The sequence below is a fragment of the Falco punctatus genome (genome assembly GCF_963210335.1).
Source record: "Falco punctatus genome assembly, chromosome: 10".
In the NCBI taxonomy this organism is placed as follows: Eukaryota; Metazoa; Chordata; class Aves; order Falconiformes; family Falconidae; genus Falco; species Falco punctatus.
In genome coordinates, this window is record NC_137590.1 from 2943582 (window position 1) to 2999054 (window position 55473).

Below are 55473 nucleotides of genomic sequence, written 5' to 3' on the forward strand. Positions count from 1 at the left end.
GCTTTTGGCTCACAGCTGCCTCCAGCAGGTGCCGGGGGCCTGCAGCAGGCACAGAGTAGGCCACACACGGCGGGACCCCCAGGGCACCTCCACCAGATTTCCCCCAGAGCCTGCATGGCCCTGGGGTCTTGTGTCCCTTCCGCGGGGATGATGTCATTACGAGTGGCAACAACCCGGTTAGCACTGCGCAGCGCCGCAGAGGAGGGGTGACACCTGACACCTCGCTGCGGCCGAGCACCCCCAGTGCCCACCTCCCCGAGCCCACCGGAAGTCCCGCACTCCCGCCAGCGCTGCTTCCGCCCGTCTGACGTCACAACGTGACGTCACACGTCGCCGTGACGCAGCCCCGCGGCCGGGAGCACGCCCCCTTGCTGCAGCACGCATGCGCGCTCTCCACACCTCCCGCAGCCCCACCCCCGGTCACTGCATTGGCACGCCGTGGCGGCGCCTCCCACACTGATAGGACGGCTGTGTTGCCAATCTGTCTCGGGGCGGGGAGAGGGCGGGAGGGCTGTCCAATCGCGTGATGGCGGGCGGGGCGGGCCGGGCCGGAGCGGCGGGTCGGAGCAGGTAGGCGGCCGGCGGGGCACGGGGCTCGGTGAGGGGCTGCGGCCTCTCCGCTGCTGCCCCCCGGGCGAGCGGTGTCGCAGCCCGGTGCTGCGCAGGCCCCTGGGGATCCCGCACGGGCCTCCCTGGGGCGAGCGGTGGCAGCCTGCGGTGCCGGCTCCTGAGCCGGGGCTCAGCCGGGGGGCTCGGGCCTGCCTGGCCGGCACACCCCGCGAGCTCGGCGGGGGGCGGAGGTGCCTTTACCCGGCGCGGGGCCGGGCTGGGCGGCGGGGGCGGTGCGGAACGCTGGGTCGCCGGCCCCACGGGGAGGCAGGGCCGGGCTGCCGGCCGGGGGAGAGGCGCTGGGGGCCGGGGGTGACCGCCGCTCTGCCCCCTCAGCGCTGGCCATGGCTGCGCCGTGGGAGGACGTGCTGCGGAACGAGCCGGCCATCCGGGAGGCCGCGTCGGTGGCCGTGGACGCGGCGCTGCTGGAGGGCGTGCTGATGCGGACCGAGCGGGAGCCCAACGCCTCGGATGTGAGTGCCAGAGCGGAGTCACGGGACGTGCTCGGTCCTGGCCGGGGTGTGAGTCAGCAGAGCCGGAGGAGCCGGCTGCCTCCCGCGGTTTGCTGAGCCCTCGGCCGTGTGCGATCGCCTGGACACCTGGCTGAGGCATGAGTGACCTGGGGGCGATAACTCACACCCAGGCTGAGGCATGAGTGACCTTGGGGTTGGTAACTCACACCCTGTCCTGCTGATGAGCGCATCTCCCCCGAGAGAAAATTCGGGAAATTGCCAGGAGCCCCACGTGTGTGTGGTGGTGGGAGTTCATTCCTCTCTCAGCCTCTCGCCACCCATGTGATCCTTTGAACCAGGGGAGCATCTCTTGGAAGGGCCTCTGGTTTCGGTGTGCTCCCAGCCGAAGGCAGCCTTTTCCCCATACCTGGGACAAGGCGACTGGGGCAGCCGATGCCGTGGGATTACCTCTGGTGAATGTCTGGCAGCTGGTGGCGGTGAGGGCACTGATGGGGGGCTTGGCCTGTTCGAGAGGAATGCTGTGAAGGATCTCAGAAGGAAGAAGTACCCCTGTGCAAGAGGGGTGGGGTACCACTGGGGGTGGGACACCACTGGGGATGGGTCCCTGAGGAGCCAGCCTGCGGGCTGTCAGAGGTACGAGCAGGGAGGTCTCCACCACAGGGGCTGCTCCTTAATGTCAACCCCATGGTCAGGTCAGGGCTGTGATGGAACCTCGAAGGACGAGAGGAATAAGGAGCCTGGGAGGAGAGGCCAAACACACAGGAGAGACCCAAATAAGGGACAGACCCTTGTTTCATGTAAAAATCAAGGTGAATCGGGGAACCTCTGTCTGGTGTAATCTTTGGCTTTGAGGGTGGTTTTGTACCTGAGCTGTGGGGTGAGCCAGGGGCCCAGAGTCACCCTTGGGACTCAGTGAGCAGGGATCAAAAGAAGCAACTCTGGTGGCCAAAATTTAGGACTGGCATGTTCACATTTTCTCTCAAACTGAAGTGTTTTGGACATGGTGCTCTACAGTTAAGATGGAAACAGAACATCTTTCAAAGGAAAGCACTCAGTCCAGCTTGAATTCTGGAGCAGCTGCTCCTGCCTCCGCAGCACCCTGTGGACAAACTCCTCGAAAGTCAGGGGTCACCAGGGTTTGAGGCCATGTGTCTGTCCAGGGCACACCGAAGAGGGCGGCTGGGGGTGGCTTCAGCCTTCAGGCAAGCAGAGAAAGCACCTCTTTACCGCCACTTAAAGTGCATAGACCTGACTGCTCTGCTCCATCCTTGTTTGCAGGTGGTGAATTATGCTCCCTTCACACTGCTCCCATCTGCAGTACCAAGTGCCCTGTTTGAACAAGCCTACGCTGTTCAGCAAGATTTTAACCTGCTGGTGGATGCTATTAGTCAAAACAAAGAATTCCTAGAGAATACTCTGGCCAGGTAACTTTCTTGCATGTTGCATTTTAATGAAATATTTTAAATGCAAAGCATTTATCACCTTTGGAGCATTGTTACCTGCCATCCATTCAAGTCCTTCAAGCTGAGGCCAGCACTCCTGTCCTCTGTGCAGAAATTGTCTCCTTTGCTGCATTATTTGTCCTAAGATCAATTTCCATCAAGTCTCCATCTTTTGAGGTCTCCTTGGGCCTCAGAAGATGGGACATCTGGCCAAGAGTTGACTCCCTGCAATGGTCTTTAAGTTTGCCAGTGTTTCAAGTCTGTGAATTCTTACTTGTGAGCCTTAAATTCAAATTGCTGGAGTCTTCTTTGAGTCCTGGATTTAGTAGTTTCTTTTAGTTGCTGTTTTGCATCTGTGTGTGGCTGGCTGATAACCACCAGCTCTCCTGCCTGCCCGCAGTTAGGAAGAGAAAGTGTTTGTTCCTTCCCCCACATCTGCTTCTGGTCAGTCACCCCATGTCCCCTGCTTTTCCAGCCATTACAGGAAGGTGACCCGCAAGCTCTGATTGCTGAAGGACTGCTCAGCTCTGGCTCATGAACTCTGCTGGATTTATCTGTGGCTGTTGCCCTGTGCTGGAGCACCCATCCCTGACTGTGGCACCCATAATCTACACAGCTGTTGCTTCCACAAAATTAATTTCCCTTCCTGCTTCCCGTTCTGTGCCACCTGTCTGTGCAGGTGCTGCTGGCTTTCTGGCACCAGAACAGAGCAAAGGAAACTGTTTTCCAGTGTCCTTCTTGTTTTGCTGAAGCCTGGCCCCTCAGAACTGTGTAATGCTTGTGCCTGTTCCATAGCCAGCTGCAAACAGAGCTTGTGGGAGCATTTTTATACCTGTGGTTAGGAAACGCGATGCCTGTGTGCACTCAGCGCCTGCCCTGTGCTGTCTCCTGTGCAGTGTCTCAGGGCAGCTCCTTGGAGATGCTGCTCTCAGTCAGCTCGGGGGTTTGGGTCCCTGAAGAAAAGACAGACCTATTCTGGCAGGGCCACTGAACACTTTGCGCCACAGTGTGTGGGATTTGGAGCCCAACAGGACGGGGAATTTGATGAAACGTGTGAAGCTTCTATGAGCTGTGTGTGCAGGCACAGACACGCCTCTAATTTCTTTCGTGTTTCTACAGAATTCTGCTGCATGTCTTTGCTTTTGCTTGTCCTGTCCCTCTGCCCTGCAAGTGAGTCATCTCTGCACAGCGGTGCTTTTCACAGGGCTGTACTGAGCAAACCAGATTTGAGTTACAGTTGTGTGCTGTGGCCCTTGTTGAGGAGTGCATTTGTGGTGAGGTGCTTAACAGTGCTGTAGGACTTGGTCTAGCCACAGCCCTGCTCTTTGTGCTGGAGAATGTCCTTGGTAACATTTTTTTTTCTGGAGAGGAGTTAATTTTCTTGTTCCTCTGTGACAGTGTAAGGGGGCTGATCTGGTCTGTCTTTCTCTCTAGCACCATCAAGGTGGATGACTTCACAGCTCGGCTCTTCAGAATCCACATGCAAGTTTTGGAGGAAGGCTTGGCTCAGGTACCTTGGCAGGAGGCCCCAGTGGTCAGCAGCTGTGCGTGGGGTTGCCCAGTCTCTGTCTGCAGGCTTGCTGATGTGGGCTTTGAACTGTCCCGTAGTCAGGCTGGTTGCTCCCTACGCTTCAATGTCTTGGTTACAGCCTGTGAGCTCAGGACCTTGTCTTGTTTGGCAGTCATGCCCTTTGGTTAGTGCTGCTGGAAACAGTCAGGCCTTGACTGGAAGGGTTTAATGTGGTTTGTCTTTGCCCTCTGGGAGCCTCAGGAGAGCGCAAGGACGTGTGCCGTGTTGGGGCATGTGCTGGACAGGCAGTCCCTGCAGAAGCTCCTTTACTCTGACAAGTGGTGTTAACTTCTTTGGAGTACTGAGGGCTGTGGGCCCTGAGCAAGGACCAAAGCGCACACAGACATGTCTTGCAGAGGTTTTATCAAAATGAAAGTGTCTGGATCTGGCCCAGGAGGATTCTGAAGTGAGATCATCAAAGGGGTTTACAGTTAAAGGCAACGGGAGAACCCACTTCACTTCCCTTCTGTTTCAGTCTGTGTTTTTAGGCATAAACCGCTCCGATTACATGTTTGACTGTGGGGTGGATGGGACACCGGCTCTGAAGCAGATAGAAATAAACACCATTGCTGCCAGCTTTGGAGGCCTCACCTCCCGCACTGCGGCGGTCCATGGGTAAGGGAGCATCTCTGGCCCGTGCCACCAGACGCTGCAGCAGCTGTACTGTGTGGCCTGCTGCACTTCATGTATTTGTGTGGTCTCCAAACTCCTGCTCCCTAGGTCTGGCTGGGGTCTGTCATGACATTTACAGCTTTTCTTATTTTGTTCCACAGGTGGGTGTTAAAAGTGCTGGGAAAGACTAAGGAGGCATCACGCCTGCTGCCCAACAACCCATCGAAAGGGCTTGCCTTGGGTATTGCAAAAGCCTGGGAGCTCTACGGTTCTCAAAGGTAAGGAGAGAGGAGGTACTCTAGGCTGGATTATCTTGTCTCCCCTGGGGATGGACATGTTTGGTTTTGAAACTGCACTTTCTGAAAGATGCCTGCTTTCTAGACAAGCTGCTCTCGAAAAGCCTGTGGCACCCTGGGAAGAGCCATGCAGTTGTCTTAGTGGGCGAGGTTGCTGCGCCACAAAGGCAGAGAGGTGCAGAGGGACCCTGGAGGAGCTGTGTGGTTCAACAGCCCTGCACAGAACTTACTTTTCCTCCTGCCTTTGTACTTATGCCCTGCACTGGTTTGTAATGGCACAGGATCAGTACTGCTTTCTGTTTGCACGCTGACCTGTAGAAACACTGGAGAAAACAAGCAGGAGCAGTGCAGGAAGTCTGGATCACAGAGGTCAAAAGCTGGTGATCCTGGGCGCATTTGGAGTGTATCTGGGTTTAATGATGTCCTTGGTATCTTTTCCAGTGCTGTGGTGATGTTTCTGGTGGAAGAAGTCCAAAGGAACATTTTTGATCAGCGATGTGTAGAAAATGAGCTTTGGAACAGGTAAAGATTGAATTTTCCTGGGATGGGAAAGGAAGGAGATGGTACAGCTTTGGAAAAGGGAAGCAGAATGGACTGCTGTCAGGTCATGGTGTTTCCCTCAAGGCAGCTTGTGGAGAGTCTCCAGGCCCTCCAGCAGGCACAGTGAGTTGGCAGGAGCATAGGGGCAGGCCAGGGAAAGATGGAGAATCGACATGCTTTTTACTTTTGTCACATACTCAAGGATAAAGTCAAAACACTTCATAGTTTCTGGGACTGTGGGCGAGCATATTTTGGTATGTAACAGTGGGCAGCTGTTGTCTTGGACTTATTTCTGTGGTCTGTTGTGCAGCCCCCTTCAGCATTCCTTCAGTAGGCCCCTGTCTAGCCTCAGCACCCACCTTTGTCTTCTCACCAACCTCCCAAAGCCTCTCACCAGCAATTTGCTGGAAATACTAGCAGCTATCAAAGCCTCTGGTCTCCAGGGCTGACTGACTCCTTGCTGATTTTGGGCCTGTGTAGTCCTCAGAGCTGCACCAGTGGTACCTTTGCTGTGGACCAGGTCTCTTAGGTGAAACAATAAGGAGCAGAGTGGGGTTAACGAGGGTCCTGCTTACTCTCTGGCTTGGGATTGGGCACAGCATATTTCATAAAAGCTTAATTAATGAAGTTTCAAACCCACTGAGGGCAGAAGCCAGGTGAAAGATCTGGGCAAAGCAAGCAGCGCGGCAGTGGAGTACAGGACTCTGGAGAAGGAGGTGTTTTGAGAATGTCTAGCCCTGAGCCCGTGCTGAGCAGCGGGAGGTGTTTTGGGCTGTCTCCCGATCAGCAGGTCCACAGTGCCACTGTGTGGAGGAAGGACTGTAAAGCGTGAAGGAGGTAAAACGCAGGAAGTCACTGCCTGAATGCAGCTCTTGGTTTTGAAGCCAGCAGTGGATGAATCTGTTGTGTAGGAATAAAAAAATCCAAAATACCGACTTTTCTTAGAAACACTTCAGGAGATGAAAGGTGAGTATGGGCGAATCCAAGGTATTCAGGCACGTGTTCTGCTTCCTACAGTATTTGGGCTGGAAACATAGGGCAGGTGCTAAAAACAGGGACTGGTTTTCACCTCTAGGATTCCTCTGGCTCTTTAGTACAAAGCCTGAGGTTATTTGTAAAGGAGCCTACAGATCCTCCTTGATGTTGCTGCTGCTTCTGCCTGTGATTTCCAACTCGAGTAACTATGCCCAGCCTGGTGACTATCCCACTCCTCTTTTAACAGGAACATTCGGGTCATCAGGAAGCGATTCAGAGATGTGTTTGAAAAGGGGTCTCTGGATGATGCCAAGAGGCTGTATATGTGAGTATGAACCAAGGTGCGCGTTCCTGGCTGTGCACTGGGCACACAGGGCTGTACATGGGAATTGTCAACCAAAGCTGGTAGTATGTTTTGAGTGTAAATAGTGACTTTCTGAGAAAGCAGTTCTCTTCCGTGCTGCAGCCTGCTGCTGCTTGCTTCCCCTTAGAGCTGGAATGATTTTGTTTTCACAGTGGTGAGATTTTGCATACACACATCAGTCCCTTACAGCTGGAAACATAATTTCCCTCCTTCAAGCCACAGCCTTCACAGCTCTGTGGGACCTCGACTTCCTCCACATACATCTGCTACAAAAAGTCCTGGCTATTTCGGAGGCTTCCACAAAGACATTTCCTGTTTACTGTTCACGTGATGCTCTGCTAGTGGGAGTTGGGCTGGGTTATTAGTGCTAGAGGAGGAAGCATTACATGTCCTTATGGTATCTGTTGGTTTTGAATGCACTCAGCATCTTGCCTGCTCCTTGTGGAGGCCAGGACATGCGGGCTGCAGACGTCAAGTGCTGGCAGTTTGTCCCCAAGTGTGACATTTGTCCTATTCCCAAGTAATGGGCTTGGAGCTGTACAGCCCTAAAGGCAGATTTGGTTTCATGCCATTTATTTTTTTTTGCTGTAGTTAGACTGTTTTTTCCATGGTTTGACCTTTGGTGCTTCTGCTATGTTTAATTAGCAAATACATTTGTATAGCCGAACAGTTAAGGGGAAAGTGTATCCCACTGTTCTTCCTCCAGAGCATCCTCTCCTCTTACTGGTGAATGCCTTTACAATTACACTGCCTGGCTGCCAGCAGGTGCTGTGCTGCTTTCCCTGACCACGCACTGTTTGTGTGGCCAAAGCTTGGGTGTGTGGTGCTACAGGTATGCTGATGGCCCTGCCCTAGCAGGATAGTTTGGTGCCTGGGCAGATTGTTGAGTTGATGTCCTGCCTTGAATTGCCACTGGAGAAGGACTGTGTTTCAGCTTCAAGAATCTTGTAGGTCTGGCTCCTAGTGGCAAAAGCTACTAAAAAATTAGGTTCTTGGTTCCTTGCTGGACTGGGTGCCTGAATTACTAAGACTTTGGTTAGTCAAGGCAGAGGCCAGATGTGAGCTCCCTGTGTCTCGGAACAGGGCAAGCCAGCTGGGGTGTAGATGACACCAAGCTAGGGTGGAGTATTGATCTGCGTGAAGGCAAGACGGCTCTGTAGGGGTGTTGGGCAGGCTGGACCAGTGGGCCAAGGCCAATTGTATGAGGTTTAACAAGGCTCAGTGCCGGGTCCTCCTGCATGTGGGTCACAACAACCCCACACAATGCTACAGGCTTGGGGCAGAGTGGCTGGAAAGCTGCCTGGCTGGAAAGGACCTGGGAGTGCTGCTTGGCAGCTGGCTGAACATGAGCCAGCAGTGTGCCCAGGTGGCCAAGAAGGCCAACAACATCCTGGCTTGTATCTGAAACAGGGTGGCCAGCAGGGCCAGGGCAGTGCCCATCCCCCTGTGCTCACACTGGTGCAGCCGCATTGCAAACCCTGTGTGCAGAATTGGGCCCCTTCCTCCAGGAGGGACATGGAGGGGCTGGAGCGTGTCCAGGGACAGGCAGCAGGGCTGGGGAAGGGGCTGGGGCACAAGTCTGATGGAGAGCAGCGGGGGGGGGGGGGGGGGGGGCTGGGGGGTTCAGCCTGGAGAAAAGGAGGCTTGGGGGGGACCTTATCGCTCTCTACAACTACCTGAAAGGGGCTGTACAGGTGGGGGTCAGTCTCTGCTCCCAGGTAACAAGCTATAGGACAAGAGGAAATGGCCTCAAGTTGCACCAGGGGAGGTTTAGACTGGATATTAGGAAATTTTTTTTCACAGCGAGGGTGGCCAAGCACTGGCACAGGCTGCCCAGGGAGGTGGTGGAGTCACCATCCCTGGAGGTGTTGAAAACACGCGCCGATGCGGTGCCTGGGGACATGGGTCAGCGGTGGGCTTGGCAGTGCTGGGGTAACAGCTGGACTTGATCTCAAAGGTCTTTTCCAACCTGAATGATTCTATGATTCAGTGGAGAGGAGCCAGGGCTTGCAGCCCTCTTCTGCTTCTGGCTGGCTTTGCCAGAGAAAGAACAACCCAGGATACTAAGGAGAAGGGGCAAATGCTGTAACACGTTGCCTGCCTGACCCCATTGCAGCCCCCTTGTGCGGGGGGGGGGGGGGGGGGGGGGGGGGGGGGGGCGCGGCAGAGGCGGGCACTGGCTGGCCTGGTTCTGTGAGTGCTTCTGGTTTCTGTTGCAGGGACGGCCAGGAGGTAGCAGTGGTGTACTACAGAGAGGGCTACGTGCCAAAGAACTACGACCAGCAGGTCAGTACTGCCCGCTCTGCTCCAGGAAGCCGCCCACGCTGTGGCCTTGCTTGACGAGTTTGAAATGCCCCGTGATCCTAGGGGCATCTCTCCCGTCCTGGATGGGGTTAGCCCTGTCCGGCATGGCTGACAGCGTTGGGGAGCTGTGATTCCACAGTGCAGGGAGGTGTCCCTGGCACTCGCACAGTAAGAGACGTGAGTGGCTTGCTTCTGCAGTAACCGCTCGTGTGGTGACCTCGTACTGCAGCACCGAATCACTTCTGTACAGTATGGGTTAACACAGGTATTAGCGCCTGCTTAAAGGGTTTGTACTTGATCTACAGATCACACTCTGTCCTCCGCTAGGGCTATTAGGCTGCAGGTAATAATAATACAGACCAGAGCGTACTGTTGTCTGGGGGTGGCAGCACTGGACAGGCTGGGAAAGGGGGTGCAGGCAAAGACAGTGGGCTAACCTGGCTGTGCTGTTTCCAGAGGTGGGAAATCCATGTATGCATGTCTGCTTGTTTCTGGGGTGCTTTTCCACCCCCCATCCCTGCCAGGCTGAGAAGGAGGAGGCAATCGTACATCAATAACTGAACAGAAAAGAGTGGAGAAAAAACTTTTTTATTCCCACCTTTCTTTTCTTTTATGCTGACAGGATGGTTTCTCTCCTTCTGTTTCAGAACTGGGAGGCACGGTTGTTGCTGGAGAGATCAAGGGCAGTGAAGTGCCCTGACATTGCTACCCAACTCGCAGGCACCAAGAAGGTGCAGCAGGAGTTGAGCCGGCCAGGGACACTGGAGAGGTTACTGCCCGGCCGTGCCGAGGCTGTCGCCCGAATAAGAGCAACATTTGCTGGACTCTATTCCCTGGATGTGGTGAGTGTGAGTGGGGCTGGAGCAGAGTGAACATGCAGGTGTGTGCTTGGCCTGTGTGATGTTTCTCTGGTTAAGAAGAGAGGGGGCTTTGTTGTGGTCCCTGGGGGACCCTGTTGATCCTGCTCAGAGAGGTCTGTTGAGGAGCCCCTGTTCCTTCCTGATGCTTTGCTGTTGCCGTCCTTTCCTGCCAGGGCGAAGAGGGTGACAAGATAGCTGCTACAGCTATTGCTGACCCCGACCGGTTTGTGCTGAAGCCACAGCGAGAAGGTGGAGGTACGAACTGGGCTGGGTCTGTGTGGGTTTTTGTCACGGTTCATGCTGTATCCAGGAGAGGCAGTAGCTCTGTGACGGCCCCTGGTCCTGTGCTGGGGAATAAAAGGTGGGGTGGCTTGTAGCTGCTTGGAGTGGCTTGTAGCTGTGGGAACTAGTCATGGCAGTAGGGTAGTGCTGCCTCCAGGGCAGGAGCTCCCTAGGCCCCAGAGCTGGTGTGCGGGGAGCCCAGGCAGCACAGGGGGAGGTGAAGGCTGGGTCTCTCTGGGCTGCTGGGGCCAATGGTTTCTGCTGTGCTGGGAAGTGCTCGACTTGCTGATTTTGTTGTCAGGGAACAACCTCTACGGTGAAGAGCTCAGGCAGGTTCTGGAGAAGATCAGGGACAGCCCTGAGAGAACCTCCTACATCTTGATGGATAAGATCAAACCACAGCCAACAATGAATTACTTGCTGAGGGCTCACAGTCCCCTACAAGTGTCTGAATGTATCTCGGAGCTTGGTATTTTTGGTGTCTATGTCAGGTGAGAAATGTACTTGTGTTATGGGGTGGTTACCTGCTCCAGCCAGTGCTTGGGTGGGGAGCATTTTCCCCTCTGCACTTGTGGTTACTGGTGTAACAGCCACATGGAACCAGTGCATCTCATCCTAGATTTCTGGGAGCACTCCTCAGGTTCTGGAGGCAGCCACGTGCTCCTCTGAAGCCCTGGCGATCTCAGAAATACCTGAAGCCTTAATGCGGTCCTACTCGGCTCTAAATAGCTGCTGCTCGCGGGCCCATGGAAATGTTTCCATAGCTTATAAATTAAAGTCCTTATACAATTTTAGAAACAGATGTACTCTGGCAGCGTTCTGAACCTGACACGGCTTGTGTGCAGAGCAATCGGACCAAAATGGCCCAGCTGAGGAAAGGCGCTGGTGCTGGCAGGCACAAAACAGGCGCAGCTCTGTGGTCTGCAGAGGCCCCTGCATTACCCCTGGGGCTGTCACCTGTGGTTACCTGCCCTGTGCTGGGCAGCGTTGGGGTGTAACCCCAGCCCGTAACTAAGTATAAGCACCAGGCAGCTGCTCGCTCACTCCCCCAGCCCCCAGAGGGACAGGGAGGAGAACGGGGAAGGAACGTAAAACTTGAGGGTTGAGATAAGAACAATTTAATAATTGAAATGAAGCAATTATTATTATTGGTAGTAGTAGTATTATAACAATTATAATGAAAAGGAGGGAGAAAGTGAGAGGAACGAAATCCAAAGGGAAGGGAGAAAACAACCCAAGTGATGCACCGTGCAGCTGCTCCCCGCCGCTGGCCGATGCCCAGCCAGTCCCCGAGCAGTGACCAGCCCGTCCCAGCCAGCTCCCCCCGTTTCCATCCTGAGCATGATGCTCTGTGCAACGGGACATGCCTCTGGCCAGGCCGGGGCAGCTGTCCTGGCTCTGCTCCCTCCCAGTGTCCCGTGCCCCTCCAGCCCTCTGGCTGGCAAAGCCTGAGAAACCACAAAATCCTGACTTAGTATAAACATCACCGAGTAACAACTAAAGCATCGGTGTGTTATCGACTTTGTTCTCAGACCATATCCAAAACACAGCTACTAAGAAGAAACTTAACTCTGTCCCACTGAAACCAGGACAGGCAGGGAACAGGGATCAAATTGTCCAAGATGAAATGCCCTAAGCTTTCTGCTCTGCAGGTGCTCAGTTGCCCTTTTCTTTGCAGACAGGGCAAGGAGATGGTGATGAACGAGGCTGCTGGCCACCTCCTGCGGACAAAGGCGATCGAGCATGCAGACGGCGGGGTAGCAGCTGGTGTGGCAGTGTTGGACACTCCTTACCTGGTGTGAGGAGGTGATGCCCTATCCCACCCGCCTCACTGTGCTTCCTGAACAGCTGATCTACTACAGGGATGTTCTCCTGAAGGTGTGCTTACTGAGGTCTGATGTGTTGGGGTCTGTGAGGAGGGACTGTGTGGACGCAACCGCTCAAACATCCACGTGCCAGCCCCAGCTTCTCCTCTGCAATTCCTCCTGCAGGAAGAAGGGACTTCCTTGCTCTGCCTGCTCAGGGGGCCCTGCCCAGAGCGCATCCCAGCTGTGACCTCCCAGGACTGCACTGGTCCGGGTGTTCCCTTGGGGGCTAGCCTGCGGGCAGGAGTACGTACAGCAAAGCTGAATGGTGAACGTGCCACAACAGGCACTTTTGCTGTTCCCAGTTTCGTGCTCCTGGATGCTGCATTATTTCTGGAGACATGCAAACCCAAAGCCTATAGAACGGGAGGAGAAAATTGGGATATATTAGGCTTCATCTGTGGGATTTGTGGCCCAGTGCCTCAGTGCTTTCCAGGTTAAAGAGGGGAGCCCAGCGCCATGTGTCCATGGCTCCTCCAGCCCTCCTTCAGGTGCTGCTGCTGCCCCCATTTCTACTTTTCCCTGTGCCTGAGGATCCTCGGGATTCCTGCGCAAGGGACAGCTGCCCTGGTGTAATTTGCCAGAGGGCCTGATGCTTGCTTTTGCTTTGCCCAGCTCCTGTTTTGTTGGACTGGGTACTCATGCCAGACAGTGCCTCTGTGCTACGCAAGGCAAGCGACAGTGCAGAACGCATCTGGGAGGGCTGCGTCTGCTGCCATTGCCTCCTGCAGCCTTGTCCAACAGATCCCCGCAGGCTGGCATAAGAAGCCCTCAACAATGGTGGCAGATCCCAACATGATGGTGAATTGAACCCCTGAGGGCTTGTGCCGGTGCATCCCACTGCCCTTTAGGCACTGCATGTGGCACATGCAGCCCGAGGGCGGTGTCAGGGATGGGAGGTGATGACATCCAAGAGTGGACGTCAGCAGTGGGAGCTTTGTGGTGAGGAGGGAAAGGAGTCGCAGGAGAGGCTGAGTGGGACCAGCACCAGCAGATGGCGAGATGTGTCTCCCTCCAGGTTTCATGACTCGGTGGGAACAGCGCAGCGACATGGAGGATCAGGACTGTCCTTCCCGAGGTGTTCTGCCTCTGCCTCCTCAGCCAAACAGTTCAAGGGGAAACATAAAAGATGCATCTTCCTGGCAGTGCCCTGGTAAAGCGCCCAGGCAGCCTCAGCTCCACCCTTTTAGTGACACCAGAGAGAAGCAGTGTAAAGCCAGTATTCCTGAAGAAAGAAAGTGCCAATTGACAGACCTGCACCCTGCTGAGCGCGTTGCCGCTGTCACTGCGGCTGTGCTGTCTGCTTCAATCATCCATCTTTCACCTTGGAGAATTCAGCTGTGTAAGTGTGACAATCTACAGTTCTGGGGGGTTGTTTTGATGGGGGATTGGTTACCCCCAGCCAGAGATTAAAATGTACGTGCAATCTGAATGTTGTTCTTGAGCCAGTTTTGACTGAGAGAGGATGCGAAGGGGAGAGGTTTGCCTCCTCCCTGGCCAGGTGAGGCTTCTGGGCAGGTGTTCACCGGCGCGTGGCCCTTTCGTGTACCTTTGCACCAGGGATGGCTGAAGACAACCCACCAGTTTCTGCTCCGGTTGCTGTAAGGCTGCACAGTGCTGTGTTGGGGGCATGTCCTGGCACTCTGCGGTGCTGGCCCAGTGCAACCAGTGGGTGGAGGGGTGCTGGGTGAGCTGGGCTCCAGGAACCTCAGCCTGGGCAGTTTGCTTGGAGCAGCAAGAGCCCAAGGTCAGATGCAGCCACGAGATGCTGTAGCAGGGGCCCTGCGCTGCTGGAGGCAGCTGCTGGTGAGGCCTGAGCAGAAGGTGACACTGGGGACCACAGCGTGGAGGCAGAGGCTGGCAGCCCTTGCTGTACCTGGATGAGGACCAGGCCAGGTGTGGAGGTGAGTCAGCTCCCAGCACCCCCAAGCTCCCCCGGCTGCTGTGCTGGGTGCCTGTCTGTCTGCCCGGTGCTGGCCCTGCAGGGGTGGCTGATCACAGACGGGTGTACGGCTGTGCACGTCCCTGAGCCTTAGTGGAACAAGGCTGGCTGGAGACCAGGGAGAAACTGAGGTACAGGCTCCCGCCCTGGAGCCAAAACTTCTTGGCCCCCATGCAGCGCAGCAGCACAGCCCCACAGCACCCATAAATCCCAGCCCACAAAAAGGCGTCACGCTGGCAGTAACCTGCCCCTGCCCAAAAGCCCACCCTGGTTAGCAAGGTCTGAGCACCCCCCTTTCCCCCAGACTCAACAGCAGACAAGCACCTACAACCCATGCACACTCTCTAAACCTGTTTCCATTTTGTTTCCTTGAATTTTATTTCATTTTGCATAAAACTCTAGCTGTTTCCAGCCAAAATTACATAGCAGACAGAGTAACAGAGGAGGAGAAGTGATGTAGGAATCCTTGTCAACAAGGTGGCACAATCTAGTGGTACAGAGCTGGGGCGGGGCACGGGACATGGGCATGCACCGAGCTGATGGATCACAGCCAAGTGCTGTGCCAGTGAGAGCAGCAGGTAAGGAGTGAGTCTTGGGACTTGGACAACAGCCCACCAGAGCACCCACCACACCTGCCCTGAGCCCCCTGCCTCAGGGGTGCTCACCTCATCCTTCCCCGGCCAGGCAAAAGTCAGCTCAGGTTGCAGGTAAAGCCCGTATGCTGGCACTCGCCGAAACAGCTGTTGCAGCAAGTTGTAAAGCCCAGTTCTCCTTTGGTTTAAGTGCAAAATCACACAGTTCACATGCATGTTTTTATAGACATTACAAAGGAGGTATCTCCCAGCTCAATCCAAGGCTGGAGTTAAGCGTAATTCATTTGAAGAAGAATGGCTCTGGCAGTACCCTTGTCATGTTCAGGCTCTGGGGTTAGAGGTTTTGGGTGTTTTTCCTATCATCACAAATCCATGTCAGATTTAAGCAGAAGCTAATTTTAAACATCTTCCACCATTTTTTCCCTAATGGGAAAAACATCATCTAGGACTAACACAGCCCTGCCTGCCTTGGTTTCTTTGCTGTAGCGATGGTCATGGTGTGCTGTAACCCAGTGCCTGTTTGCCCTGCAATGGGAAAGGGGCTGCTGCGTGGCTTTCCTTCCCCTCCCTCCTTTGGTATCAACAGCACCCACTCCTACCCCAGGGCACGAAAGGAGCACACAGCAGTGGAGCCCAGCTGCGAGCAGGCGGAAGCAGCGCTCTCTGGGGCATGTCAGACCAAGCCTTTTCCTCCTAGACCACACTTGGCTCCTGTGGTGTCCATGGCCCCTGAAGGACCCTGAACTGGGAAAAAGCCACACCAGCCAGCACCATGCAGTCAGGAAGCAGCAGACCTTGGTACCAAGTTGCTCTGAAAAAGCCTGTTTGAAGCACAGAGCTCCCTTGAGCCTTGCCCCGCTCCCTTTCAGGCTAGGGGACCTCTGCCAGCAACAGGCTTGGATGGTGGATGCAGGACTGAAACTGCCGCACCGTTATGATGCGAGTGTCCTAAGTTCTCACGCAGCTTGCAGCGCTCCAAGTAGAATAGGAAGCTTAGCTGGTGCGTGGCCAGCGGCAGATGTACCTCCCTCGCCTGCCTGCATTGGGGAACTCCAACACCACTTCCCCTCCAGCCTCCCCCGCCGAGTTCCTTCCCACTGTGCGCAAGGTACCAGGGCTCCTCAATTACATAAGTTAATTAACCACCCACCCACCCCCCCCCCAAAAAAAAAAAATTAAAAATCAAGAATGAGGTGCTGAAAACGGAGGAGCGCGAGCTGAACCTCAGATATACGATACCCATCTGGAACATGATGAACACACTCCTCCGAGGCAGGGACGCGCTAGTGAGACACTGCTCTCCGAGCCAGCCTTTCCCTCATTCCCAGCGTTCGTACATTCAATTCAAAAAGTGAAGTTTCCTTCCCAGGGCAGACAGCGGATGTTCGAGGGACGTGCTCATCAGGACACTGCTGCTGCTACAGTTCTGCTCAGCAGGGACAAGTCATGTTGCTACTGCGTAGTGTCACATCTGCTGTTGAAAAGATGTTTTATGATGCCCGGGTTTGCCAAGGTGGAGATGTCCCCCAGATCTTTGTCATTTTTGGCGATCTTCCTTAATATCCGTCTGGTAATCTTTCCTGTAACAACAGCCACGAAAGAAAAGCGGGAGTCAGGATCTCCAGCATCTGTAGGAGTGGGGAGTGCCCAGACCTACAGCACCCTGCTTGCCCTGAGGTTGCTCCCCCCTGAATTTGAGTGGCCCTGGACAAGCGGTTTAGGGCTGATTTCCTCCCACTGGCAGGAGCTACTCAGTCCTCCCAGCGCTGTCACTGGGCCCTTACCTGAGCGGGTTTTGGGCAGGCTAGGCGCATACTGGATGTAATCAGGTGTTGCAATCGGTCCAATTTTTTCTCTGACTAAAGAAAAAAAGAAGTATTTTCATTGTAGGTACTAGGAGACAGAACACACCCCCTTTTCAGGCAGGATGACCAAGTGAAGACGTGCAGAGCCCAGCTCCTGGGGAACGTGGTAGGGCAGCGCTTGGGGGTGCTGCACCCCAGCCTCGGGGCTGTGGGAGCGGGCAGCAAGGCCTGCAATGACAACAGGGCTAATAAGCACATCTTCCCAAAGGCAAGGGCACTCGTTTCTTCATTCTCTCCATCTCCAGGAGACCTCTAAAATGGCTACACCAACCACTACTACCATTTTGGTAGAGCAAGGACTGATTTGCTGTTGGGTTCCTACAGAGAAGGAACGGCCAAGGGTCTGTTTCACATATTAAATGCGGCAGGCTGCTGTGGCAGTTAAAGAGCTCCCTTGAGACCAGAGCACAAACACCCACAGCACTGACCCCCAGAGCAACCAAATGATCCTCACAGTGAGTCAGAACCTGCCAGGGAGAGCTGTGGCAGCCGTGCCCACGCTGCTGCCAATGGAAGCCTGCCAGGTACCGCAGTCCTTCACGCAGCTTGCCAGCTCCCAGGAGGTAGAGCTGGCATCACATGAGCAGCCAAAGGCCAGGAGAACTAATTTTAGCCTTCACCAGCCGTGCTCTCTAGTCAGAGGGGGCACCTTGTTGCAGTTGTCCACACCGCATTGCCCAGACTACGGGCACCCTCGTTCAAGTACCCAAGTCCTTAACCCCTCCATCACCTGCCCAGCACTGCCCTCTCCCTGCTGCATAACCTCCCCAACGCCGCCTGCTGCTACCTTGTTTTTTTAGCTCATCTGTCAGGTTCTTGGTGAACTCGTGGCCATCTCTCAGGGTCACAAAGCAGTAGAGGCACTCGCCTTTCAGGGGGTGCGGGTGGCTGACCACCGCAGCCTCCGAGATGGCAGTGTGCTCAAGCAAGGCTGACTCCACCTCTGCAGTGCTCAGCAAGTGGCCTGGAAGCAAGGAAAGGCAGTGTGTTACAGACCCCAGCACCAGGCCGGGGTCCTGCAGCTGGGAGGAAGAAGCCTGCAGGTGTAAAAGGCCCTAAACTATAGGTCTGAGAGCATCAACTTCATTTGCTTGAGAAAAGACAGCAGCTGGAGAGAGAAACTCCAACAGGGCAGGGGCCAGGCTGCCCCGAAGGCTGCCAGGTATTGCTTACCTGCAGGGCGAGGCCATCTCCCCCAGCTGTTCTCCCTCCCACCTTTACCTGCTTTCCTGTAACAGATGATGGACTGTGCACAGCCTGGGCTGAGGAGGGGGTGGGTTTGGTGAAAGGAGACCTGCCCACATGGCCAGCTGGACGGTCAGAGGAGGAAGACGCTGCACCTGCAGAGCCCAGGACCCAGCCCCGCCAGGCACTGCTCCAGCTCATCACTGGGGAGATGGAACTACGCTCCCCATCGCGGGGCAGGGGCACAACTCCCTCCTGTACCTGCACTCTGACATTCCGCCCTGGGACTGCTGTTGCAGAAAACCACAGGAAGGTGGTCAACTCCCAGAACGATCAAGCACTGCTGGTCAGATGAAAGGATCTAGTTTGATCCAGGGACAAGTAGCCACAGCACCTCACAGGCAGCGGTAAGTACCTGCAGGCTACCACAGCCTCGAGGAAGGGAGCGAGGGAGCTATTACGTGCGGTATATATGTAAAGTGATGGGCTGAGCAGCAGCTGGATCTCAAAGACTCAGTCAAGAGAGGCGGGAGAATCTCCTCCTCTGTAGCTCTGAGCTTCGTTAGCCCTACACTGAGCAGCAGGTTGGATTACGGACCATGCGGTCCTGCCCAGCCTCTGTGATTCCTTGTGGCCCTAAATCCTTCAGCACGAAGGCAACATGGCTGGTTAAGGACCTCCTCCAGGAGGTCAGAGAAGGTTCCTTCCCTTCAGTGTGCTGTCTCCCGAGAAAGTGATGTCACCAAGTCACAGACTCATCTGTCTCTGAAATAAACCTGACCCAGCAATTAAATCCATGTTGAGGACAGGTTGCTGGGCAGAGTCACAGATGCAGAGCCATCCCCCATACAGCAAGGTAGCTTTTTAATTAGTGTCAGAAACGGATGCAAAAGTGTCCCCCATAAAGACATAAAGATGTCTCTTAACTAGTGTCAGAAAGCGTATTGGTCCCCACTGAAGACAAAACTCGTTCTTACCAGAAACATTCAACATGTCATCAATTCGCCCTGTGATCCAGTAATAACCATCTTTATCTCTCCTGCAGCCTAAAAATAGCCAGAAATGACAGCGTGAGGAAGCAGTGCCAGCACTCAGAGCAACTGATAAGGGATTCTGAGGCCAGGACATGGCAAAATTTGAATTGCCATCCCCAGGCCCCTGCAGCCACACACCTCTGGACAACCTTACCATCGCCTGTCACATAGTACCCAGGGAACTTCTTGAAGTATGTGGTTTCAAATTGCTGGTGGTTTCCGTACAGTGTGCGCATCATTCCTGGCCAGGGCTGCTTAAATACCTGACGGTGAAAAACGCAGACCTGAGTCAGTGAGAGCAAACCCAACAACCTGGGCTTTGCACCATGGCGACAGACGCATGCAGCCTCCGCAGGCGGTGACGGAGACTCTGGAGGCAGAGCCAGGAGTGATGACACTCAAACACTTGCTGCCCAGTGCTGATCTTCTGGGGAAGTCTCGCCAGGCTTGGCACGGGGGAAGGAGCTTGGCTGAGGAGTTGTTCCCGTCCTCCCGCCTTGCCCATGCGTGCAAGTGCATTTAACCATCAGCTGAACGGTTTGTTTATGGCATAAAGCCCCCAGCAAGTTACAGCAGCGGAGGGAGTTCCTAGCACCCACGGGGGTCCCTTGGGTGGACCCAGAGTAAGCAGAGATGTGCACATGCTCCCAGGAAGGTCCTGGAGCTCACGGGGAATGGACAAGGGGAGGAGAGGGAAGATCAGCCCTTCTTTACCAGGTAGCCTTCTGCTTCTCCTTCCAGCTCTTCCCCCGACTCGTTCAAGATAGCAGGGACCACACCGAAGAAGGGGAACGTCTGCCATGGGGAGCAGAGAGCAAGGAGACAGGGAGGTGAGCCCACACATTAAAACCCCCGAACCAGGAGTGGGATGCAGAGCAAGGGCAGCTTTGGAGAGGCTGTGGCACGTGGGCCTGTGAGCACAGCTGCACCAGGCCAGGCCTGGGATTTTGGGTGGTGGCCACCCCCCAGACACACCACCATCCCACTATCACCCTGGCAGGCTGGTAAGCACCAGGCTATGGCACAGACAGTGCCAGCTGCTGCTGCAGTGCCTTGCTCCCCGGGGAGCCCTCCCTGCCCCAGGAGGGCAGAAGTACTCACAGCAGAGCCCGGCTTCAAAGGGGTGGCGGCAGGGAGGGGTGTCAGCATGTGGCCACCCTGCAAAGAGAGACAAACACGAGTCAGTGTGGGCCATGCCAGCCCACGCCACAGATGTCTGCACTGGCTCTGGTCACACACAGGCTGCTCGGGGCAGCTGCAGAGACAGGGCCCCAGGAAGGATACGGCAGGGGACAGGGAGCCTGGGTTTGGGCACAAAGCTTTGGGGATGCTGAGGGACAGAAAGGGGAGGGGAGCAGGGTCCAGAGCAGACCTTGGCAGGGACCCTTTGGAGAGGAAGGTCTCCCCTTGGAGCCTGCTTGAGGTCCAGGAAAGAAAGAGAAGGGGAACCAACACTTGCAGGCCACACCGGACTCTCCTGGGCAAGCAAAAGAACTAGTCCACATAGAACAAAGAAGCACTAGGGCAAACCTGCAACGACACCCTGTGGGGAGCACAAGGGAAAGAGGTCCCAGGGCCACCCAGGTGAGAACTCACTGTCTCCGTCTGCCAGAACGTGTCCACAATGGGGCACCTCTCTTCTCCCACCACGCGGTAGTACCACAGCCAAGCTTCAGGGTTGATGGGCTCGCCGACGCTCCCCAGCACCTTCAGAGACTTCCTGCTGTGCCTGTGGAGAGGAGGGGGCTGGCAGGGGCTCAGCAGGCCCTGGAGAGCAGCAGCGGTGAGCCTGCTGCACAGCAGAGCCTACAGGAACTCCTGGGCTACCCAAAGTGTACTTGGGGCTTCCAGGCATGGTTCAGACCCTTCTGGGCCCTCTTCCATGGGGGAAGAACGAAGACCTCTGTAATTTTGGTGTCTCCTGCCCCACACTCCCACTTGGCTCTGCTCCTTCCCCTCCTTGGGCCAAGCAGCAGCACACGGATGAGCACTCTGCCCAGCACACCTCTGGGAGCTTTGGTCAGGAGCAGGGAGGACCTGCCACCTCTGAGCTTAGCTGCAGCTTATGATGGAAGAGGACCACCAGCTCAGAAGTGCCACCATGAAGTTAGCGCTGGGAGCGCAGAGACACAGCCTGCATATTGCTGTGTAGAAGGCACAAGATCCTGGTCTGTTCAGAAAATACGCTGGGGAAGCTGCTGCTCAGAGGGAAAGCTGGGGCCCCTGTCCCCCACTGGGAGCCTCTGGCTGTGCCGGAGCCGGGGATCCCCACGCCACTGGGGGCTGCCACTCACTTTTTGACAGGCTCCTCCCCGTGCTTCATCAGCAGCCGGATGGCTGTGGGGGCTGTGTAGAATTTAGTCACCTTGTACTTGTCAACGATGCTCCACATTCGCCCGATGTCCGGGTAGGTGGGGACACCTTCAAACTGAGCAGGAGACAGGGCAGTGAGACAGCCGCTCCTTACTGCTACTGACCTGCAGCACCCTCCCGTGCAGGAGGAGCCGGCAGCAACAGGGAACAGCAGACGGACCCTAGCGTGTCCTTGTACAAATGCCAGGGCACCAGACAGTGAAACCAGCCCAGCCCAGGGACCCCTTTTAGTGTTTTTTTGGGAGAAATCTGGAATCACCCCATCCCAGGCATTCTAGCAGATGTCCCCTGAAACACCCTAGCAGCACCGGCATTTGGGCAGCTACCACAGCGACAGTCCCACCAGCACAACTGACCCTGCCCACACAGCAAAAGGCAAGAGGTCCAAACACAGCGACAGAACCACAACCCGAAGCACCAAGAACCCCCAGAAGGACTCCCCCAACGTGACACCGATTTTCCTGCTTGCAATTCCCCAGGGAGTCTTGGGCACAGGCCTCTGGCTCCCTGATCTGTATGTAAGTTACAGCTGTACACTGTCAAGAGAAATACAGACGCAGGAGTTAAATCCAGGTTGTCAAACTGGCATCAGCAGTGAAAACATCACTCCCTGCTCCTGATCCGGCTTCCGCATTACCCTGCAGCAGCCCTGGCTCCCCTGGTGCACAAGGCTTGTACTTCTAAGGGAAAGAAACAGGGGAGCACTTGAAAAACTAAACACCCAAAAGTCACATATCAAGTAGCTCCCCCATCTGCCACCGAGCAGACACCCATGCCCTCCCTGGGGACCCTCACCCTTTCTCACAGAGCGCGGCACACTGCATGCAAGCGAGAAGCACATTCGTCACAGAGCAATGCAGGGATGCAGCTCAGCACCGTGTCCTCCACATTCTTGGGGTAAAAGCACCCAGCTGCCACCCAGCACTTACCAACACACTAGTTGCGCCGTTTGCCAAGGGTCCGTAAGTGAGGTAGGAATGGCCCGTTATCCACCCGATGTCAGCTGTGCACCAGTAGACATCCTCCGGTTGGTAATCAAACACATATTTAAATGAGGTGGCAGCAAAAAGCATGTATCCACCCACTGTATGCAGCACACCCTAGGAGGAGAAGGCAAGCAACTGTCAGCGCAAGCGCCCACCAAGGCCCTCACCCTCCCGGGCCAAGCTGAGCATCACCAGCCCACTGAGCTCAAACAGCAGCAGTGACCAGCACAGCCCCTTTCCCAAGGGCTCTGTGGATCCTCCTCTTAGTGGGGCCTCCCAGCAGGACCCTCAGCAGTGCCCACAGTGAGGCATTACTGCGGTTCAGCCCGGCCCCGTGGGCGGTGGGCTAGGAAGCATACCTTGGGTTTCCCAGTTGAGCCACTCGTGTAGAGGATGAAGAGTTCGTCCTCCGCGTCGCACCACTCAGGCTCACACTCTGTGCTGGCACCGCTCATCAGCTCGTGCCACCACACGTCCGTGGCTGGGTTCCAGGGAGTCTGGAAAAAACAGATTAGAAACAGGCTTGCCCAAAATAAGAGAAGTGGGGGGGACGAGGGGTGAGCCCTAACCTCACCCCCCTCACAGACCATCGAGGCAGATGATCACAGCACAGCTTCTGCCCCAGAGCTGCCTGCTGCAAACCATGCACCACAGCTGCAGCCCCCACTCTAGAAGCTCCTTTTCTCAGCCCACAGCCACGAGGAAAACCTTTAAACACCGTCTGGCTGCAAGACCTGAAGCAGATTGCCCAAACCACCGGTATCGCCAATAAATCTCTCAGCAGCAGCAGCCAGGAGAGGGTCCACGGCAGCAGCTGCTCCGTGCTCTCCCAGCAAACAGGCTTCTCCCGCCCACAGGGCTGCCCCGGGCTGCCCCGGAACAGCCAAGCAGCGAGCCTCACCCAGCACAGCCGCACACCCACCTGTCCCGCACGCCTTGCGGGGACCCCTACAGCAGCATGGCCCGAGACAAACAGGAACACGTTTGCTGGGCTCACACTGCTCGGCCTCAGACACCCCCCACCCCCAAAAAAAAGAAACCAAAACAAATCTGTTAACCTGATTTTAAGGAAATTACCCTGCTGCTCCGACGTGGAAGCACCCAGCACTGGCCACCCGAAGGAGCTACTCGAGGATGCCAGAGCTGTAACAGAGCCACCAGTGCTTGTGGCTGGTGGGCAGAAGTCACCCCAAGAGTTGTGCTGTGCCAGCTGGCACAGATCACTGCAAGACCTAACTCACCTGAGTTCACCTTTCCTCGAAGGAGCTTGGGGTGGCCACGTGGGCAACACTCCCCAGCCTCAGCACGGATGTCCACATCTGTGAGGGCCAGCACGCTGACCCAGAGCCTTGCAGCTCCCAGCCTGGGCACTTCTCACAGAGCTAGAGCCCATTGCACAGGCACAGCCTGCACAGAGTCCCCACAGCCCCTCAGCTGGGCTGCACGCAGGCACAGAGAGCAGCCACGAGGTCACACGGTGACTCTCTGCAGCCTAAAGATGTTCACGTGCCATTTGGAGGCACCGGGACCCCACGGCCCAGCACACAGCTCCTGCACACGTGGTGCAGGGGACACTAGCTGCTGGACAGCCTGGTGTAACCGAGCCCACCTGGAAAGCCCTCACAGATCCCCAGGGCTCCTGGCTTTACCTGGGGAAGCAGTTTCCACAGGTCTGTCCCACCAGCAAGCCCCCAGCAAAGCACCAGGTCAAACAAGCCCAAGGTAGGCTCACACCAGCCCATCCAACAGTGGCTTTCTAGCATCCCTCCTTCAAGGATCCCTCCACCTTAGCCCCCAACTCCCACTGTCCATGGAGGAGGTCAGCCCCACGGCATGGCACACAGCCCCTGAGGCCAGGCCTCTGCGTGCCTGCTCGTGGGGTCCTCAGGCCCCAGCTCCTTGGATGGGGCAGGCAGAGTCCACATTGTAGCTCCAGAGCTCCAGGTCTGCTGCCCATGGCACACCACTGCAGCCGGGAAGCTGCGGGTGATCCCTGCCAGCGTCACCGCAAAGGGAAGTGCATTGCGACAGCTGCTTTTAAAAAAGGCAGAGATGAACCGTCATCCGAACGCTGACAGCGCATCCTGGGGTTCTGCATTTCCCGTCAGCACGCTGATGTGTGCTCAGGGGCTTCTATGGATGCAGATTTGCTTCTGGCAGCACAGTTGGTGGCACTGCATTCGCCCTGAAACCGTGGGCAGCTCTGGCCAAGCGGCGAGTGGTAGCTACCACTAACATGCAACTGCTGGTAACCTGGTTAGGAAGGCACGTGTGGCTGTGCAGAGTCAGAGCGGTTAGGAAGGGGGAGCGGAAGGGAGATGCCACGAGGAGGAAGGCAGCGCTGTGTGTAAATACCTTGGGATGGAGTCTCTGTGAGCTCTCAGTCTTTTTTTCCTGTTAAAAATCCACAAAGAGGGTGTGAAAGTTGAGAAGCAGAGGATCCACACCGGGCTTTGCAGGCAGGGAGCTGGAAGCCCACAGGCCTGGATGCTGGGAAACCATCCTGGCAGGCTGGAGGGCACTTGGATCCCGGGCCAGGCCAGGAGATGCCCTCTGCCTGTTTCCAGAACCTTCCCTGGGTACCCACCACCTGTGCAGTGGGTCGCAGAGGCCACCCCTGCACGCAGCCAGCTGGGTACAGAAGCGCAGAGCTGGCGCACAGCCCACGGACCGTCTGAGAGTGTCACACAAGCCGACGGCATGGTAAGAGTGTGCTCGCCGGGGAAAGCAATCTTTAACAAAGCGTCTGAGCAAGTACAGCAGCAAAACCCACAGGGTAAGGGACACCCTCCAGCCTCCTCCCGGGACATTCTGCATGGTAACGTCACCTCACCCACAGCACCCAGTGCAGGGACAGGCTTCTCTGCAACCAACCAGCCAGGGAAACCTTGTGCAGGAAGGCCAGTCTGCTCCGGTATTCCCAGCCCTTTGCAGCTACCCTGCCCTCGCAAGAGAGGGGGCAGAGGAGGCCAGTGTAACACAGCCAGACTGGCAAACATCGAGCAACACCCCAATAAGATTAACACAGCTGAACAAAGAAAATTAGCTCAAAGATACAGAATCTGCTGGGACCTCTTGTTCCAGGGATGCACACAGACCATCCTTCTGAAAACAGAGCCCAAAGCTCACATGTGCTCCCCAAATACAACCCATTTCTGAGCAAGCAGCAGCCTGGGGATAACCCAATGCAAATAATCACCAAACACACAGGGACCGAAGACACCACTGTAAGACACGGAGCCGTTTGGTAGTTCAAAGCAACCTGCCTTTTAAGCAGATGAAGACAGCGGGTAGCAGCCGGGTGCAGCAAGACTGCACACCAGCCTCAGGAGCTCAGCAGGCAGCCACGGCTCCACGACACCTTCCCCTCCTTCCACCCCCACCTCGCCACATGCCTCTGGCCCACATCCTTTCATCTGGTTTCAGTTGCAAGGGAAAACCCCAGCCCCAGCAGCTGACGCAGTTACTCTGCCAGCTACACAGAGGCTGCACTATTCTCAGCATATGATTGTTGTCATGTCGGGGGGCTGCGTTGAACCCACACCATGAGCACAAATCGCCTGTTTTTCCTCTTGCTTCCACTGTCACAGCTACGGTGCAGGACGGCATCGGTCTTTGCAAAAAGCAGAGAGAGTTACAGGATTAGGAAGGGAAAGTCTTCACTGTACAGAGGAAAACAGGCATCTTGTCCTTGTCCTAGTGGCTTTGGAAGATGCACCCGCTGTGTTCGCAGGGGTCCTGCGGGCTGGCAGCTAGTGATGGTGTTAAAGGAAGCAGCAGGGAGAGGATCTTGGTAAAGGAAAAGGAACCATTTTTCAGACCACTCGCAATGCAACAACAGCAAGAAGGGGAGAAAACAGGAACAGGAGCATCCAGGGAAGCACTGCAGTGGTTTTGCACCGATCGATTTGCTGGGTTCAGGCCCATAGCCATAAAATCCCCCCTCTCACCCCCACAGGAGCATACCTGTACATCCTGGCACAGCCTTTTGAGAGGGGGAGATTTGCTGCATGTCCCGTCCACTGCTACCTCTTCCCTCCCCAAGTGCTTCACCACGATGCACTTTTTCAAAGGGGAGCCCCTGTAAAAGGCAGGAGCTGTCAGAACAGGCTGCTCGGGCACAGGCTAAGCCCGCCCTTCACAGGCAGCACTGCAGGCAGAGCAGGGGCCCCGAGCTGCCCTTGTTGAGCTACAGCGTACGGTGCCACGCAACCTCCAGGCACACCATGAATTGTCAAGGCGCACAGCCACAGGAACAGAGCTTGGAGCGCAGGAAAGGTCTGTGCACAGCTTCCTGGGGATTTATCAGGTAGGATTCTTATGGAGGAAAGGGGGATTGGGCAGTGACTGGGCAGATTCCTTACAAATCCCAAACTTGCCCACTTGTGACCATGAACAAGACCTTGCACAGCACCCAGGAGATATTAGGTGGCTGCTCCCATCCTTAGGCATGACCAACTGTCTGATTCAGAAGGAGGAAAAGCTTCCAAAGCCAGACTATACATCAAGGAAAAGAGTGGGCATTTGTCCCCTCATGAGGGCTAACACAGCCTACCCATAATGCAAACACAACGATCTCATCTCCCGTCAGCCCTGTCAGGGTACCAACACACTGTCTCCAACAGCTCATTCCCAACTTCCAAGATCACTTCTGTCCTCCCAGGTACCTATTTTTACAGCCCTATACACTTATGTTTTCAAGTTTTAGAGTTTGACATGCTTTTATAAAGTTTGAATTTCTAACACGCACACTACCTGCCCTAAATTTTCATGTTTGATCAAATTTATAAGACCACATTCAGTCTCACACAAGCTACACAGACTCTGTCTGTAAGCTTGGCAAAGCCATTTCACCATGATTATTTCCCCTTCCATTTTTTAAAAAATAAAGCAGCTTCACCATATATTCGTGCACAGTGAGGCCCTGATCCAGTGCACTCGTTGGTGCATGTCAACTGGAGTGCCCATTCCTGTTTACACAGCCATTTCCCAAACTTGAATAATTTCTGATTTATTTCATTATTGTCGAATTAGTGGCTTTGGAACAAGATTAAAGCCTCATCTTGATGTGCCTCACAGCACTGTGTCCAAGTGTTTCATAACTGGTATGGTGGTGCATTATTCCCTCCCACTCCAGGAGCTGTTGCAGAACTGGGAGATCTGCCATGGGCCACTATGATGGTGGATCAATCTCTCTCCAGCAAATCCTCCCCCATCCAATATGTGGGCCTTCAGGTCAGAACAAACAAGAGGAAAGTTAAAAGAAAATGTTTTTAAGATGAGGAGTCAAAGCACATATTACTTCTGAGAGGTTCAGGAACGCCGTGCAGCTCGTGTCTGCTGCAGAGCCTGCCCACCTATGAAGATTCCATAGCCAGGTGTGCAGGAGCAGATTCCGGTAGCGATGCCTTTCTTACAAAGGAATCCAGACTTACTTGTCTTTACATTTCTGAAGGGCTTCATCTGCAATCTGCTTCAAGTTGACCAGCTTGTCCCCTCGATAAAAGGCATCTGCAAAATGGTAAGGAAAACATTAGAGGGGCTTCACGGCCAGGGCAGCCTGGGACAGCTGGAAGCAACAAGCAGTTGTTTCAGGAGGGCAGAGCAGAGCTCACATACTGCAAATGAGGGAAAGCAGTCAGGCAGCTGATGGGAAAGGTTTCCTAATACACCCTTTTAGCCTAGAGAAACAGATACCAAGAGAAATGGTGAAATTCCTTCCCTGGGAGAGGTTCCAAATTGACCCCAACAAGTCCCTTGGGTATATTCTGTGCAAAATAATCCAACGTGGCCAGAACACAGACCGCAGTTTAGTGGGTTTTTTCCATGCCACGGACCTATTAATAAAAACATTATTTTTTGCACTATTGCAAAAACAGTTGGAGAAATGCAGCGGGCGTGCATGCAAACACTACCACTTTCTTGCTTTACAAGGCTGAGAGTTGCAGCAGAAATGTCCTTAAAATTGGGAAGGGAGGGAATTCTCATATTAGGACTGCCTCATAAACGATACATCTTGCAAACATCTGGCTGATTTTGAAGAGGAAAATGGAAGAGAAGCGTTTGGAAACATCTTATTAGCAGCTGGTGACATCATGCTTTACAGGACAAAGTGGGCGGGCTGCTTAGATGCTTCACTGTACATTTGAAGTGGAAAATAGTACTCCAGCACCGCTACAAGCGGTGCATCCGCCTTGCGGCAGCTCAGCTAAAGCACTGCCCCTTCCTCTTCCATTTCCAAGTGCATCTGGCTTTTAAAATAAGGGCCTTTCAGACAGGCTACAGTAATGGCTCAGGGGCACAGATGCATGTTTTACCTGCTGTGATGAGGAGAGAACAACCGCAGTCAAGAATTCGCTCGCAAAGAGAGTCTGCTGAGAAACCTGCAAACTGACAGAGATCACACAACCAAGTCAGCAAGAACACAAAAAATACAACTCAAAAAAACCAACAGCAGCTGTGTGGTTCACCCGTGGTAAACGATACCACCAGGCACTGATGGAGACAGCTAAAGGAGCTTCATTCTACACTTAATGCAGAAAAGGGCTAGGCAACAGCAGCACCTTCATTGAGTTTCCATCCATCTCATGGTCAGCACCCATCTTTCAAACTCCTCTCCCAGAAAGAAGAGCTGCTCTCTGCAAAGAGCTCAGCACCAAGAGCAACACAAAGGGCTTGTTCCTACCACAATGGAGTGCAGAGCTCCAATCCTGGCGCAGGCCAGCATGGCTACAACCAGCTCCAAGATCATTGGCATGTAGATGGAAACTCTGTCGCCTTTTTTCACACCTGTGGAGAGAAAACGAACACATCACATGGCAAAAGGACAGGATACAGAAAGAAACTAATGATTTAAATCAGCATCTATATGTACACCATAAAGCTTCAGATGGAACTAGGGCTGAACCAGTCTTGGGTTTTGCCTTTCAAGCCCTACAGCTCTGGTAAGATAAGATGACTGCAATGAACACTCCATGTTCTCATTGGACGCAGCCCTTGAAGGAGGCAGAAATATAACTGGTGCCCACTGCTCATTGGAAAATCCCTGAGCAGGAAGTTTTGAGCACAGATTTCTTCCTTGTACAACTGACTTGGCCAGCATTGATTAGTTTTCACAGACAGAGCCAGAGATGAATCTCCAAAGGTGCATTGCAGAGCAAATCTGCATCCACTCTGCTTTACAAATGTGGAGGCAGAGAGAGAGGTGAAGTATTTTGCACAGAATTAATCAACAGACTGACAACCAGACAAAGAATGAGCCCAATCTCCAAAACCCCGGTCTGATGCATTCCCAGTATCCAAAGTTCCTCTTGCTTCAGCTGCGTACCTTGGCTGCGTAGGACATTGGCGAACTGACAGACTTTGTGCAGCAACTCGCTGTATGTTATTTTCGCGGAATCCCCAGGTTCATTCCCTTCCCTGGAAAAGCAAGGTAATATTTGTTATTGTACAAGCATTACAAGGCAAGCGCTGCACTTACTGCTTTGGACAACGTGTATGACCTCATCTGCCCTTCCAAGCAGAGTAACCAAACCCCAGAAATCCAATCCTGGGCTAAAGTTCTCCAATAGTAGGAAAATTAAGTCCAAAGTCCCCATTCCCTGTGTAGATCAGTATATCTGAAATCAATTGAATGCATGCAGTGGAAATACATGGTACTTTCAGAGAGGCAAGGAAGGTCCAACGGAACCAACGCTAAGAGAGCACAAGCCCAAGAGCAAGCCAGGATTTACGGCATGGCACCCTTGCTCACATGCAGATATATCTGCATGACACATTGGCCAACGTTATTGTGCAGCAGCACACAGCCCTTAAATACCTGCCATCTGATGGACTGCGACGGGGTGTCAGGGCTGCCTTATTTTCCAAGGTCACACATACCAATGTATTTGTGCTATGTCATGCCTGCTCTGCGTTATTGTCTCTGTGGCCCTCCATGAACCAACTCTGGGCTGCTGCAGCCCAGGTGCCAGTTCAGTGGGACATCCCATTAGACACACCGATGGGAAGAAGAGCCAAGAGCTGCACCCAGAGATGGAACGGGAATGTCGCATCCCCAGAGAAATGGTTTGCTACCGAGGAAAGCAGCAGGTAATTTTAATGTGACACAAGTCTTCAGCTATGCAAAATAAGGTGGCACTCCCAACAGAATGGGAGATTAACAAAGAATTTGAATTTATTCTCTCCCTGAGGCAACCAGTACAAAACCAGTAATGATCCATAAAAGAATAGGGTATCACTCTCAGTTGATAGTCCCCGTGGAAAAGTGTCCCCTTGAGTATGTGCAGCCAAATGAAAAACAACCCTGGTGCTGGGGAGAAGCCAGGAAGCACCTCCACGCTGTGTCCTCCCTTAGGACTGCAGCCAGGCTCCGTCTAACTTGGGAACAGAAACCTCACTTCTTTAACATCCAAGCAGTCCAGAGCATACAAAAAATATGTACTGAATTCTGCTAAAACTAACCCCTGCTCCTCCTTCCCCTGGCAACACAAACAGCGGGAGTGCTCTTGTGACACAGAAATGCATAAACACACACCCTCATTTCTCATATCATTCTGTGTCAGCACAACAGTGACCAGTGCTCCAGTGGCAGGCATGGTCCTGGTGGAAACAGCGTAAGAGTCGGGAAAGCCCTGCTGACACCAGCTCTGCACCTCCTGCCCCATGCAGGACAGGGCTTTCAGAACTGGGGGTTACTCTTGGATTACCCCATTCGAAAGCTACTCATGGATCTGCTGCTTACAAATTTGACTTGTCCCTCTCAATACCCAGTTATACTCCTGGCTTCCATGGTGGTCTGCAGCAACAGGGTGCATTGATACCTGCACTAAACTAACTTGCACAGGGCAGTGTTATCTTCCTACCAGTGGCTCCTGCAAGGGGATTCCCTGCTTGATCCTTTATGCAAGTTTGGTCCCTTTTAAGTGCAAGGAGGAGAGAAACAAGAATACTAAGAAAAAGTGTGGGAATGAAAACCAGTGTTCAGGGCAGGCAGCTCAGCTCTGGCATCCAAGCAGTTTCCCCTCCTTTCCCCATCATTACCAAGAGCATCACACTTTGAGCTAAATAACATGTGAGACTTGGGCTAGGGCCCTAACAGCAGGGCTCTCACCTAGTAAAGAGAAACCAGGAAATCAGAGAGTTTCCTTGTTGATGTTATTACTTCAGGGTCAAAGATCCAAGAGCCGATTTCAGTGCTGGACTGAGGAGCTGTAACTGATTTCAGTGCTGTAACTGATCTGGCTTAGAGGAAGAGCATCTTCTTCTGTTGCATCCGGCTGTGTGCTGGGAGCCCTGCCTCACCACGCAGAGGTTTCCCTCAGCGCATCTATGCTGCAGGCACAACAACATCAAGGCTAGTGCTGTGCAAACCTGCTTGGGTCCAGACGTGCAGTACCACTGCATGTGCAGGCCTGCCCCTCAGTGATGAGCCTTGCTAGGAGATACCTCTTAAAGGCAATTATAATGCTTCCAAAAGCAAGCTGGAACACCCCAGCCCCACTAACCCCCTGCGCCTAAAGATCTCCGCACTGGGGTCTGCTGGGCACTGTGGGCAGGCCCTGTGCAACCCAGCCCCCAGCCCAGGGTAAAACCGGGCAGGGAGGAGGGACAGTGCTCTGCTGCAGCGTAGGATCTAATTACAACCTTTACTAAGAGAGAAACACATTAGGAGGAAAGACTAGCACAGGCTGTCCCATCTGGAAGGCTTCCCATGTAAGGCAGGTAGGCAGCCCGCGGCCCTGGGTGCTATTTGGGGGCTCAGCTGGGCACCGCAGGTGAAGTGCTGTTTTGGCTGGTGGCAGACTTAGCCAAGGACACAGCAGAAAGCACTGGTCCCCCGTGCCAGGGAAATCAGGTGTGCCCATCAACTTGGTGATGCAACACCTACCTCAGGAGGGAGAGGAAGGCTCTGCTTTGCATGCAAAACTTGGGAGTCCTCTGACAGAAGCCCTGCAATCCTGCGCCCCAGAAAGACTTGGCTCCCTGCCTTGAGCCTTCACCGGCTGCATTTGTAATGTATCTCCTTGACAGACTCCCAGCAGAGCCTGGCCCTGCCCTGCAAACAGATTTCCGGAGGTGCTGATTTGCTTTGGGCTGGGGTGGCCACTGCTGCCACAAGATGGGCTGATGGTGGGATGCAGACAGAACATATGTAAAAAGCTGCACCGAGCATCCTGCACTTGCTGGGCAGCTGTGAGGAGATGGCAGCTTCTCGGGCGAGCAGCCCTGCATACCCGCTCTGGGCAGATCCATGCTGCCTCCCGCAAACGGTACCTGGGAGGGACACAGACCTGTCCTGAGCCACCTGCGTGCAAGGCATCACTTTGACATCCCTGCTTTCCCTGCACATGAGAAGCACATCTCAAATACATGAGGTCCTCCTCCTCCTCGCTAGGCTCCAGGAGGGAAACTCAGGCCAGGGGATGCACCCAGGCTTGTCCTCAAAGCCAGCGCCCAGAGGGCTCTGCAGGAGAAAAGTCAGAGCGAAGTCAAAGAGAAGTTAAAACTTTCACAAGGATTGTCAGAGGGCTTTCAAAGTAGTTTCCATTCCTTCGCATGACTGCAAAAGAGCTCCACTAGCACCAGCAGGGGAAACCTCAGGCTTCGGATTTTAAGAAGATCTTGTGCTTAATGGGAGATAAGTTGTACCCACATTTCCACAAGAAAAGCCGCCTCCTTTCATGCATCTCCAGCAAAGGCCTCTGAGCAGTCTCTCAAGAGCAGGCAATTGCTTCAGTCTCCCTGCGTCTAAAAACAGTTTGGAGTGCCCACAGCTACACTCAGCGAGCTACAGCAGCACTCAGAGTGCTCTGTCCTCTTCCCTGGCACAAAAGCCCAGAGAATTATGTATTTTAGACAGGGCATCTAAAGGAATGCCCACTTGCATGCTACCAAGTAATCCGTGCGTCAAAAGCAAGCCTGTAAATTCCTGGCATCAAAGTTCTGCAAGCAGCATCTTCCCTTCAGCACCCATCAGACAGAAGCAAATGCTGTCAATCCTGAGCCTCTCACACAGACTGCCTTGTCCAAATTAAATCGAAAAAGAAATAAAATAACTCACACTTCTGAAAACATTACCGCAGTGCTCACCTCTATACCTACAGCATGCAGCCCAAGCCCCGCAGAATCCAACATCCCCCAGACAGATCCCTTTTTAGGAACTGGCGACAAAAATAGTTGGCAGCAGTACTCCTGCAATTGCTAGCATGCAATCTTTGATCTAGCAGCAAAGCCTTCCTCTGAAAGGGAAAAAAAACCCCAAAACAATCTTCAGCTCCCCAAACTTCCCAGACACATCATTAGTTGAAATACATGGCGAAACACAGTTTGAGCTGGATGTTTTTCTCACCTTCCTCAGAGTCCTGCATTTAGCAACTAGTAATCCAAAATCTTCCAGTATCATCTGGGTCACAGCAGGAATATATTTGAGTTTTTTAGCACTTGAGAAGGCCATGTTCTACATACTGCATGTTGTGTGCACACTCAGCTGAAGAAAAGCATTTTTTGGCCATATGGTCTCAGCTGAACCACCCAACAATTAAGTAAATGCAAGCCCTTTAAACACAGGGATGTATAACTGGGGACCTTCCGAGGCAGGCTTTGCCCTAAAAATCAGTGCTTTGTTGAAAAAGTCAGCTTTCATGCAAAGGTGATAGTTTTGAGCTGCCTGCAGCCATTCGTGGGCAGGACCAGATAACCCAAGGGCATCAGGGACCATCACCACGGCAGTGTGTAGGACAGTAGTACCCAGCTCTGCACAAACAGATCCCTGTCAGCGTATCAAAGGAAGCACAGGATCTGCAGAGCGTGTATCTGTCAGCAGTTAAAATAAAGGGCTCCCCACTTCTGAACAGGCGCTGTGATGCACACAAGTCCCATGGGACATGCCTTCGGTGGCCCCACCAGCACCTCAGCAAGAAATGGTCACATGGAGAAGGCACCCTGGGCAGGAGAGGAAGGAAACTTCAGGTGGGGACACCTGAACACGTCACCTCCATAGCACAGCACCACCACGCTTACGGGAGGTTCGTGGGCTGTCTGCCTGCTCAGCTGGGAGTTTGACCTTGGAGGTGCAGAGCCAAACCTGTTTCACCTCACGCTCCTGTAGCTAAATCAAGGTTAAGCTACCCTGTTAAAAGCGACTATGTAGGCTAGCAAAAGATTTAGTGTTGTACATTCATTGTGCCGTAAGGAAAGTGGTTTGTAGGAGCAGGCAAGCATTTCTTTAGAGCTATGTTAACTCAAGCACTGACCCAATGGAACAGTTGGGGATGCAGAGCAGCAGCGTGGGAGAGGGAAGCTGTGGCCAGATGCACTCCTGGATATTTGCACCAAAGCAGGTTAAGAAGTTATTGTGCTCTGCCAAGCACCAGGGCTGACCGCAGGACTTATCAAAGCACTGGTCTGCTTCACCCACTCATGACATAACCAGGCGAGCCTTCCACTGCCCAGCCAAGCCGGCTGAGCCACTCTCAGCAAGCAGGAGGGAGAGGCAGCAGCTTCTTAGCCTGCACAGCTTGGTGGCCAAGGGGATGCACACTTCCCAGAGTGCCCAAACGGACCAAGCAAAGCTGGCCTGGAAACCGATCAGCAACACTGTTTGGTTTCTCTCTTTCACCAGATTTCCACATAAAAATTATTTGCATAACCTGTTTGAGTAATGGATGAATACAGCTTGCCTGTGCAACACTGCCTCAGCATTTTTATGGAGCAGCAGGAAGCACTGGTTGCATCAGTGGGAATTATGTTTTTTAAGGTAATTGCCAATTATGATTGTGGTTTACAAGGGTTATAACACCAAGACGCTGGTGTACAGGAGAAAATGATTAAATGAAGTCAAGCAAGCAAAGTGTTACAAGTTCTCCAGATCTGCCAGACCATCTGCAGATCCGCAAAGAGAAACAGAAAAATCACAGACCAAAGCAAGCCAGGGCACAAAGCCCAGGCCCGCCTGACCCCTCCCTCTAAATGCTCCCACTGATGACCAAAGGGGCTGAAGATCATTTAAGTTTCTTCTCAAAGTTACTGTGACTGCACCCCCTCAAATAAAAGCATTAACCCAAAGTTACCAGGCACAGCTGGGGAGCGGGACATCTGGAAGGCAAGTTTTCAGAGCAAAGCAAACCACCTCAAAGCCCCCAGCCAGCAAAGAGGCAACAGCAGCCCACAGAGCAGTTTTGCTTAATGCAGGAAAACGCTCTGCATTTTAGCTACTGGCAAGCAACCTTAAGAAAACCTTAAGATTCCCAGTTTGCAAAAGGTGTCAGAAGAGGGAAAGGACCCTTTCCCAGACAATGCAATGTTAGAGGAAGAATTTGCACAGTGAGGAATGGCAAAAAGCCTCCAGTAGAGCAGAGATGGGGACTGTGGGAATGTCCGCCCTAAACCATCTCTGGTGCCATCTAACTAAAACACACTCAGAGCCCCAAATCCCTCCTAAGCGTGCGATCAAGCTGGTGCATGAGAAGCGCGGGATGGAGACAGCGAGTTCTCCAGCTCCTGCTCCACCAGCAGCCTGTCCCCAGGGCACAGAACGAGGGGAAGGAAGGAACTTTACCGAAGGCTCCTGCACAGTGGCACCTCCTCACGTGCAAGGTCACGGCTCACAGCTTCTCGATCCGCCCCACATCCCAAAATTAGAGCAGCTGAAATGCCAGGCAGAGCTTGGCCAGGCTGAGCTCCTGCCACCTGGGGCACGGGCTCACATGCACGCCGCGTGGGCAGCGGGAGCCCCGGGCCCTTCCAACGCCTGCGCCAGCACGCACGGGCTGCGTGCTCTGCTACCGCGGCTATCAGCTGCTCACAGACCGCCTGCTGCCGTTTGGCCCCGGCTGGTCTCGGGGGAGCCAGGAAACCTGCTGCCTGGAGAAGGGCCTGCCTGGAGATACCTCGGTAGTTTGGGAACAACCACCGTCAAAAGTGGAAAAAGTACAATTTCTCCCTGCACCCCCAGCCTTGCTTATCCCGTCTGACACCGGAACGGCAATCAAGTAGAGACAGCCCCCTAAAATCCGTCCTTGAGAAAACAGATTATGTTGGAACGTTAAGTTTGGAGAGACCAGCTGTGCAAGACAATCAGAAAAAGACCCTGTTTCATTGGAAAAAAATGCTTGTATTTGCATGGATTGTTCGATATGAAAGAGCTCCTAGGCAGGGTGCCCAAAGCAGAAGGGTCTCTCTCCAGCAGGGTCTGCACCGCTGACTCCAGCAGGGAGCCAGGGGGGCCTGAAACGGGTTTGCAAAAAACCTTCACAAGAACATTTCTTAACAACCTGACAGCGTGCCCAGCCCTGCCCATGCTTAACATCGCCTATCTCCCACCCCAGTAATGCATGGCAGCAAATACCCAAGAGTTCTGGGAAGGCTAAGGGTTTTTTCAAGTAAAAGGTTTACCAGAAAAAGCTGCTCAGCCTCTACCATCCCTGCAGTCATGTTCTAATCCCATTGCATCATGACAAGGATCAAGAAAGAAGAAATTGTGTAACGATGGAGCATAGCCTGGGAGAGGCTGGTGAAAAGATTTTCCCAATATATTCAGAAATACTTGGCAGCGCCAAGAGAACACTGTTGAGTAAACCTAGCAACAGAAATCTCAGGGAAAAGACAAACCTTATCAATTTAACCGCATCACCTTCTAAAACCATACAGTTAACTCTCAGACCTGCATTAAAACCACCCTATGCTCTTCCCCTCCAGTGCCCCCATCACACAGGTAGGCCCCAGCAAAGCTCCACTGTCAAATCCATCCGAGCCAAATCATCTCAACTAAAAGGTGATCACGTAACCAGGATGAATGGGCTCCTACTGCTGGAAAGAAAGCTAACCCAGGCTGGCAAACAGCACTCTGCCATGCCAAAGCAGGAGCCCTGGGCTCTGCGAAGCGTGATGCACTGCGGCCAGCCCCCAGCGCCCATCCTCTCCAGCACAACTGACCAAAACACAGGCATTACTGTGCCTGTATTTTCAAAACAGCTAAAATGGAACATATTTCTAAAGGGACACCGGGCCACCATCTGCTCTATGATCAGGAAATCAGTCTTCTAATCACCTTTAAAAACAGCCATATGGAAATGCAGCCTACAAAGAAAACACTCCCCACCCTGCGTGGCTGCTAATGTCCCATAGGAAAAACTGCATCAATTTTCTGTCTTTCCTTCTTACATACGTTCTCAGCTACTCTTTCTATTTGTAGCCTTTCACAACCTGAACAAGTACCAGAGGCATCTAAAGGAATAATATTTATCTTGTGCAGTCCAACCACTGTTCACCATACCCTGAGTGATGCCTACAGCACAGAGCCCAGCTGGAGGCAGACACTGCTTCAAAATCATTTATTCACCCTCCAAAATTCCCTCCAATTTTCCCACTCACCTGCCAGGCTACACCCTAAAAACCTACTTCCAGCCCCTTTCTCTAGGCTGTGGGATGCTCAGACGCCTCTAATGGAACCAACACCTCCCGGCTTACACTGCTGCTGGTTCATCAGCCAACATAAGCAAGTCAGCGCGGTGGGGTTTGTACAGCCTGCATTCACATCAGAGAGCCAGGACACCCATGAGTAACAGTTTTAAAGGAGACGGGACTGACAGCAGTCAGCAAGCCCCTCTTCAAGGGAAATCTACAATTATTTTGACAAAATAAGGCAGTTCTCAAGTAACACAGACCATGTGTAAATACCTTCTGATGGCACCAGCAGCCATTCAGTGCTGATGGGTACCTGCTCAGCAGCAAGGAGAATTCTGCTTCTCGGTGGTTTCATGTTTTTCCTACTCACTTGATATTGAGTAACCATCAAGTCAAGAGGATATGCATTGACTCTAATTATGTTCTTACCTTCTTAAGTATTTTACAACATGGGAGAACAGCCAATGAAGAAAAATGACAGCTTTTCACCTAATTTTATTTAGAGGAAAGTTTAAGATTTTTAAACAAAAAAAAAAAAGGTTTTTTTGAAACAAAATGATTACATAGTGTTGCAACAGAGCTCATATGCAAGACTTATGGAGTAGGTCACCGAGTTTGGCTGACCTCAGCCAGCACTTCTAACTCTGCCAGCCAAATCCACAGAACGCTGTAGAACGCAAGAGCTTGACACAAGAGGAAACATTTTAGCTGTTTACCATAAGTCATATTTTCAGAGGAACACCGACTATTTTCACCAGTCCAACAGGACGAGAGCTCATTTCCAGCACAACACAGCTGATTCCTTGTTTAAACAATTTGCAGGCAGGCCACGAAACATATCCTGGACAAAGCTTCTAGAAGTCAAACAGTCAACAAGCCACCTGCAGCTGGGAAACACCGCATTTGGGGAAATACTGCATCTCTGGATGGAGCACACTGCCCAGTTTTCAAGACTTTCTAGGAACACTGAAAGCCAGGCAAGCTGATTTCAGTGGAGGCCCAAACAATATCCATTAAGGACATGACAGGGAAATGAAACTTTTAATCAGATTTTTGGTGGACATTTCTACTTCATGCCTCAGAAACCTCCATGGCCAGATGCCACCCGCTGAACTGTTACCTTGTTCTACACAAGGAACATCTCTTAGAAAATGGTCAGAGGCAACAGGAATGTAAAACATGCTTCACTATCAGGTATCAGATGTGAAAGAGTAACCAGGAAGGCCACTGATTTCCTTGAGAGATTCCCCTGAAGAAGGGAAGTGACATCTGCAGAAATGACGGGCTTTGAATTTACAGAGAACTGCCAGGGCTCCTGACTTCATACCACACCACATTTCAACATCGGCAACAAGTGATGTGCAGAAATGCAAACAGAGAACCAAAACCCTGCTCCAGCTGTGCACAACAGCTCTGCCGCAGGGCTGGGCACAGGAGGAAAAGGCAAGCTCATTGTGCTGGTGGAGTCAAAAGGTTTTCTCAAAGCATTGGCAATCAGTATTACAGCCTAACAGCTCTGGGCACAGAAAGCCCACCGGACACAACAAATGCCACTACCCACAGGAAAAATGCCATGTTTGGAACAAGCACCCACTTACACCTCTTCTGGCAGAGCCTGACCACTTTGTCCCCTGTAAACGCCACTGCATGGAGCAAGTCTCATCCACATGGAGCCCAAGTCTTTGTCCGCTTCTGCTCCATTCACACCAGGGTGCCAGAGGAGAACACACAAGCTGTTCACACAATTAAAATAATCAGATTTTCTAGGCTGATGAGTACATTGAAGGCTCTGACCTTCCACATCCTGAATCTATGTAGGAGCTCACCATCCTCTCTGTTCCTAAACTCCATTTATCTGCCCCAATTTCAGCTCTCATGCAATATGGGCATATTGTGAATATTGGCAGAACCCCAGCGCCCCTCCCAACAGTAAGCAAACTATTCTTAAAACATCAAGGTGCCTGCAATATTTGCCAGTGTTACAAGATACAAGTTTCACAGACGTGAGAAACTGAGAGCTATTGTCTGTGCATGTACACCCCTCGCTACTCCCCCAGGTAGTTATTGAGCAGCCACACACCCAGAGCCATGCAGAAAGGCAGCTTTGGACAGGTTATAAGGTGACCTTTTAAGACGAGAGTGCAAGAAACAATTCGTGAAAAATTATTAAATTCCTTGTGCTGAATCAACAGAGCCAGACGCTCTGTCACAGCAATGAGCAACGTGAGGAAAAAATACTAAATAAGGACATAAAAGTTGCCACAGGTCTCATTTACACAGCAGTATCGCACTGCAGCACTAGGATGTTCACAGCAGCTCAGCCAAGAGCCTCTCAAACAAAAACAAAATACCACGCTGGGTCAGAACCAGGGTCCAGTGTTTCGTCTCCGGAAGCAGCAGCAGGAGATGCTGTTTATGGAGGGCAGATGAGCCCAGCCACCACCAGCAGTTCCGTTTCATTGGGGGACCTGCTGCTGGTCCTCAAAAGTGGCCATTAAAAGCAAGGAAGCAAAGAGTAAGGCTAAACCAGCTCCATAGAAAGGCAGTTCTTCCATTCAAGGTTAGGCTGTTTTCTTGAACCTTTTGTGGGAAACCCCACGAAGGCAGTCTGAAAACAGCGGTACCCGTGCGCTCAGTGCCACCCGCCTTGCACCCCTGCTGGTCTGCCAGCAGGACTTCACAGCAGCTCCATCACCTTTCCAGCAGACTGCACTGGTCCATGCCCACAGCGACTCCATTCCACTTTACCACTAGGGATGCAAGGCGGATTTACTGGTTCCCAGGACCCGCTCCATTGCCCCATCTAGACCGAGTGGGGCTGGCAACCTTCCAGCCCTTGGCACAGTGGCCTTTTGCAATAACACACAGCATACCCAGGCTGAGCTCTGCAATTTCACATTCAAGTTCCTGCAGTCCTCTAGGGTGCATGCCTTCTAATCCTGGGCACTTACTGACATCCAACTTGTTTATCTGGTCAAATACTTCCTCGTATTTATATAGATGGATGCTGTATCTCTGCCAGTAGCGACTACCAAGGGTTTCAGAGCAAAAGGCGAGGAGCAAACAGCTCTGACAACCCAAATGAAAGCTGCTCCCCTGATTCAAGGCTGCTGCTGGCATGTGTTCCATGCAGGAGAGCTTATACAACCCCTCTCCTTAGTGCTCAGCCACAGAGCAACCACCCAAGTGCTGCCTGAGTGCCTTCCTTCTTTACAAATGTGACATAACAGAGGAGGAAAGTCCCATTCTGCTTACAAAAACAGGATTACAGGTTATTCAAGCTCAGTAAAAACTACTTCCAGCGAAAATCTTCAATAATGCTGAACTCCTTCCCACGGAGCACCAAGCCCAGGGGTGCTTCTGAATGAGCAAAGCCACAGATGACCACAGGCACTGTGTAATCAAGGGGTCACTAACTTTTAATAGCTGTCCCCTTCCTTCACTGCACTGCAGAGCGGGACAGCACAAGGCTGAGAGCGCTCGCCGGCTCCCTGCTTCTGCATCCTACGACATAAAAGTCTCTGCAGAGCAGGCATGGGGCTTGAGATCTCATCAAACCAACCATCCTTCCCAGCATCTCCCCGCAAACCAGCATGCATACCTGACAGGAATGAGTCAAGCTTTGCTTCAGTCAGCCCTTGAAAGGGAAAACCAATTTCAAGTAACTCCATGCCTGCCAGGTGTCTAATGTGGAGCTCAAAACCCTGACTCAGAGCATCCCGGAAAGCACACCCCACATTTCCTCCCACATGCTGGAAGCCCACAGGACAGTACCTTCCTGAAGAAGGTATTTTGCCGCTCTCACATATTTAGTTCATCCGTGGCACAGCTGCTCACCTGGTAACTACGTGAGAATTCATGAGTAATAAAGAAGACAGAGGATGCAGCACACATGTGCAAGCCATTAACAGAAACACTTGGGACAGAAGAACCTTAAGATATGACAGAAGAAAACCAGTGGATGCCAGGTCTCAGCACACACACACATATAGCCTTCGGAAACCAGCTTCAGACCACGATCGCTGAATTTTCCAGCCCCTCAGGTTGAACCAAGACTCTCCAAACCCTTAAGCAGGCATCACCACACTGCCCTGGGGCAGCACAGCTGGTCTCTCATCTGCAACCAAACCCACAGTAGGACAGAGTGATCACATGAAACCAGTTTGAGTCCAGCATAGCCTTGCTCAACACAGCCTACATCTGAAGACAGAGACTCCATCCACCAACAGAGAAAAGCCAGGGAGCTACACCTAAGGACAAGCTACGAGTCCCTCCTGTCCCAGTTTGCACTTACATACAAGCATCCAAACACAGCAGCTGTTTGCACTGCTGCCACAGCACTAACCATACTGGTTGGTGATTGTCCTAGAACTGGGAAAGGAAAAATTCCACCAAAGAAATCTGGAAAGCAAGTAACCTGGACGTGTCTGAGGTACAGTAGCTACTTCCTTTACTCCTTGTTTTAATACCAGGTTTCTATTGATGCTCCCACCATTCCCACTCGTGCACTACACAGAACTCAGAGTCAGACAGGGCTCCGCAAAGCAAAGATGTTCTTGCCCGGAGGTATGAGAAACACTGCTCTACAGCACTCAGGCAATGCAGCCACTTTGGTAAACCCCCTCCCAGGCTGCAAGATTTCACAAAACCCACCAGAAGACAGCTACACTTTCCATGATGGAAAGCTACAATGATCATTGCCCTTGAAGGAGGGTACAAGATCTATATCTTAATAAAATACAAGCACATTCAACATATTTCATTACCTACTTAGGTGCACCCAATCCACCCAGTTTCCAGAAGCAGAGCACTGTACTGTCCAGAATGCTTCCAAATAACGGCTATCTGCCACAACCACCAAACTATTGCTCCACTCTCAGCACACACAGATGAGGGGACATGGATTGCTAAGGATGCACCCCAGGAAGTTTCTCCGATTTTCAGGGCTGAGTGGGGTCACCCATAAAGAACCTCCATCAGGGAGAGGAGCAGTGCTGAGCCTGACTGGTACTGCAAGCATAAACCAAACACATGGTAACTCTTTCAGAGCACTTTTCACTGCTGCGGGGCTTACTGAGATCCCCCTGTGGGAGTTATGCCCCCGATCAGCAACAGGGGAACAGCACACCGGGTATGGCTGTTTGGTAGCACCCGCACATAGCTCTGACTGTTCTCAGCAGCCGGCAGGCACGCACGTGCAAAGGTGTACCACTAAAAGCAACCTTCCCAGTGGTGAATGTTGGTTCTTTAAACAAACTGTATGATTTAGGGATGTGCTTTAACTATCGGAACAGTGTTGAAAGAGACTGCATCACTGCACGCATAGCAAGTCATCCAGGAAGTTACCAAACAAACTAAGAGTCAGTTTGGCACGGGACACTGAAAGGTGCTGAAGCCAGTGGGAGTAGCAGAGCCGAGTGCATTGTAGAGGCCTGCTACAGTTAAGCACTTCTGAAAGTCTCAGTGTTAACAGCCAGCATCCTCAGTCACAGCATCTGCGTAGATGACAGTAATGGAAGACTGGTACCTGTGAGGGTATCTGAAGAGAAAAAAAACACAACCCGGTGCTGACCTGGATTATGGAGACCAAGCACTTTATTCTCAGCAGTTCAAGAGAAGATTATTTCTGCAAACAGAAGAGGTCCAGACCTTTACAGCAGAAATACAACTGAAAGACAGCTTCATCTGGTTTCATTTTTGACTCTGGGATGGCACATCCCAGAACGAAGCGCTCCATGGCGAGGAACAGCCACCAGACCAAGGTGCACCAGCAGCCCGCAGAGCGCCAGCAGCCAGCAGGTCTTGTTCCCATTTGGCCCCAGCAGCACCTGTACACCAAGCCAGGGTTTGACAATCTGTATCCTCTCTGGAAGGCTGCTGTCCAAAAACTATTTCCAGCTTCCTAATAAGACCCTCCAGAAGTGCTCTGGACCTTTTTTTTGTTTGGGTTTGGAGTTGTTTGTTTTTTTAAAACATACTCTATAGTTGTTGGTTATTTCCTTAAAGAAAGATTTATTGGAAGAAATATCACAGCTACAAGCCCCTAAAATCCTTTACTACATGTAAAAAACCCCAAACCAAACCCCAAGAACAAAAACAAGCAAAAAAACGCCACACCACTCCTTCACCATTTTATCTTTGCAATGTCGTATTTGTTCTAGGCCCAGAATGGGAACCATAGGCGGTTATTCTTTTGTTTAAACGAAGCCCCAGTAAGCTCTGGCAGCCTTTACTATCTTTGTTTCTCCTTTCTAGATGTTTTATTTCATATGCGTGCGTAAGAAAGCAGAAAATAGACACACTCTCCCCAAGATGGCAGAAGACAGCAGCACCCTGCTAAACTCACGTACCTGGGCTACAGGGAGGCTCAATATATTGTGCCAAGCCCTACCTCCTGCCCCTGCCCCCTGGTCCCTCCAGGCACCACCAGTACTGCAGCTGGGGTGACTGGTTTGAGAAACAAAGCCAAGAACCTGGTGCTTCAGCTATGCACAGGTTACACAGAGGACAGGCTTCATCCAGGTACCTTTGCACCCCAGGGTGTAATGACAGACTTTTGTAATATATGTTTTCTTTTTGAATTCCCACCTGGTTATATTTTTACCTCCACAAGCTGCCCAGGCTGATGTTTATTTATATGAGCTTATTAACAGGCACTTCAGCACAGAACCATTCATTTCTCTATGCGACACGGGTATGCCCGCTGCATGAAGGCACACTGTGCTCCTGCTCTAACTAACGCTACCCACCACAGACAGAGTCCCCAGCACGGCTTCAAGCCCCCTGCAAGTGCCCTCACTGTCCCAGCTGGCTTGTCCAGTGCATTTCACCTGCAAGGCCCGCAAAAGCCACCGTAGGTATCTACCTGCCCAGTAAGCACAGTGTTATTGACTTTGGCCTTTCCACACCATTATGAAAGAGATTTCACTTTTGAGAGCAGCACTTTATCAGAAACATTTCCTGAAGCTACTGTTCCTTTTTAGGCCACATCAGCAATACCAAACAGAGAAAGAGGAATGAAAATCAGCAGAAACAGAAATACTTGTAATGTTCACAGGCAGCAAGAGGTATCAAAGTGAAACAGGCAAGAGGGAAAATGCAAGTGTTTCCTACCAACTCAGGATGGTCATTCTGAACTACACAGCCCTAACAGCACCAGGAGGACAGTATCACGACAGTAAACGTCACGCATGTACAAGCTCTGCAGCACAAAGTAATCCCATTGTGCTGAAAGAGCAATTCCATGTGACTTGGGGTTAGACCCTCTGAGTGGAGCCAATCTGGGCAGTCCTAGACTGATGGTGGTGCAGGAACCTTCAGAGCAGCTTGGTTGTAACAAGTCTGGATGAACTGCTCGCTCTTTCCAGTCCATGCAGAACCCGAGACAGCCAGTCAGCAGCACACAGCAGCTCTGAGTTTTGTCAGGACACATCTCTTCTCAGAGACGCTCAGCAATGCCTTGAAACATTCTTCACTTTTTTCCTAATTTCTCCCCTTAAAAGCAAAAGGCCACAGTCTCTTATCTTTTCAAAGCTCCCCTTGAGCTGGGCAATCACAGAAACCTTGGTATAAGCTCAGCACCTTCTCCCATCTAGCAGGCTATAGACTTTCTCATAAGCAAGGAGCCTAGGTATTTTAAAAGAATTCTAGTTTTTCCCAGGAATCCTTTGGAGGCTCTCATTTCTTTTTTTAACCTTTGATACAGTGTGACACGTCTCAAGTGTTTCAGGAAAGCGAGCTCCTTCAGTAGTGTTAAACACGCAATGTGAAAGGACAAGACAGGAGCAATTACATTTTGATATTGAAGAAAAGCATGCACCCAGAGGCACCCACATGCTCCTAGAAGAGTAAAGTTACAATTTGCAACCCCTAAACCGGCTTCCTCAAGCCCTCAGTGCCACAGTTCACAGGTCAGTACTGCCCATGCCATGTTCAGCGTGCCTCTTCCATCCCTCCAACATTCCCAGCTGACACCTCCAGACCTGGCACCCCAGTGCCAGGTCACTTGTGACTGAAGCACACTAGGAGACTTTATCCCAAAATAGTTGGGGAAACTGTGAAGGAGGAAGAGAGCCCTTATTTTTCAGCATGACAGACACACACCATTTTAATATCCACTCCAAATTTTGCTCAGCATCACAAATACCCCCAAAGGCTGCCAGAATAACTAACAAGAAAAATCTTCACCAAGACCAAATTAAAGCTGTAGGCTGCTGTCTAGCTGTCACCCAAAGATTTATGTGCACCCACTCCCTCCATAAAAGCTGCCAGCACTGGCCTGCCAAATGGCTTTGTTTGCTGGCACACCTGTACCTGAATGAGTTTTACAAAGGAGTTTTCATTCAGAAGCTCAGTCATTTCACATAAGAGCAAGTTAGAGCAGGGAAGTAACTTTCCACCACTTACACCTGTGTCTTATCAATATGATTATTTGCTAAGCACTATGTGCAATTCTTTCACTGAAGCAATAGCTCTATGATAGAAACTCTAGAATAAGCCCGATTTTACAGTCTCAGCCAGAATTACACTGGTATAAACATATTCCTTTCTGTAGCAGGGTAGCTCCTTGTCACCTTTATGCGAGATGACTGGGGGGGGGCCAACCCTTCAGCTGCACAAAACTACTTAGAGCATCTGCTATTTTTATTGCAATGACAGCAAGACTTCTCCAGCGGCTCTGCTGATGGTACTCACCATAACTCAACAAGTTATTGCATCCTAACAAGTGGTACATTTAATTGTACTTCCTGTACTGCCACATACAGTCATACTGCTGCAACATAAATGCATGCTAGCTCAAGGGAAACAGCAAAATGCATGGATGAGCCAGACGCTGTTCTCAGTTTGGGGACACAGCTGTGGTGCCAGCTGAGCTAGATCAGCAGGGGAGCATTAGTTCTGGATGTTGGACATCACAGCTGAAGCCTATTTCACATCAGCGCAAAAATTTCAAGTTTCACATGGCTTTTAACACTAGTAACTACTCTGGTAAAGAAAAATAGAAACAGATTCAGAGAGAGCTGGAAGTTAATTTTTCTTCCAATGATAAGAGAAGCCAGCCTTCCTGAGAGCATCACAGTCTTACACATGTTCAAGTGCAAGGAATCAATATAAAAGCTCAGGTTTTAGTAAAACCTTTCTGCCACAGCAGTGGAACTTGCCAGACCCACAAAACACGAAGACAGGACACACAGGGCTTATTAGCTTTTTGCTCTTGGATGTGAGCTGCTCCTCATCCCATGTCTCCTTGTACACTTACCTACTTCACTAGGGAACTGTGGCAATTCTGGAGAAACCGAGGAACTGCCTCCATCCCATCTCTGAAAGCTCTAAGCTTCCAGCAGGTACAGCTGCAGAGCCACAGCTAAAAGCCAGGAGCTCCTGGGCCCCTTCAGCTCATCCCGGGATGGGCAGAGCAGCCCAGGACACGGCTCGTCCCGTTGGCACAGAGAGCCAACCCCGGTCGACCCACGTAAAGGTCCTCACCGGTTTTACGGTGTTTTAATTCACCTGGGTCAACAGTCTTGCCTGAGTTGGCAGCCAACACCGCCGGCACGCTGCGGCACGCTAGCTGCACACCTCCTACCCACGACAAAAACAGGAATTTACCAGTAAAAAGCAACTTTGTCCCCAAGTCTCTTCTCACTGACATTTCTGTCCAGCAGGTTGTAGCAGACGTTGGTGGTCGCCCCTTTCATCCACTCGATGAAGATCTTCCCCTTGGTCACGTCGAAGTTGTAGCGCAGGAAGGGCCCGGCGTGCTGGCTCTGCCAGTAGAACTCCTTCGCGATGTCGCCCCAAAACTCTGCAAAGGCAACGGCCGGCGCTGGTGACGCGGGCCGGGCCGGGGGAGGGCAGCCAGCGCCCCGCGGGGCACGGCGGCGGCCCACGCGTGTGGCGCGCCACGGCCCGGCCGCGCTCCCGCCCAGGGGAGCCGCTCCCCGGCCCGGCCCGGGGGCAGCGGGCACGGCGGCGGCGCTCACCCTGCGGCTCCTCCACGGAGCGCTGGTAGAGGCGCTGGTAGTGCGGCAGCGAAGGGACGTGCGCCGCCGGCAGCAGCTCGGGCCGCGGCCGGTACAGCCGGGCCTGCTCCTCGGGCAGCACCATGGCGGGGCGCCGGCGGCTCTGGGCGGGTGGGCGGCCGCCGAGCCCGCTTCAAAGCGGCGCGGGGACGGGGGCGGAGCCGGGGGCGGCGGCGAGGCCCGCCCTCATAGCGGCGGCGGCGGGGGGAGCGCGGCCGCCCGGCGCCCCGGCTGGTCCCGCGGGGCCCGGCTGAGCCCGGCGGGAAGCCCCGGGGCGGCGGCAGGCCCGGGCGGGCAGCGGCTCGCCAGCAGCGGGGCGCCGGGCCGCGTGTCCCGGGCAGCCATGTCACCCGGGCAGCCATGTCACGCTGGCAGCCATGGCCCCCGTCTCGTCAGCCATGTTTCCCCCCACCTGGCAGCGCTGTCCCCTTGGCAGCCATGTCACACCAGGCACCTCCGCGAGTGGTGTCTCCTCCGTCACCCATGACCTCTCTGTCAGCCCTGTCCCCTCTGTCACTGGTGTCTCCCCTTTCAGCTGTGTCCCCCTCATAGTGATGTGCCCCCATGTCAGCCGTGTCCCCCTCATCAGTGGTGTCCCCTGTCAGTCATGTCTCCCTCATGCTGGCAGTGTTCTCCCATCGACAGTGCTGCCCCATCAGCCACGTCTCCCTTGTCAGCTGTGTCCCCTGTGACCAATGTCCCCTCAGGGCCAGTCCCCACTACCTTGCCAGGCGCAGGGGAACAGCCCAGGGTACCACCTCGACAAGACCCTCCTTCACTGGCCCCACAAAAGGCCCAGAGGCCATGGCCACGCTCGCTGCCTGCCCCCCTGCCAAAAACAATCTTTGATTCCCTCCGCTTGCTGCCTGCCTGGCTGAGCAGTGAGCCACGTCAGTTTGCTGAGCATTTCCCCCTGCACAAAATTTTACAGATCTTGTATAGTTAGTGAGAAATTAAACCACTTTTTTCACCATGAAAGCAGCCGAATGCTGGACCGGGGGCCCAGAGTGGCAGCGGGGTCTCAGCCCCTGGGGACAGTCCCAGCTCAACTAGACGAGCCCCAAAGAACAGCCCTGGTGGAGCCAAGGTTGGACCTGGGCTCTCCCAAGGGACTGGCGCGGGCTCTCTGGCCTGAGGGGCCGGAGCTGCCTGTGGTTGTACCCCTGGCAGCAGACCCATCGCCACCTTGACCCCTAACTGCCTGTGCCGAGCCGGGCTGCCCCGATGGCGTTGCCTAGGCAGGCTGCTGAAACCGCCAACGTCCCTTCTGCGCTGGGGAACATCACCCCTTGCACGACACCCTGCTGTGCCTGGGGAGCCACGTGCTCTGGAGCTACAGGACATTTTGGGCCCCAGCCAAGGAGCATTCAAAAAATAAAAGAACATAACCTTGGACTTGGGACAGTATTCCTCAGGCTGGAGAGCAGTGGTCTGGTGTCAGCAAGCAGGTACAGCGTACTCTGGCATCCTTGGTGTTTTACATGGTTGAATGCACTCCCGGGGAGCATGGCCTTGCTGTATGCTGCGGGAGATGCAAACCTGTGGACTGGTGAGCATCGTCTGCCACCCCGTGCAATGTTCTCACCAGCAAAGAGGCACGAAACAGGCCTTTAACAGACAAAAGTGGCTGGTGCTGGTGTATCTTCTGTTAAGGACGCTCCCTAGTTTTGAAGGGCATGTCTGTGCTGTAGCTCCCTGCACTGACGTTAGTCTGCTGGCTGCCCACACTGCTCGAGGGCAAAGCTGCCTCTCTGACTCCCTTGGGGAGGACATAGCTGGTTTCCTCCAAGATGAAACCCAAGAGTAGTTCAGATAATACCTCCCCCCATGGGCTGTATCCTGCGGCCAGCATCACTCCAGGGATGCTCTCTACACATCTTCAAGATGACCTCAGCGGGCTTTACACCTCTCAAATGGGTCAGCCGCCCTCACACCACACTGTAGCACACGTAACAAAGATTTCTTAGCCATATGGTATAAAACCACTGTCCTGGAAAGCTGCAGCATGGCCTCACATTATTAATTTCATTGTTATTAAAAAAAAAAAAAAAAACACAGGAAGGGATAGTCAGATTTTAGGGCTCAGGGATTCAGTCTCTACTAGTAAACCACATGGATGAAGGCAAAGTCTCCAACACAAGTCCACATCCACCCAGATGCCCAACATTAGCACATTCCCTGCTGGAATTTCAGCCTGGGACCACCAGCCTCTGAGCCCAGGCTCACTCTGTGAGCAGACACAATATAGATACAGCCAAACCCTGCAAGTTCTTTCCCTCCACCATCCAGCACATTACTTCCAAGTTCCCTATTACAAAAAGAGGTTTTTGAAGAAAAAGTCTATTTGTCCATGCAGCCTGGGCTTTCTGGCATGGGTATTTTTCAAGTTCCCCAGGGACTATGGGAGTTGCACTCCTCCAGCACTCCCCTTGGAGTCATGCTCCAGGCACAGCCCCATGAGTTTTGGGGTACATGAGACACATCATTTAACAACCCCAACTGGAAACCACACTGATCATCCCCTGAGAAGCAGGACAAACCCAGAAGTTCTAAAGTCCGTCAGAAGCCCCCTCGCACTGAAAATTTTCTATTACAAGTTGCCAATGCTTAGTTTTAGCAGCTTCCATCTCAAGGATTTTGTATTTACCAGAAGGGCTTAGCAGCTCACTAACAAACCTTCTGTCCCCCAACGTGCCAGGCAGATGCCAGTTCACCCACTGCTGGGAAAGAGCTTCATCGCTCTCCTTGTCACGGGACAGGTGCCCTGGCGCCAGTGGAGAGGTGGTTTGCAGATCTGGAAGGTGCTCTCTGGTTTCCTTCTCACTGGCCATTTGCTTTCAGTGATTTGTCCAGCTGAAATTCTCCACCAGACTCTGTGACAGCATGATTTCTCTCCAGCAACTGTTGCCTGCTGTGGGCAGGACATACTGAGCCACAAGGCCAGGACAGCACCATGTCCCACCAGCCCACCTGCTGTCCTCTGTACAGCATTGCCCAGTATGGGCTGCTGCAGCCAGGGGATTTTGTTGTGCTTCAGCTGTCCACAGCTGTGGCCCAGGAAGCTGCTTGATAAGGAGTAGTTGCATCATCTCTCACCATACACCTGCAAAGCAGAAGACTCAGAATAGCCTCCCAGACATGTTTCCCCATGCTCTCTCCTCTTGCAGGAGTCCAATAACCCTCCAAGCGCCTGTTTACAGGGCTGCAAAGCGCATAGTCCGTACCATCAGTCAGGCCCCCCACAGCACAAACACAGCTTTTCTCACACGGTCATTTTAGTGGTCCACAGCTGAAATATGGGTATGTCCAGGACTCCGTTTGGTGATTTTATAGGCTCTAGGGAAAGGGCTCCTGCTGTATGACCATGTGTTGCTACTCCAGCCCCTTTCATCCCAGGCGAGCTTGCATCCAGCTGGGCTCCTGTGCTGGGAGCTGGTGGATGGTGGGGCTGGATGCTGCAGGGTTTGCTCCGAGCTTGGCTCCCAGTTCTCCTCCTGACTCACCAGGCAGCCCTGGAAAATCAGCTGCATTTCGGGTCTTTCATTTCCTCTTCCTGTAAAGGAGTAAAAGTACATAAAGGATACGTGTTAGTGTGTATTAAGATCTCTTGCAGAAACACAGATGGTCAAAAAAAAAAGTTACTGGCCAGAACATGTGGTGTCTTGCTCACACTGTCTGCTTGGGGTACTTTGGAAAAAGCCTTTCTAGTGCAGCACCCACCGCAGCTCGGCAGCTGTGGTGGGATTCTTCACTACACCTTCCCTGACATGCAAGACCTCAGTCCTGGAGATGCTGAGGGAAAGAAACTGGAAAATCAGAAACAGTCCCTGAATGTCAGGCCTTCTGTACAGCAGGGTGAGTGAGAGGCAGCCTCCCATGGCAAACGTGTTAATTTGGGCTCCGGTAATTTGCTCTGGTAGAGCAGCTGACTTACCTGGGGGGCTCCAATTGGTGTCGCAGGGTACTCCCTTCTGACTGGCCTTATTGCCAAAAACTGTGTGTGAATCATGTCCCTGCTAGAGTCACATCATTAGGTGTCTGAGCAACACCAAGGTCAGCATGATGCCTGAAGCCCATGTGCTTGCGTGGAGGAGGAGGATAGCAAGCCACCTCCTCTCCTGCTGCCTGTGCACTCATCCCAGAGCATCTCCTGGACAGGGCAGCCTGGACCAGGGCCTAGAGAAGCCGTAACAGAGGCTGGCCAGGCAGGTTCAGCAGCCTAGTGATACAGCTGTCAGTGATGGTAATCAGAGAAGACATCTTTTTAGATGGACCCAACCCCTGGTGAACGTCACAGCACAAACAAGCTTATGCCTTGCATGGACATGCCAGAGGCAGCGGGAAGCTTTATCAGAATATATCTGATATATCTGTGGTAAGGGAAAGTTTTCTTGAACTATAGGTGACTGTAAGGGTAGGGAATTGAGGGGCAGAATAAAAGACCAAAGGATCTGGAAGAAATCCCAAGTGACACCAGCAAACACTCCTGTGACCTGCAGAGCAGGCGTGGGAGAGGGAGCAGGCTGGGTATCCAACAGCAAGGGTGAGCTTATGGGCTGGCCAGTGCTGGCAAAGGGACAGGCTCAAAGTTAGCTACAATAAAATGGGCCCGTGGTGCTCATGCCCCCGGCACATACCCGTGCTGGCCCTTGCACGGGACATGACACCACAAGCGAGCAGCGGGACTGCTAGCAGAGAGCTCGAGGCTGGCATGGCTGGTGCTGCAGGCTCCATGTGCCTTGCAGGGACAGGAGGGAGTGCACCGTGCAGCACCACGACCACTCGTGGGCTATGCTGCTGGCACCCCTCTTCTCCCACGCATGATGGTGCTGTGTGGACTCAAGCAGTGTGGATCCCCAGAGCAGCATCCTGGCCGCAGTGAGGCCCCAGTGAAGCAGAGGAGATGGGGTGGGAGGATATGACCAGGCTGCGAATCTTCCTGGTGGGATTTTCTGTGCTAATTTTTAGCACATAGCCAGGCTGGGCAGCCCTTCACTTGGGCTGAATGAATCAGCACAAAGCAGCAACAGGGTTAAACACCAGATCGTGCACTGTCTCCCCACTGAGGACACTCCTCCTCTTTCTTGGCTGTGGAGAAAATTTTAATCAGCACCGTGATAACAGCCTTTCAGTTCTGCTGGGAATTATCAGCTCCTTTGTTTGTGAATGTAGCTGCTCAATACCAATACAGCTCTGGGTTCCAGCACATGCAGCTCCACAGCCCTTTGGCTCAAGGAGCCTCCCTCCCCTCCAGCTGCCTGCTCCTGCTCCCAGCTCTCTGGTATCGGGGTGTTAAAATAGGCCAGGTTGTGCTGAACAGAAGGGTCAAGCCTGAGCTGTTTCCCTCCTGCCTCTGCTGTCACCGGGAGACAGACCTCTGAATTTCAGGCTGTTTAAGCTTCAAAGAGTAGCTGATGAATATCACAGCCCGGTAATTTAGACCTCTGCAGAGTACAGACAATATATTCATAATTATTTTACATGTAGATGAGCTAGTAATGCAATCAGGGTTATAAATCAAACCCAGGAGACATGTTAGTGCTGTTTGCTTGAGCTTTTTGAGCGATCTAGCCACAAGAAAATGTCTGTCTGTCTCTTAGATGCAGCCAATTAACCTTATAAAGATGCACTCTCCTCTCACAGCAGCTCATTTGTTTCCTTTTGAGCTCTGCTGGCTGCTGCTATTTTCATTCTGGAAGTGGGAGCCCGGCTGGTGAGAGGTTCGGTGGAGGGCTGCAGGGGAAGGGAACCCAGGCTCAGGGGAGATGGTGTCTTCATAAGCAGTGGCACGTTAGAGGTGATTGCAGTTTAATAACTGGCTTCTCCATGTGGCTTCATGGTTGTCCCCAGGCTTCAGGGAGTGTCCTTGCACACCCATAACCGGAGCTGCCTTCTTTTCCCCTGTTTTATTGAGCAGTAAGAGATAGCCGGGACTCCGGGGTGCTCAGTGACTGTGGCCTGGGTGGGCAGTGGCTATGTCCTCTGCTGCTGAGCTGCCAGCCATGCAGCTTTGCTGTGCCAGGCCCGCGGTGCCAGCCATGCAGGAGCTCAGCGCCAGCCGCGCAGAGTTCTCCGTGCCGCTGGTGCAGGGTCTGCAGTGGCAGCAATGCAGGGTATGCTGCCAGTGATGTGGGGTCTGCAATACTGGCAATGCAGGACCTACAATGCCAGCAGTGCAGGGCACACGCTGTCAGTGATGTGGGGTCTGTGGTGACAGAAATGCAGGTCTCTGTGGTGGCAGTGGCACAGTGTCTGAGGTGCCAGCAACACAAGCTGCAAAGTGCCACTGATGCAGAATTCAGGCACGAATTCACTGCAGCCAGGTCTCATGCTGCAGCACATGCTGGGTGTCACGCCAGCCATGGGGTCTGGGCACACATGTCCCCCACAACGTCCCCGGCATCATCTGCTTCTGCCCTGCCCAGAGCTCGGAGCAGAGACACAGCTGGAGCTGAGCTGAGGTCGGTGTAGACACCAGAGGGTGGTATGGTCTCATGCATCCCCAGCACCAAAGCCTCTGAGCTGCTCCGACCTGGGCGTTGCTGTTTGGCTCAGGGACGAGACTTTTGCTGCGAAAACCTGTTGGACTTTGCAGTACCGTGGGCCAGGGTGAAAGGCAGTGGGTGACTCGTCTGGGAGCTGCCTCCAGGTTCAGTGGGGACATGCGGCAGCTTGACCCACCCTAGCCATATCTTCAGTATCCAGAACCTCAGTTCTCCAGGCTCCAGGCATTGCTCACCCGTGTCCCTGTAGCAGGGACACAACTTTTGGGGCCCCGAGGGGACCCCTGACAAACACCCTACGCGGGCTCTTGGCAGTCAGGCAGATGCTGTGAGATGGGGCCTGTTTCCTTCTTTGCCCAGGGCATAATAAAACCACAGGAGCTGCATCTTCACCATAGCTGGTGTCCCCAGGAGCTGTGGCAGGCAGAGGACAGGCAGGGCTGGGAACAGGAAAGCCACTGCTACTCTGACACATTTGTAAGAAGAGGACTTGGAGACAGCTTTTATTTATTTTTTCATAGAGATTTTTAATGTTCATTTTTTAACAGACTTCATTTAAATTTTTGTTTTCTACAATAATTCAATGTAAAAATCCCAGTACAATATACAACAGTTTGAACATTTGGAGTAAGAAATCCAGCATGGGGAGACATGTAAGTTCAGCTAGTTTCTATCACAGGTAGCAAATTCCCTCTACCCTCCCCTAGATTCACCAGCCAGGAAGGCAAGTGGACGGGAATGCTTTACAAATGTCACCCCCACCCCGTCATGCCCTGTCCCTGCCCATATTGCAGTGGGACGGTCCCTCAGACACATCACCTTGGAAAGGGCAGGGTCCCCTCCATGGGATGGCTGGGAGCCTCCATCACTGCAAGGCAAAAGCTGCAGTCAAGCGAGGCTGGCTGGCCCTTGTGCGTGAGTGACGTGGGATGTTCCACATAGGCCCTGCATGCAGGTCCCTCGGGGTATGGGGCTCCCTCAGGATGGAGAGGAGACCTGTCCTCCCCTTGGCAGCAGTGCCAGCAGCCTTGTGCCCTAGTGCAAACATAAGGTCGCATGGCCATGTCCCTGCATGGCCCAGCCCAAGGGAGGGAAAACAGATGATGCAAGGGTCCTTGGCTCTAGGGTCTGAGGGGTCATTTCAGGGATATCTCCCTGGCCTGGGATCTGGCAGGCTTTCAGGAAGCCACTCTGGCCTGGCCCATGGTGCTCAAGCAGCCTGGGACAGTCCTGCTTGAACAGCCTGGAGTGGTCCTGCTCAAGCTACATGGGACGGTCCTGTTTGAGCAACATGGCAACATTCTGCTCAAGCTACATTGGATAATCCTGCTCAAACAACCTGGAGATGTCCTGCTCCAGCAGCATGGGGGTGT

At 53.0% G+C, this 55473-nt stretch overlaps 2 protein-coding genes across 6 annotated transcripts; one reads left to right on the top strand and one right to left on the bottom strand.

Moving 5' to 3' along the window:
- Nucleotides 1-299: 299 nt before the first annotated feature.
- GSS (glutathione synthetase) lies at nucleotides 300-15884 on the top strand. Of its 3 annotated transcripts, none has more exons than XM_080403796.1 (13): nucleotides 300-570; nucleotides 946-1082; nucleotides 2361-2506; nucleotides 3959-4034; nucleotides 4570-4709; nucleotides 4868-4984; nucleotides 5444-5524; nucleotides 6765-6842; nucleotides 9101-9167; nucleotides 9833-10027; nucleotides 10219-10300; nucleotides 10629-10818; nucleotides 12006-15884. In XM_080403796.1, the coding sequence occupies exons 2-13, from the start codon at nucleotides 954-956 to the stop codon at nucleotides 12127-12129; spliced, it is 1425 nt and encodes a 474-aa protein (XP_080259922.1). In that variant the 5' UTR covers nucleotides 300-570; nucleotides 946-953; the 3' UTR covers nucleotides 12130-15884. The 3 variants fall into 3 exon arrangements, 2 of the variants coding, with proteins under 2 accessions (XP_080259922.1, XP_080259921.1); XR_013930657.1 differs by lacking the exon at nucleotides 300-570 and having other exon boundaries at nucleotides 831-1082; nucleotides 12006-12205; nucleotides 13211-15884; XM_080403795.1 differs by lacking the exon at nucleotides 300-570 and having other exon boundaries at nucleotides 831-1082.
- ACSS2 (acyl-CoA synthetase short chain family member 2) lies at nucleotides 14488-47763 on the bottom strand. 3 transcript variants are annotated; one of them, XM_080403780.1, is made up of 19 exons: nucleotides 47559-47763; nucleotides 47185-47380; nucleotides 29498-29589; nucleotides 28856-28959; nucleotides 28488-28560; nucleotides 27606-27681; nucleotides 26137-26251; nucleotides 24526-24564; nucleotides 22530-22667; nucleotides 22114-22284; nucleotides 21106-21239; nucleotides 20408-20540; nucleotides 19913-19969; nucleotides 19526-19606; nucleotides 18966-19074; nucleotides 18755-18823; nucleotides 17380-17556; nucleotides 16512-16586; nucleotides 14488-16307 (listed from the first exon to the last, which is right to left on the bottom strand). In XM_080403780.1, exons 1-19 carry the CDS (start codon nucleotides 47680-47682, stop codon nucleotides 16180-16182), a joined length of 2091 nt encoding a protein of 696 aa, XP_080259906.1. In that variant the 5' UTR covers nucleotides 47683-47763; the 3' UTR covers nucleotides 14488-16179. The 3 variants fall into 3 exon arrangements, with proteins under 3 accessions (XP_080259906.1, XP_080259907.1, XP_080259908.1); XM_080403781.1 differs by lacking the exon at nucleotides 24526-24564 and having other exon boundaries at nucleotides 47559-47761; XM_080403782.1 differs by lacking the exon at nucleotides 47559-47763 and having other exon boundaries at nucleotides 47226-47365.
- Nucleotides 47764-55473: the final 7710 nt, after the last annotated feature.

Bases quoted from the DNA above. Each gene is read 5' to 3' on its own strand.
- GSS (XM_080403796.1), top strand. From the start codon at position 954: ATGGCTGCGCCGTGGGAGGACGTGCTGCGGAACGAGCCGGCCATCCGG. The intron at 1,083-2,360 runs GTGAGTGCCAGA...CCTTGTTTGCAG, and splicing joins GGGAGCCCAACGCCTCGGAT to GTGGTGAATTATGCTCCCTT. The intron at 5,525-6,764 runs GTAAAGATTGAA...CTCTTTTAACAG, and splicing joins GAAAATGAGCTTTGGAACAG to GAACATTCGGGTCATCAGGA.
- ACSS2 (XM_080403780.1), bottom strand. From the start codon at position 47,682: ATGGTGCTGCCCGAGGAGCAGGCCCGGCTGTACCGGCCGCGGCCCGAG. The intron at 22,668-24,525 runs GTATTTACACAC...TGTTTTTTCCAG, and splicing joins CACAGAGACTCCATCCCAAG to ACTCCCTGGAACCCAGCCAC. The intron at 20,541-21,105 runs GTGAGTGGCAGC...TCCTCTCCACAG, and splicing joins GGGGAGGAGCCTGTCAAAAA to GCACAGCAGGAAGTCTCTGA.